Below are 72,089 nucleotides of genomic sequence, written 5' to 3' on the forward strand. Positions count from 1 at the left end.
CCTACATTATCAATTACATGTTGTTGTTTTTCTGAAAGATATAAACATGAAACACAACAATGGTTTTGTTGCATTATATACTAGCATAAAGAGATAAACCCAGGCTATATAAGGAACAACTTTGTAATCGTCTTGTTCGCAGACGTCACCTAAGGACGGTCATATATTGCGGAACTATTGTGAACTATATCTATTAGTGATAAGATGAAATGCTCCCAAAAGAAAATGGAATTCTGTTAAGCTGGAGATTGAATTATTATGCATTAAAATGACTAGCTATATGTCGCTGATACCTATTTTACCTTGGATATTAATCTTATGTAAGTACATATCTAGTTACATTTTACTTAAGATTAAACCTACCGTGAAAAGTAAATACAACATACTACATTCGAACTTTGTTATCTCGATGTCCTGGTTATGTCGAACTTGTTTTAGATTATTTTCGGTTTAGTTATTCATTTCTTTTTGTATTTTGGTTATATCGAATGTTCGTTATCTCGAAGAACTTCCAGAGGTCCCAACGACTTCGATATTGCGGATTTTTACTGCATTTACATATATCACGCCTCCAACATAAATGACGCAACGCCATTGGTCCAGGACTGGTCACGCGGTGACCCCATATTTTTCCATATTGGGTCAACAAATTTTCATACTACCAATATGGCGTCTTTTTTCGGTTTCGATGAATATTCCGATTAATAAATGAAACATTTAAACATGTTATCAGGTTGTCGAAGTCAAATATACGTTAAGGGGTTAGTAGGTGATCCGATATGGGTTATATGGGGCGCAGGGAACCATATTAATAAGTATGATAACAATTACAGTTTCCTTTGCCCCGTATATCCCATATCGGGTCACCTACTAACCCCATAACTTATAACGTTTTCCCAATTTTTATTAACATACACAACATATATATTGCCTATGCCTTATAACGCATAGAGTGATATGAATCTACAACTTAAAATGAAACTACAATACAATGGATAGATTGTTCAGAACATTGTTAAAGTTCACAACGTTGTTAACCTCATTGTTGTTAACCTCATTGTTGTTAACTTTCAAATCACTACTGGGACTTTAATGGATACACATATTACCTGCCGTATTTTAACACAAAATGAGAAAACTGTTTCAGCTGTTCTGGATTGAATTTAAATAGTTCATGTTTAGAAAATAATGACAATGGCCTTAATCACGTTGATAACTTTAAGAAAGTTTCTTAACAGTTGAACCTATATATAATTTGGAATACAACCTACATTCTCAGCCATTGACATTGCAGATAGGCATTCATTAAGAATTACACTTAATCATTTTAAAGGTCCGCCTACTGACAATCATTCGATACACACTCCCTGTGTCAGAGTTTGCGTTGACAATGTGTCAGCCTAAAAGTTTGAAGTCTAAGTCAGTTAGATGACCTGAAATAAGACTTTAATGATTAGCATTTTTAAAACATAAAACGTGTTCGCTATTTGTTACTATTTGTTATTGTATTACTATTGTTAAAGTATTTGCGTACGCCAATACTCTTGTAATGAACAAAATCAAAATGAGGTAAACTAAAGAATGTACAACATCACGTACCTTCCTTAAAGCTGCACTCTCACAGATTTACTTTTTATCTTTTGTCTTGTAATGAGCCGATTTTTGCGTTGATGTCTGGAAACCAGTCATATTAGATTGCTGACAAAAGGAGCAGATCGCAGTGTTCATATTTAGGTTTGAAAATTGACGTTTTGTGGCTAAAAGCGTTACTAAGAAAAATGAAAGTTTTGCAAAACAATTGAGATCTGTTCTATTGTGAGTTATCTTTTATGATTGAATTGAAGGCACTGATGCTAAAATGTGCTGATTCTGAGACAAAAAAAATAAAAGAAAGAAGAAAAAATCAAAACTGTCAATCTGTGATAATGCAGCTTTAATATAAAATAAATCAACAACTCTCGTCTGACTATTCGATGTACGAATCTCACAGTTACAAAATTCAAAGGATATATTTACACCAAATATGTAACAAAATATCAGCTATGGACATTATTAAAATGTCAGCAAATTTAATTGATCTTTGACATATATATTTTTTAATATATTGCGACCGAAATCTATTTCACCGAGTGAAAACAAAACAAAAAGCAATACAGTCCAACCCCGTTGGCTCGAACTCCAAGGAACCGGCGAACATATCACCAGCCTCGGAAATGCTTAGCTTTAGTATAAAGAAAGCGGTCCTTCACACCCAGTTCGAGCCAACGAGGAATTCGAGCTATGCGAGGTCGAGCCAACGGGGTTCGACTGTATTTTTACCAATTTCACTCGCCAAGAAACAAATTCCATGATCATGAGTGAAGTAAACTTAGAAATACAAATTATAACGCCGAAATTCAACACCTTTTCTGTTTCTTTTATGAAAAAATGGTGTTTACGTAAGAGTCTCGTGATAAGCATAATATGACGTCATTTCAGATAGTTTTAAACCGGAAGAGAAAAAGATACGCTACCTATATTAAGCAATACGGGAACCAAAACATGTAAGATGGTGGAAAATGTCAAATTAAAATGACAAGATATATTAACAAAAAGCATAGAATAAATACATGCTCTGGTGCTTATTCGCATCTCTGGAAAAAAAACAAGTGTATGTAAAGGTAACTTACTGGAGACAGATTCGTAACTAAGTTAAACTTAAACACTGTCCAATCTACAAAATAAAATTTACATAATGACGATTGGAGTTGTATGTACTAGGCATCAAATACTCAGTCATCTACGAACTTTGAAAGTGATTTTCAAACCACACCGCATAAGCAGGACACCGGTAAAACGGGGAGTGTAAAGAGTTTTACCTATCAATACAGTCAATGAACTCACTTAATAAATCTGCTTTTATCATGCTTTAAGTTTTTTCTGTGCTTCCGAATCATTTCTTTACAAGATGTATTCATACAATTAAAGTGTTTGATTTGAAACATGTGGATATTATAGGTTCTACAACAGTAGCTCAAGAGGTGTGTGAGGATCTGGACTCCGACTGTGCCACTTATGGTTCAGACTATATCTGTGTAGGGGAATATGTCGCCTGGTCAGCCATACATTGTAGGAAGTTTTGTGGAATATGCTCAGGTATATTTTATTTGATCTTGTTTTATGATTCTTATGTTATTTGTGTGTATCAAGTGTTCTGATTATATCTGCATGGTACGAGACAGCTGTTCTGACTATATCTGCATGGGACGAGACAGTTGTCATGACAATATATGCGTGGTACGAGACAGTTGTCCTGACAATATATGCGTGGTACGAGACAGCTGTACTGACTATATCTGCATGGTACGAGACAGCTGTTCTGACTATATCTGCATGGTACGAGACAGCTGTTCTGATTATATATGCATGGGACGAGACAGCTGTACTGACTATATCTGCATGGTACGAGACAGCTGTTCTGACTATATCTGCATGGTACGAGACAGCTGTTCTGACTATATATGCATGGGACGAGGCAGCTGTCCTGACAATATATGCGTGAGACGAGACAGTTGTCCTGAAAATATATGCGTGGGACGAGACAGCTGTCCCGACAATATATGCGTGAGACGAGACAGCTGTCCCGACAATATATGCGTGTGACGAGACAGCTGTCCTGACAATATATGCGTGGTACGAGACAGTTGTTCTGACTATATATGCGTGGTACGAGACAGTTGTCCTGACAATATATGCATGGTACGAGACAGTTGTCCTGACTATATATGCATGGTACGAGACAGCTGTCCTGACATTATATGCGTGAGACGAGACAGCTGTCCTGACTATATATGCGTGGTACGAGACAGCTGTCCTGACAATTTATGCGTGGTACGAGACAGCTGTTCTGACTATATATGCGTGGTACGAGACAGCTGTTCTGACTATATCTGCATGGTACGAGACAGCTGTTCTGACTATATTTGCATGGTACGAGACAGTTGTCCTGACAATATATGCGTGAGACGAGACAGCTGTCCTGACAATATATGCGTGGTACGAGACAGTTGTCCTGACAATATATGCGTGAGACGAGACAGCTGTTCTGACAATATATGCGTGGTACGAGACAGTTGTTCTGACTATATATGCGTGGTACGAGACAGCTGTTCTGACTATATCTGCATGGTACGAGACAGCTGTCCTGACAATATATGCGTGAGACGAGACAGTTGTCCTGACAATGTATGCGTGGTACGAGACAGTTGTCCTGACAATATATGCGTGAGACGAGACAGCCGTCCTGACAATATATGCGTGGTACGAGACAGTTGTCCTGACAATATATGCGTGAGACGAGACAGTTGTCCTGACAATATATGCGTGGTACGAGACAGCTGTTCTGACTATATCTGCATGGTACGAGACAGCTGTCCTGACAATATATGCGTGGTACGAGACAGCTGTCCTGACAATATATGCGTGGTACGAGACAGCTGTCCTGACAATATATGCGTGGTACGAGACAGCTGTCCCGACAATATAAGCGTGGTACGAGACAGCTGTCCCGACAATATAAGCGTGGTACGAGACAGCTGTCCCGACAATATATGCGTGGTACGAGACAGCTGTCCTGAAAATATATGCGTGGTACGAGACAGCTGTCCTGACAATATATGCGTGGGACGAGACAGCTGTCCTGACAATATATGCGTGGGACGAGACAGCTGTCCTGACAATATATGCGTGGGACGAGACAGTTGTCCTGACAATATATGCGTGGTACGAGACAGCTGTCCTGACAATATATGCGTGGTACGAGACAGCTGTTCTGACTATATCTGCATGGTACGAGACAGCTGTTCTGACTATATCTGCATGGTACGAGACAGGTGTTCTGACTTTATCTGCATGGTACGAGACAGGTGTTCTGACTATATCTGCATGGGACGAGATAGTTGTTCTGACTATATCTACTTGGAACTAGACTGTTGTTCTGACTATATATGTCTCGGACGAGACACACATCAGGGCACCAGTAGTGGTAGTCAATATACAACTTAAGTAAATCTCATGGCCATACATTATTGAATTCAATTCCTCTAGTGGTCAGTGATCCGATTAGCTACATCGTTCTTAGATCAAATTAAGACCAATATTGATTACCAGCCTAGTACTGATTTCTATTAAGGAAATGAAACTAAAAGTGATTCACATCAGCTGTAAGCTGCCTTCTCAATAGAGCTAAAACTGTAATATAAAATAACAATTATATTTCAACAGAGTCCGGATGTGTTGATAAGGTCCAGGACTGTGCGGACTACGGGGTCGATTACGTCTGTCAGGGGGAATATCTACCCTGGGCAGAGCTCAACTGTGCCAAGTATTGTAACTTATGTTCAAAGGGTAAGTCTCCGTGATGATACATTTATTTTCAGCATTTCTTTTTATAAACGTGGTATACAATATTCACTGGTTATGGATAAATCATGGGTTACATTTATTAGCATATTATGAAAGCTTTTAGCTCAACAAATATTTTTCTTACACGAATTCGTATCGTACTGAGGGTCATTTCAATAAAGATCTTGGTAGATTTTAATCGTTAATTGAAATGAATAAGTGCTATCGTTCATTATTTTGCTTTAAATTTGTGCGAGCTGAACTTCAGCAAACAATGATAATGAAAATGAAGTTTAGGAAATACATAAATTGAAAAATCGATGTATTGAAAAATCGATGTATTAAAAAATCGATTTATTGAAAAATCGATTTATTGAAAAATCGATGTTTTGCCATTTGTGATGTTAATAGAGATTAGGGATAATTGAATTTACGATTAAAATTCTTTATTGCCACGGCCCCGGACATTCATGTGTAATAAATATAAAAAGCTAAATCTACATTGTTAAACAACTTTACTCTCGACATATTTGGTTATACCATTATACCATGGTTTTGAGTTTTTTTTAAGTATCTAATCTTGTCACCCGTTAACACAGTGTATATGCAAACCATATTGTTTGTTTTGTCTGAACAGTTACGTCTACTACAACGCAATCGTCGACAACAGCAACAACACCTACAACAGTAACAACCCCAGTGAAAACAACAACGCCATCAGCGACTACTTGTAAGCTTAATGCGGTTTTTTACAATTCTAAAGAATATAAGCAAGCAAGTATATTGTTAATTCTGAGAAAATGCTAGGCATATTTGCATATCCAACTGTTGTTTCTTTAAATCACCAATTTAAGAATATACGTGATATAAGATGGAAAGTTATTACATTAGTTCTCACAACATACGAATCCACGAGCTTAAATCATAGCAACAGGTTATTTAACCCAAAAGGAATTTGTATTGTCAAATGGTGCCTAACATTTTGTCATTTTACATGTAACCGGAACACCAGGGCTAGGGGTTGATTGCTAGAAACCGTGGTGTATAGTTTTCGTTTGCAAATTACTTAGAAAAAAAAGATAATATATGTTTTTTGCAATAAATGTTAATGTTCCAATTAATCATATCTAGTGTTTTTTCGTGTTTAAAGGTGTCAAATGTAAAACCTAGCGTCAAGTTATAACATATGGAGTCTATAAGTACATTATGAAATAAATAGATATTTATTTTACTTAATATGATAAACCTATCAGCTTGTTAAATTAACATATAATTCTATAAATTGATATTAAAATATTGTTTCACTTTCAAATCAAGATATTGATATATTTATATATTATGTTATATTAAGATATTTCAATAATTAGATAGTGAAATATTGTAGATTTACATAGATTCAAAGCCAAATCGAAAAAAGATGAGGGATTATATTCAATATATAACTTAATTTAAACTTATGGTCAAACATCAATGACTTCATTCACTCTATTTGTCCGGTTCTAAATAACCAGTAATCCGATTAGCTACATCGTTCTTAGATCCAATTAAGACCAATATTGAATACCAGACGAGGTAATATTCCTTTGAAGAAATAGTTAATATATTATATATAAGTATTTTCGCCAACAAATGTCAGCCAATTCGGAAGTATGCGAGGACAAAGACAGTGACTGCGCGGATTATGGGTTTGATTATATCTGTCAAGGAGGATACGCACTTTGGTCGAAGATACACTGTAGGAAATATTGCGGATTCTGTACAGGTACGTTCAACTGGTTTGTATTTGTACGATGGCTGCATGTTCTTTTTCAGTACGTCTAAACATGGGCCGATGCTTGTTCTTGTTCAGTATATATTACCATTTCCATATATCTTTCCAGAGGATTTTACTTTGTTTTATTAAAAACCTATTAATTGTTAGCCCTTTAACACAGCATTTGCCTAGACCAATAACGCAAAGGCCTCCTCTATAACAGTGCCAATATCTATATTAGTTAGCGGCCCGTGTCGAAAATTGATATAGATGTAAAGCCCGCATTTTAAAGAATTTGATTGGCTTATAATTAAACAAGGCCAAAAATGATATAGATTCGCAGCTGGAAATTCGAAAACGGCAGCCATTTTATTTTAAAGTCAGTATTAAAACGTTAACATTTTTATAATAAATTTAGTGTTTAAACTTTGAATCCTTTAAGTGCATGAAGTTATTTAATGAAATTGTCAATAAATAAGTGATTTGACATTGGCCCTGTTATTTGTCCACAGGACAGTCGTATCGTCAAATAACAGGGTCAATATCAAATAATTTATTTATTATCATATAGCATGGAATTCGTTACCATTTTGTTTAGAGAAAAAATGCTTGCCTTACAAATGAGCTTAAGACACTGTTTTGCCTGCTGCGGAGTGACAACAAATAAATCGTTAATCTGATTTGAAGATATTTTTCCATCAAAGATTAAACAGACCCCAATTTCTCGAAACATCTCCATGGATTATCACGATAAACTATTTTTTATTTAGTAAAGTCAAGATTAAGTAGAAAATTGACATAATGAAGTAAGTTCGTTAGGCTTAATGACATTGGATAAATTAGGGCCAGAGAATGAAATAAATATAAGATCAATAAATTATGATTTGGACATCGCTTCACTCGATGTCTATACAGTGTATTATAAGCCCAAACCCCTTGAAATAACTTACACCCCTCAAACATTTATTAATGTTAATATGAAGCTAGAGTTTATTCTAAATAAGCGGAATAGTTTAATTCTAATAATATATGTGTTTTTTGTTCAACCCCTAAGGTGTACAACCGTGTGAAAACAAGGATACCGACTGTGCTGATTATCCATTTGAGTACATCTGTACTGAGGAATATAGACCCTGGTCGTCCATACATTGTGCGAAGTATTGTAACTTTTGCCCAACCGCAGGTAAAGCTCAATTTGCTTCATATTTTGACATTTACTTTTGACTTCATGAAGGATTCTTGACAATATGTCAAAGGGATTCTTCACAAAATGTCATAGGGATTCTTTACAAAATGACATAGGGATTCTTTAAAATATGACACAGGGGTTCTTGACAATATGACATAGGAATTACAATATGTATTAGAGATTCTTGACAATATGACAAAAGGATTCTTGACAATATGACATAGTGGTTCTTGACACTGTGACATAGGTATTCCTGACAAAATATCACAGGTATTCTTGACAATATGACAGAGTTATTACAGTATGTCATATAGATTAGTGACACTATGACACAGGGATTCTTGACAATATGACAGAGTACTTACAATATGTCATATAGATTAGTGACACTATGACACAGGGATTCTTGACAATATGACAGAGTAATTACAATATGTCATATAGATTAGTGACAATATGACACAGGTATTCTTGACAATATGACATAGGTATTCTTGACAATATGACAGAGTAATTACAATATGTCATATAGATTAGTGACATCATGACATAGGTATTTTTGACAATATGACAGAGTAATTACAATATGTCATATAGATTAGTGACACTATGACACAGGGATTCTTGACAATATGACAAAGTAATTACAGTATGTCATATAGATTAGTGACACTATGACACAGGGATTCTTGACAATATGACAGAGTAATTACAATATGTCATATATATTAGTGACACTATGACACAGGTATTCTTGACAATATGACAGAGTAATTACAGTATGTCATATAAGTTAGTGACACTATGACACAGGGATGCTTGACAATATGACAGAGTAATTACAGTATGTCATATAGATTAGTGACACTATGACACTGGGATTCTTGACAATATGACAGAGTAATTACAATATGTCATATAGATTAGTGACACCATGACATAGGTATTCTTGACAATATGACAGAGTAATTACAGTATGTCATATAGATTAGTGACACTATGACACAGGGATTCTTGACAATATGACAGAGTAATTACAATATGTCATATAGATTAGTGACACTATGACACAGGGATTCTTGACAATATGACAGAGTTATTACAATATGTCATATAGATTAGTGACACTATGACACAGGGATTCTTGACAATATGACAGAGTAATTACAATATGTCATATAGATTAGTGACACTATGACACAGGGATTCTTGACAATATGACAGAGTAATTACAATATGTCAAATAGATTAGTGACACCATGACATAGGTATTCTTGACAATATGACAGAGTAATAATTACAATATGTCATATAGATTAGTGACACTATGACACAGGGATTCTTGACAATATGACAGAGTAATTACAATATGTCATATAGATTAGTGACACTATGACACAGGGATTCTTGACAATATGACAGAGTAATTACAATATGTCATATAGATTAGTGACACCATGACATAGGTATTCTTGACAATATGACAGAGTTATTACAATATGTCATATAGATTAGTGACACTATGACACAGGGATTCTTGACAATATGACATAGGAATAACAAAATGTCTTAGAGATTCTTGACAATATGTCAAAAGGATTCTTGACAATATGACATATTGGTTCTTGACACTTTGACATAGGTATTCCTGACAATGTATCACAGGTATTCTTGACAATATGACAGAGTTATTACAATATGTCATATAGATTAGTGAAAATATGACATAGGAATAATTGACAATATGACATAGAAATTCTTGACAATATGTTATAGAGATTCCTAACAATATGACATAGAAATTCTTGACAATATGTCATAGGTATTCCTAGAAATATGTCATAGGTAGTGTTGACAATATGACATAGGAATTACAATATGTCGTAGGGATTCTTTACATTATGACATAGGGATGATTGACAATATGACATAGGGATTCTTGACAATATGTCATAAAGATTCATGAGAACGTGTCATAGCGATTCTAGACAATATGACGTTGGGATTTTTGCCAAAGTCATAGGAATTAAAATATGTCATAGAGATTCTTGACAGTATGACATAGGGATTCTTCACATGTGACATAGGGGTTATTGACTATGAGACATAGGGAGTCTTCACAATGTGACAAGGTATTCTTGACAATATATTATAGGGGTTCTTGACAATTCGACATAGGGATTCTTGACAATATGACATAGGGATTCTTGACAATATTAGATAGGGTATCTTAACAATAAGTCATAGAGATTTAAGACAATACTTCATAGGTATTCTTGACAATATTTCATAGGGATTCTTCTCAATGTGGCATAAGGATTCTTGACAATATGTCATAGAGATTCCTGAGAATATTTCATAGAGATTACTGACAATATGACATAGGTTTTCTTGTCAATATGACATAGGGATTCTTCACAATATGTCATAGGTATTCCTGACAATATGACAAAGGGATTCCTCACAATATGACATAGGGATTCTGGACAATATAACATAGGGATTTCTCACAATATGTCAAACGGATTCTTGACAATATGACAAAGGGATTCTTCACAATACGTCATAGGGATTATTAACAATATGTATTAGAGGTTCTTTACAATATTACATAGGGATTCTTTACAATATTACATAGGGATTCTTTACAATATGCCAAAGGGATTCTTTAAAATATGACATAGGTATTCCTGACAATATGACATAGGGATTTCTCACAATATGACATAGGGATTCTTGACAAAATGACAAAGGGATTCCTCACAATATGACATAGGGATTCTTGACCATATGACATAGGGGTTCTTCACAATATGTCATAGGGATTCTGGACAATTTGACATAGGGATTCTTCACAATATGACACAGGGATTCTTGTCAAAATGTCATAGGGATTATTAACAATATGTCATAAGGATTCTTGACAATATTACATAGGGATTCTTTACAAAATGACATGGTGATTCTTGACAATATGTTATAGGTATTCCCGACCATTATATACACATTCAGTCGGTTCAAGGATGCGATTGCAGTATTTCTTTTTTCATGATAATCCATAGTTCGTATGAAAATTGCCCTTAATTATTATTTAGTAAGAGTGTTTAGTGCAATGAATGCCAGGTTTTACACATTTGTTATCGAAATGAAGTAATAAATACGTCCAGTCTTTAAGTCTGTATCTGTTGATATGATGAATGTTGAATCACGTTAAAATTAACACAGAAATAAGCCAATGGAAAGACCACCAGTGAAATGTCCTCGAAATGCTTAACAAAAATGTGATAGTTTGGTGTTTGCTTTTCAGAAACACAAACAACAAGAATGACCACACCAGCTATTACTTCTACAGTGTCAGCTCCCCCAGGTATGGCCAGTTCTTATATTTACATTCATATTATAAGTATCCAGAAACTAACGTGGGATGGCACAGGGTCATTGTTTGATTGCTTTACACAATTTTGCTCATAGCTTCGTTCGACAGCAGTCTGGAACTGTGCATTTATCAAGGCTTCCAAATGTTGCCACTGTATTTATGTATATAGTGCTGGTTTATTAATAAACCACATTGATATAAATTGTACATACATTTTTGATTAAGTTTGTATAAGTTTACCGAATGTAAAATGTTTTTTAAAATTAGGGTTAATTTTGTACATGATTTTAATTTGTTTCCAAATGTTATATCTTTGTGGTTTGTTAATGATCTGAAGGTATGGATAATTAGTTAAAATTTAGTACTTATAAGTTGATTAAATGTGACATGCTCATAAATGAGGTATTTTCGCCGGTCCCTTTCATTTCGAGCGAACGGGGTTCTACTGTACATAACACTTTTGAAGTGGTTTTAAGGTCAACATACTATAATGTGTTTTGTCATTAAACTGGACATACATGCTCCTGAGTATATTCCATGCTTGCTCGTACTATTAAGATGGCTTTGAGATATGTGTATCAGTAAGTAACTCTATACTGCCATCAGCTGTATTAATCATTTCCATCATTTTGACGTAGTGTCGAACCCCGTTGGCTGGAACTCCAAGGGATCGGCGTAAAACACCTCGAGCCTCGGAAAATTCGAGCCAAGCGGGAGTGCTTAACTTCAGTATATAGAAATCGGTCCTTTACATCTATTTCGAGCCATTGAAGATTTCGAGCCAAGCGTGTTCGAGCCAACTAGTTTTGACTGTATATACATGTCCTAATAATGTTCGTATCCTTAGCTGAACTCTCTACTACACCAGCTGCTAAATGTGAAAACACTGACGGTGATTGTGAAACGTACAATTTCGCATTTCTCTGTACCGGAGACTACAAAGATTGGGCCAAAATTCACTGTCGCAAGTTTTGTGGCGTGTGCGAAGGTGAATACGTTCATTAATAGAAATTACTATTAAATTGGTGCAGGATGACATTTATTTTCATTTTTTTCTTATATGACTATCACACCGTTGAGTATGAGTTCATGTTCTTTCTTATTGCTTACGTAACTACGTTGGGTTCATTCTGTTCTAACAGCATCTGTTAGTGTTTTCAGAAAATTGAGTTTAAAGTTTAAAGTTGTTATAACTTTTTTGTTTGTAAACTCACCAAATCTTTACAGAGCCTTTAAAATGCAATATGTCGATGATGCATTTATTGATTTTTTTTAAATATTTTCTTTTAAAAATAAACGAAAATGACCAAAAATGTAACTTTATTGTTAAGATCAATGCTTTCATACTGTTATAATTGAGATAAAACGGTATATGTATGTGATATCGTACATACATTTATGTTTTTAGCTGTGTCTGTCAAGTGTTCCAACCTGGTTTAGGTTATAAGCATTTTGGATTTGCTAAAGAAATGACAAGTTATGAGAGCGAGAGATTTTGAGTTGGAATATAATGTAATATTGAATAATTCTTTTAATTTGACCACCTGACTGTTCTAAGTCAAACTAGACGATAGAGCTTGAAAAGACAATACCATGCAGAGAGATAAATTTCTCTCTTTGAACCCAAAACACCCTTAGAACAGTCTGGAAACCAAGCGAAGATATACATGTGTTTCTAGACGTACCACGAACATGCTCGTAATAAGTCTGCTGTTTCATAGGTGAATGTTATACAACGACACCATAGGTATGAATAAAAGCCGTGCTCGGACACTACCGGACTGATACGCAAATACAGACCCCACTTCAACATTTTTATTTGAAATACAGACCCCACTTCAACATTTTTATTTGAAATAGAGACCCCACTTCAACATTTTTATTTGAAATAGAGACCCCACTTCAACATTTTTATTTGAAATAGAGACCCCACTTCAACATTTTTATTCGAGTCCAATACAATTTAAGGGCAGCGGAAAAAGAATGGGTGGGCGGGAATGAAAATCTAGCAAATTATTTATAGTCGCCTAACATGATATTTTTGTCATTACCTAGAAACTTCACACTCTTCCACTGAAAGAGTCAACTCTTGGTTATGTTTTTTGTTAAAGTGTTTTAGATGGGATTGCCGTCTTCCGTAGTGCATCAATATTGTTATTCTTTAAACATTGGCTATCCGATAATATTCTAAATGATATTCATTACTTAGTTAAATGATACGTATCGCTTAGTAGGCCCTAGCAAGGCGGTGTTGAAAACGAGCCGTTTTTCTGTACTTTTTTAAAGTTAACAACCTGATTAACGACATCGCTGTTAACTTTTAAACGAAAACTTGGGGATAACTAAAATTTTATAAGTACAGCAGGACCAGTTTTATCAAATCCTTTTAGAAATACAGCAGACTAAAATGTATCCATTGATTCCAGAGCAGAACATATTTGAAAGTTAACAACGATAACGTTGACAACGTTATTAATTTTAACAAAGTTCTGAACAATCGGCCCAATGTAGAACCCTGAGAGACAGCTATGTCCGGTTGGCTGATTCTTCATTTCTCGTCATTTGACTGTTGATAGTGTGTTTGGAATAATCGATTCCTATAAAACACTTACACAATTCTTCATTTATCATTTCAATAAACCCGTGTATTATGCTTACCAGCCGTTTTCTTAACAAGTAAACATACAGGACAGCACACAGAACAGGACAAAGGACAGCAGACATTGATTGTTTTATTGTTTGTGAAAGCCATTTATCACGGTGCCGTGCCCAATATATGTTTACGTTAAAAACAAATTAGTAAACATACGGACAATTAAATGTTTGAGGGGTGAGTGGATAAGCAGATTCGCATCTTCGGTTACTGTAGAATGAAACATTTTGTTAAACATTATGAAAGTTCTGTATTAATTATATATGTAACCCTACACTGAAATTTACAGAAACAACAACAATAACAACAACAACAACAACAAAAGTAGCAACATCATCAACAACAGCAACAACAGAAGAAGTATGTGAAGACATAGACAATGACTGTTATACCTATGGCCACAATTACATTTGTGTTGAAGAGTTTAGTCCATGGTCAATGATACACTGTCGCAAATACTGTGGATTTTGCAAAGGTAATTTTGACATTCACTGTGAGTTATGTTTCATCATTTTCGGGATTATAAGTAAACCAAAACGAGGTATCTTTTTCGTTTAAAATGATTAACTTAATCAAGTTTAAATAGGACCAACTTAACATCGTTTGTCAAGATGATTATTTTCAATTTAATTCAACGACTGGGCAAGGGGGTCCCGTGCCCCCACTGAAGAACACCATTTTGTTTTCTGCATGAATTTAAATAATATTTGTTAATAAATGATATCTGAAGTTTCATATTTTTGGACCCAGAAAAATATCATTTCCAATGATGCTTGTAATTTTAAGTGAGGTGCATCTTTTAAAAAATCGGGTAATTTTCACTTTTTGGCGGCCATATTGGCTGCCATCTTGAATTTAAAAATAAAACTTAAGAAATCACTTCATCAATATTTTAAATAAAAAAAGGTGTTTTTTTTCGAGAACACCGGCCCGTTGTACCTACTTCACTAATGTTATGTTATTGATGTTGCATAATACTGACTACTGATACTTCAAATACACAGACCCTATTTGCGAAAACGTGGACCCAGACTGTGACACGTACGGCAGGGAGTACATTTGCAACGAGGAGTTCAAGGAATGGTCCTCCATACATTGTGCAGAGTTTTGTGACTTGTGCGATGTTAATGGTATGTGTTTCTAGTCCTTCGGGATTATAATTATCTTCCATGGGTGCGGGTGTAAGATAGGTTCAACCCGAGCGTAGTTTTTTTTTCTCGGAGGCGAGTTTTACCGAGTCTTTGCAAAACATCCTTATCGAGGGTTGAAATGAATCTATCTTACCCGAGCAGCCATGTTAGATGCCTTTTGTCCCACCTCACATAAACAAAATTCAAGTAAAAATGAATTTTTTCGCTGTAACTATTTTGTATGTATTGAAAAACAATAGTTCCATTCGGCTACTTTTTATCTTTGCCTGTTGTCAAGATAAGGATTTCAAGAACGGACAAATGCTGGGGTCTACTTATCTGGGGTAGGAGAAAATTAAATATAACTTAATGAATCATGATTAATAAACACATGCAGCTCATATTAGAAACCTTATATTAGTCGTTGTGTTTTTTAGAAAATTAATTAAAGAAATATTTGGCGTGAATGATACTTGTATGTAAATAACCTGGCTTTATATTATTTTAAACTTCTCAACATGTTTTGGAAGGCTAGCGGTTCTTCAAGGACATAAGTATTATTTATAGCAGAACAACTATAGTGCTAGTATAAGAAATATAATCAAATGTACGTAAACGGAAACTTTGCTTTTGGTACTTGCACGTGTATATTTAGTTTGTGTATGTACACGTTTTAGATTAGGCATTGACATGTATTCAATATTATATAATAGATATATGTTTAAAACCTAAATGCCATGTTTTATATAGCATTATGTTACACACGAATTAAAATTTTGGTATAAATGATCTATATGAACAAATGGTAAGCATGTTGTTTAATGTTGTTGTTGTTTTTAAATAAGGTTTACTCGATAAACAACAATTTTGCATAGAAAACTCGTTTTCATACAAGCAGCTTTATTCTTTAACTAGTGTTTGTTCATTTAGGAGTTAAATACCAGTTTGATATCTAAATCCACAAATCAACGCTACCATGTCATGTGCTGCAAGCATACATAATTCCACCTGTCCTAAAAATGCCGAATAATTGACCCTTACACTTTATCACACGAGGGGCGTTCAAAATACAATGCAACTGTCATAAGCATTTCAATATATATATGTCTACTTAAATTCTACGAATTCCTATTCAAAAATACCCAATTCCACCTGTTCTGGTGTTTTAGGATCTAACAGAATCTTTAATAGTGTTCCATAAATCACGTTCTGGTACAATACAAAAAATATAAGAGTATATTTAGAGGAGTGCGTTATGTATCTTTATCTGCTTGAATATACCCAAACGTTGATATATTTTTACTATTACCAAATTTGCATTCTTATAATGAACGACCTTCGTAGTTTAGGATAAAATAAAAATCGATCTATTTTCTGAACTATAACCAAAATTGCATTCTACTGTATAATGCATCTCGTATGTTAGGATCAAATAAAAATATTATTATATTTTCTGAACTATAACCAAAATTGCATTCTACTGTATAATGCATCTCGTATGTGAGGATCAAATAAAAATATTATTATATTTTCTGAACTATAACCAAAATTGCATTCTACTGTATACTGCATCTCGTATGTTAGGATCAAATAAAAATTGATCTATTTTCTGAACTATAACCAAAATTGCATTCTACTGTAAAATGCATCTCGTATGTTAGGATAAAATAAAATCGATCTATTTTCTGAACTATAACCAAAATTGCATTCTACTGTATACTGCATCTCATATGTTAGGATCAAATAAAAATTGATCTATTCTCTGAACTATAACCAAAATTGCATTCTACTGTATAATGCATCTCATATGTTAGGATCAAATAAAAATCGATCTATTTTCTGAACTATAACCAAAACTGCATTCTACTGTATAATGCATCTCGTATGTTAGGATCAAATAAAAATCGATCTATTTTCTGAACTATAACCAAAATTGCACTCTACTGTATAATGCATCTCGTATGTTAGGATCAAATAAAAATAATATTATATTTTCTGAACTTTAACTAAAATTGCACTATGTAATGAATGCACCTCATATGTTAGGATTAAATTGAATCCTTTGTTTTTAAACTTGGATATAATTTGTGTTTCCGAAGAGTCATCTTTCGAGGATATAGTTTACACGAAGAACTCCTCATTATTTCTCCTTTTCGACAGATTGAAAGGGAGACAAACTGTATTTACCTTTTTTTACCTTGTTCTTCTTTTATTTAGCCAGATTTTGTTAGGAGCAGAACTACTCGAAGGAATTGATTGAAAATTGGTACATTTAATATACTGATGTGAATGTGTGCGTCTTGCAAAACATCATAACACTGGGTTACTTGATTGCAAAGTCATCTTCCCTTGTTCTTGTGCTATAATTTAAACTATGTCACCGCTTCGTCAAAATAAAAACGACTTGAAGCAATTGGTTGAAACTTGGTACATATATAGATAGCAAAGTGAAGTTTTGCGCCCTGCAAAAATTATAACTCTGGTTAAAAACTGTGTATTGTCAATGAATCGATATGTGATGATACGTTAATTGTCTTTATCATAATCGTTTTTGTAGCTACTACAACAATCGCGGCAACAAGCACAACTACTCAGACAATAACAAGTTCACCAGCCCCAGCAACGACTTCTACCACAAACGCTACTACTACAACAACAGCACCGACAACAACGAAAACCACGACAGTTCCAACAACAACCACAACTAAAGCAACAACAACACCAACACCAACCAAAACCACGAGTGTTCCAACAACAACTACAACTCAACCAACAACGACAAAAAACATTCCTACAACCACAACCACAGCTTCCTCAACAACTAGGACTACACCGACAACAACTACAACAAGAACAACCATTCCTACTACTACAACCACCACTACCTCCACCACTACAACTACACCGACAACAACGACTACAACAATGCCTACTACGACAACGACAACCGAACCTACCACTACCACTACTGTTGATCCAAGTATGTATAATAACCATTTTATCATACTATAATCTCAAAGAAAACTGTGTTTCATAATATGTGGCCAAGGATGCCTTTATTAAGGTACAATGCCATAAACTATGCAGGTATGTTAAAGTCACACTCTAATTCGAAATCAATACATACGAATGCATAACAAACATAGATTTTGAGTGATAAACCTTTTACTACTTACTAAACAATGCATTTATTGAAACTTTAAATTAATGATAACAAGATTGTGACAGTGTATTTAATAGCTGAAAACGTCAAAATATTAAATGATTGGTGAATGCTAAAAGATTGACTTCGATCTTCTATTGTCTTATAAGATAGAAATAACGTGATTTCTGCAACTTTCTTTCAAATTAAACACGGTATCCTTCATGAGAACCATTGTTTTCAACATGTATTCATCCTCTTTGGTATATTAAAAATGTATTAATTGTGGTTAATTTTATTAGGGAGTGAGAGTGCATCTTAAGGGGAATGTTAGTGTGATCAATAGCCGTATCTTGATGACACATGTTCTTACATGCACCCGTCTTCAAACTGTTCTAACACCACACCAAACTAATGCCGTAGACATCGGATTTATCGCAGCGATTTTAAAATTATATCTCTGCGCGCGTACCTAGAACTAAATATGTTAATTCACTATTTATTGTTCTTGGCAATCATCTTTTTAGTGATTCAGTCTTTAAACACATGATTAAAACACTTACACATTTTAATCAAGCAAATTCTAAAAAACTATATCCACTGAAAGAATCGTCTTCCTCTCTGTATGATAAGTTAAATAAGGATAGGTAAAATGCCATGCTTAATAGCGCAGATTTACTTTCCTTGGAACAAATTTGCCTCGAAAACGGCGTGTAAACAGGATTGTAAATGTAAGTGTGAATAAAATACTCATGATGGCATTTAGTAGAAATGTAAAAGAAAAGTATCTCTTTAGTCTGCAATAAACATAAGATAACATATTGTTAATAGGCATTACATTTAAATATATGTGAACATATATTGTGTAATTCAGGTGCCTTGGTAGTTTGATTAAACTTCAACTACAGAACTCCTTACATATAACTTCTAGAGCTCGTGACATATAGTTGAATACTAAGAGGCAATGAGTGTAAAGGTGTGAGTCCGTGCCTTTTTACCAAAAATAGATTACCACACAGGCAATGTCAATGTGATGCAGTTTCACAATCTGCTTATCATAGCATAGATAACGCCAACATACTATGTTAATAAGGCTAGTTTGTTGGATCTATGGGACTTAAGTTGCACGGATAAATTTATGCATGTGCCGGGCACCATTACCATTCAGTTGCTATGGAACATGAGCATTCTCTCCAGCTCGACATTGCAGCTCGACATTGAATATTTGCTATATAATATCGAATGTCGAGCTAGAATTCTGTCCAGCTCGACATTGCAGCTCGACATTGAATATTTGCTATATAATATCGAATGTCGAGCTAGAATTCTGTCCTGCTCGACATTGCAGCTCGACATTGAATATTTGCTATATAATATCGGATGTCGAGCTAGAATTCCGTCCAGCTCGACATTGCAGCTCGACATTGAAGATTTGCTATATTATATTGAATGTCGAGCTAGAATTCCGTCCAGCTCGACGTTCCAGGTCGACATTAAATATCTGCTATATAATATCGAATGTCGAGCTAGAATTCCGTCCAGCTCGACGTTCCAGGTCGACATTGAAGATGTGCTATATAATATCGAATGTCGAGCTAGAATTCCGTCCAGCTCGACAATTCATCACGATATTGAATATTTCCTATATAATATCGAATGTCGAGCTAGAATTCTCTCCAGCTCGACATTGCAGCTCGACATTGAAGATTTGCTATATAATATCGAATGTCGAGCTAGAATTCTGTCCAGCTCGACATTGCAGCTCGACATTGAAGATTTGCTATATAATATCGAATATCGAGCTAGAATTCCGTCCAGCTCGACATTGCAACTTGACATTGGAGATTTGCTATATAATATCGAATGTCGAGCTAGAATTCTGTCCAGCTTGACATTGCAGCTCGACATTGAAGATTTGCTATATAATATCGAATGTCGATTGTCGATTGCCGATGGCTGAGCCAACTTCACACACACCTTTAATTGACTCTAAATATGTGAAATTGTCACGGTTCAAAACACATAAGTTTACGTTATGAAATTATTATTAAATGACAACAAAACGCATTTTTACTTTTATCGCTTCTTTGCTCGGTTCTAAGTATCAAACAAAAGTCCGATAACCAGGGGCCTTGTTCATAAGCATCTAAGTAAACATTTTTTAAACATAGTGAAAAAAATGTATTGAATTTTAAAGAGAACTTACACAGAATTTAAACTAAAGATTTGAAAATATCCAAGAAAAAATCCAAGAAATAAGATAATATAATTGTACGCCTTGGTGTACCGGAGTATGCCTTGGTTCGCCCCTTCAACCAAACGTGTGTCTTACAGTAATTGTTGGAATCATCAGGTTTTGGATCATCTCAGATATGCTTTTCATAAAACAGGAGCGTTAAGTATAAACCCTATACACACGTCGAAGGCGAGATAACTTGGCCTCAAAGCGTCCTTCTCAATTATGTCTGGATTATTTTGTTTTGAACATTGATCACTTTTCTAATGTTCACGTATTATTGCCACAGAAAATGCGTCTATTGTGCGTTATTAACATCCACATCGTATATCTGGAAATTGAAATTCTTGAAATACATACCCACGACATACGCATATTTGTGCAAGTCGCGGTTCATTTCGCGCTACATTGTCATCGCGAAATCTGACGCAGGGATTATGTCTCGGATAAGTGGGAGTTGGCAGACCTTTAAAATGCCACAAACGTTAGAATTCGTAATGCTTAAGCCTTGTACTTAAGTCTTGGCTGTAAACACTAGCGGTTTTAGAAGGGGGCTCACCCAGCGCGCGCCCCCTCTAATATCGTCCAAATTCACTTTTATATCAATGTAGGAGAGAAAAAGTTATTGAATGCACTCATAATATACCTTTTCCGACTACAAATCGTTAAACTTGTCTTAAGGGAGTACCCGCGAATCCCTTTGCAAACAATTTATGCCATATACGTTCGGTTCTGATGGAGGGGCGGCTGTCAAAAGGTTGCGCCCTTTAGTTACGTCCCCTCTAACGTCAATTCCTTGATTTGCCTCTGGTAACCGCAGGTTGTATTCTAAATACTTTTATATATTTAACATTGTTTTTCTTCTGTTACTAGGAGCAGCATGCATCAACGTGTTCACGAACTGTTCGCTCTACACTCAAGAGGATTGTCACCACTATCAAACTGAAATCTTAATGTGGGAGAACTGCCGAGGTCACTGCTTCCTGTGCCTAGGTAATCCGATGAGAACAAACGTGTTTTGCCTCTCCTAAATTAACATTTTATATGCTACAAATACTTTATTAGTCAAATGATATAGCTGAATTTCCTTAAATAAGTCATTATACTTAAAATACTATGCTATCCAATAAAGCATAAAGCAAAATATGATTTTCCATAGCATCTGTCGTACCTTGCGCGGATGAAAATAAATGCTCATTGTTTCTCTGATTGTAATACGAACAGTAAATTTATTTGTTTTCTGCTTATTTTTTTCAGAACCGCATCCTACGCTAACGACAACCACAACCACAACCACTACAACTACGACTACCGACCCTAGTATGTGAAAAACGCTTAAACAATACGTTCATCTTATGCTAATGCATCAGTCAATTGTAACCACGCCCCCAACCAGGTATTACCTCCCAAATGGCCCGCAGTGCCGAATGAATGCGGTGGTTTTGCTTTCGGGGTACGGGAGCATTTGACGGGGATTTTACCAGCAGTTTGTCCCCGTAGGACTGAGATTTTACCTTGGATGGGCTGGACCGACAGTCAAAGTCCCCGCTCCTCCCCGAGCCTGGAGGGGGGGGACGTGGTTACAGTTGACTGGTGCATAATAATGGTGAATTGGTTGTATCGGAATAATGATAGTCTAGATTTTGACAATATCATTCCATTAGTGAAACTATTTATGTCCGAATATATCAATGAAGCCATCTTGTTGAGATTTGATAAACAATTACGTTGCTTTGCAAAATGTATAAAATACAGAAACCGTACAAGCGCTTTCTTTCATAGGATCCTCTTGCGGAAACAGTTACTCGGATTGCTCGCTATATCCATTAGAAGACTGCCACAAACCGGATACTATGGGTGACATGTGGGACAATTGTAAAGGATATTGTAATCTGTGCTTAGGTGAGGTGAAACACTTGAACTGGGGTATGCCATACACGTATAAATGCACTAATAACCCTCATTGTGACGATTGATCAGATATAGATAACTTAAATGTAGTATTCATCAGATATGTCAACAAATTTTTAAAGTTAGTTCCAGATTGTTTGTAAAAACAGGTTTATAACAGGTTTTTAAAACCAGAATAAAGGTAATTAAACTACCCTGGTGTGAAGATTTCAAGCTTTTTGATATTTAATACAATAAGATTATTGTGTTTTATCCTCGCCAAATGATTTACGTACACCAAATACCAGGACAATATTTTTATTTTCGTTCTTGTTATGTTGGTATTTTTGTGTGATATTTGAGAATGTGTGCTCTATTTGTGCATTGTTTGTCCCTCGTTCGGTACACTTAAGGCTTTAAACAGGGTTTTCTTCTTTTGTTTCGTCTACTGGGATAGTTCCTGTAGTTTCCATTAACTATTGATAAATGTATTTTATATATTTCAGAACCAAGACCAACAACACCAACAACGCCAACAACGACTACTGTTGCTACGGTCACAGAGGATCCAAGTAAAGTTTTCTTTATTTTGTTTTTAACTATTGATAAGTAGTTTCGGTGGCGATGGCCGAGTGGTTAGGGTATCGCACATTCAATAAGAGGCTCCTGGGCTCGATCCCAACTCGGAGCTTGTTCGATGATGGTAATGGTGATAACCAAGGCATCGTAAATGTTCCTCAATTTATGTACATAACATTGTTTAGAACTGTACATACGTGTGTCGCCCGAAGGCTCTACGGCTCAACTTACTCGATCTGCATTGATTGCAGTGAATTTGCTAACGGAAATTTTTGTCAAAATATTAGTACCAGTCTATATCACGCGATATTACATTTATTGAGCTACAAAAAACTTTTCCGAAAACAATTATAAATATTTCACAAGAATTAAGCTCGTTTTAAGCATTACTCGATAATTTCTCAAGTGATGATTTAGGACGCAGATCAGTAAAACTTTTCACTGCCTCCACCGTCCGTTTTCAAAAAAAGGAGAATGTCAGACTGATGTAGATGGAAGTTTGTTTCAATTCGGAAACTAAAGTACTGTAACGTAGGAAACGGACTCAAGCATAATTTGCATTTAAACACATACCGTGTTTACTCCTAATTTATTAAAAATAAAATAATTTGTATGATAATTATTTTTCAGAGACATCGTGCGGAAATAGTTACGCCAGTTGCGAGTTTTTCCCACTTGATGACTGTAAAGACCCAGATAAAGCGGAGAACATGTGGACGGACTGTCGGGCATATTGCTCACTGTGTCAAGGTTATTGATTCGTGTGGTGTTTATTGTCGGGCATATTGCTCACTGTGTCAAGGTTATTGATTGTGTGGTGTTTATTGTCGGGCATATTGCTCACTGTGTCAAGGTTATTGATTTGTGTGGTGTTTATTGTCGGGCATATTGCTCACTGTGTCAAGGTTATTGGTTTGTGTGGTGTTTATTGTCGGGCATATTGCTCACTGTGTCAAGGTTATTGATTCGTGTGGTGTTTATTGTCGGGTATATTGCTCACTGTGTCAAGGTTATTGCTTTATGTGGTGTTATTTGTCGGGCATATTGCTCACTATGTCAAGGTTATTGATTTGTGTGGTGTTTATTGTCGGACATGTTGCTCACTGTGTCAAGGTTATTGGTTTGTGAGGTGTTTATTGTCGGGCATATTGCTTACTGTGTCAAGGTTATTGGTTTGTGTGGTGTTCATTATCGGGCATACTGTTCACTCGTTCAAGGTTATTGGTTTGTGTGGTGTTTATTGTCAGACACACTGCTCTCTGTGTCAAGGTAATTGGTTTGTGTGATGTTTATTGTCGGGCATATTGCTTACTGTGTCTAGGTTTTTGAGTTGTGTTTTTTTTTATTGTCGAGCATATTGCTCACTGTGCCAAGTTTATTGGTTTGTGTGGTGTTTATAGTGGGGCATATTGTTCACTATGTCAAGTTTATTGGTTTGTGTGGTGTTAATTGTCATACATACTGCTTACTGTGTCAAGGTTACTGGTTTGTTTTGTATTTTTTGTCGGGCAAATTGCTTTCTGTGTCAAGGTTATTGATTTCTGTGGTGTTTATTGTCAGACATACTGCTCCCTGTGTCAAGGTAATTGGTTTGTATGGTGTTTATTGTCGGATAGATTGCTCACTGTTTTTAGGTTATTGATTTGTGTTTTTTATTGCTCCCTGTGTCAAGTTTATTGGTTTGTGTGTTGTTTATTGTCGGGCATATTTCTCACTGTGTCAAGTTTATTGGTGTATGTGGTGTTTATTGTCGGGCATATTGCTCACTATGTCAAGGTAACTGGTTGGTGTGGTGTTTATTTTCGGACATATTGCACACCGTGTCAAGTTTTCGGGTTTTTGTGGTGTTTATTGTCGGGCATATTGCTCAATGTGTCAAGGTTCCTGATTTTTGTGATGTTTGTTGTCGTACATATTGCTCACACTGTGAAGGTTACGGGTTTGTGTGATGTTTGTTGTTGTACATATTGCTCACTCTTTCAAGGTTACTGGTTTGTGTGGTGTTTAATGTCGGGCATATTGCTCACTGTGTCAAGGTTTTTGGTTTGTGTGGTGTTTATTGTCGGGCATATTATTCAATGTGTCAAGGTTACTGCATTGTGTGGTGTTTATTGTCGGGCATATTGCTCCCTGTGTCAAGGTACTGGTTAGTGTGGTGTTTATTGTCGGGCATATTGCTTACTGTGTCTAGGTTATTGAGTTGTGTGTTTTTTTATTGTCGGGCATATTGCTCACTGTGCCAAGTTTATTGGTTTTTGTGGTGTTTATAGTGGGACATATTGTTCACTATGTCAAGTTTATTGGTTTGTGTGGTGTTAATTGTCATACATACTGCTTACTGTGTCAAGGTTACTGGTTTGTTTTGTATTTTTGTCGGACAAATTGTTTTCTGTGTCAAGGTTATTGATTTCTGTGGTGTTTATTGTCAGACATACTGCTCCCTGTGTCAAGGTAATTGGTTTGTATGTTGTTTATTGTCGGATATATTACTCACTGTTTTTAGGTTATTGATTTGTGTTGTTTATTGTCGGGTATATTGCTCACTGTGTCAAGTTTATTGGTGTGTGTGGTGTTTATTGTCGGGCATATTGCTCACTATATCAAGGTAACTGGTTTGTGTGGTGTTTATTTTCGGACATATTGCACACCGTGTCAAATTTTCGGGTTTTTGTGGTGTTTATTGTCGGGCATATTGCTCAATGTGCTAAGTTTCCTGATTTTTGTGATGTTTGTTGTCGTACATATTGCTCACACTGTGAAGGTTACGGGTTTGCGTGATATTTGTTGTTGTACATATTGCTTACTCTTTCAAGGATACTGGTTTGTGTGGTGTTTAATGTCGGGCATATTGCTCACTGTGTCAAGGTTTTTGGTTTGTGTGGTGTTTATTATCGGGCATATTATTCACTGTGTCAAGGTTACTGCATTGTGTGGTGTTTATTGTCGGGCATATTGCTCCCTGTGTCAAGGTACTGGTTAGTGTGGTGTTTATTGTCGGGCATATTGCTCACTGTGTCAAGATTTCTGGTTTGTGTGGTGTTTATTGTCGGGCATATTGCTAACCTCGTCTAGATAATTAGTCTGTGTCCTGTTTTTTGTCGGGCAAATTGCTGCTTGTGTCAAGGTACTGGTTTGTGTATTGTTTATTGTTGGGCAAATTGCTGCCTGTGTCAAGGTTCTGGTTTGTGTGGTGTTTCTTGTCGGACATATTGCTCACTTTGTCAAGGTTACTGGTTTTGTGATGTTTTTGTCGGACAGATTGATCACTGTGTCAAGGTTACTGTTTTGTGTAGTATTCATTGTTTGGATAATTGCACACTGTGTCCATGTTATTGGTTTGTGTGGTGTTTTTTTTGTCGGAGATATTGCTCACTGTGTCACGTTATTGATTAGTGTGGTGTTTATAGTGGGACATATTGCATACCGTGTCAACATTATTGATTTGTGAAGTGTTTATTGTCGGGCATATTGCTTACTGTACAACGTTATTGGTTTGTGAGGTGTTCATTGTCGGGCATATTGCTCACTGTGTCAAGGTTATTGGTTTGTGAGGTGTTCATTGTCGTGCATATTGCTCCCTGTGTCAAGGTTATTGGTTTGTGAGGTGTTCATTGTCGGGCATATTGCTCACTGTGTCAATGTTATTGGTTTGTGAAGTGTTCATTGTCGGGCATATTGCTCACTGTGTCAAGGTTATTGGTTTGTGAGGTGTTCATTGCCGTGCATATTATTCCCTGTGTCAAGGTTATTGGATTGTGAGTGGTTCATTGTCGGGCATATTGCTTACTGTGTCAAGGTTAATGATTTGTGAGGTGTTCATTTTCGGGCATATTGCTTACTGTGTCAATATTATTTTTTGTGAGGTGTTCATTGTCGGCATATTGATTCCTGTGTCAAGGTTATTGGTTTGTGAGGTGTTCATTGTGGGGCAAATTGCTTACTGTGTCAAGGTTATTGGTTTGTGAGGTGTTCATTGTCGTGCATATTCCTTACTGTGTCAAGGTTATTGGTTTGTGAGGTGTTCATTGTCGGGCATATTGCTTACTGTGTCAATGTTATTGATTTGTGTGGTGTTTATTGTCGGGTATATTGCTCACTGTGTCAAGGTTATTGATGTTTGTGGTGTTTATTGTCGGGCATATTGCTTACTGTGTCAAGGTTATTGCTTTGTGTGGTGTTATTTGTCGGGCATATTGCTCACTGTGTCAAGGTTTTTGATTTGTATGGTGTTTATTGTCGGGCATGTTGCTCACTGTGTCAAGGTTATTGGTTTGTGGGGTGTTCATTGTCTGGCATATTGCTCCCTGTGTCAAGGTTATTGGTTTGTGAGGTGTTCATTGTCGTGCATATTGCTCACTGTGTCAAGGTTATTGGTTTGTGAGGTGTTCATTTTCGGGCATATTGCTGACTGTGTCAAGGTTATTGGTTTGTGAGGTGTTCATTGTCGGGCATATTGCTCACTGTGTCACGGTTATTGGTTTGAGAGGTGTTCATTGTCGAGCTTATTGCTCCCTGTGTCAAGGTTATTGGTTTGTGAGGTGTTCATTGTCGGGCATATTGCTTACTGTGTCAAGGTTATTGGTTTTTGAGGTGTTCATTGTCCGGCATATTGCTTACTGTGTCAATGTTATTGGTTTGTGAGGTGTTCATTGTCCTGCATATTTCTCACTGTGTCAAGGTGTTTTGTTTGTGTGATGTTTATTGTCGGGCTTATTGCTCACTTTGTCAACGTTATTGGTTTGTGAGGTGTTTATTGTCGGACATATTGCTCACTCTGTTAAGGTTATTGGTTTGTGAGGTGTTTATTGCCGGGCATATTGCTTGCTGTGTTTACGTTATTGGTTTGTGAGGTGTTTATTGTCGGGCATATTGCTCACTGTGAACTATGTTCTTGTTTTCCTAAAAACAATACCACCGAATCTTATTATATCTTGCTTTATCTTTTTTTTTGTTAAATTATTTTGTAATAAGAGCATAAAATTAAGGCTGTAGGGTAGCTTTAGGTTGATTAAAAACACTGCATTAAGGCATGTTTGAACGCAGATTTTTGACGTATCAGTTACAGTTTATAACGACACCATCTATAGTTAAGGTTAATAGTGCAACACTTATATTCAGCCAATGAGATCCCTATTCAATACAAACCACGGTTCAACGCTAAGAATTGTTGATTACCAAGTTTACTGACTCGACGTCATTTTTAGATTATCCATCAATTGAATTTAAGTTAAAATCTAAGACATTAAGCAAAATCTAAATGACTTAGTATTACGTAATCATAAAGATGTTACCAACTATGATCTGCATTTGATTTTATTTTCATGTTTTTACAGAGCCAAAGCCGACGAAGTGTGAGGATACAATGGTAGGGTGCGCTGATTTTGCCTCATTCGTCTGTGCTTCTGAAGACATGAAGGACCAGTGTCAAAAAACTTGCGGATTGTGCCCCAAATAAATGTTCAAAATAAAAATATGTAATCAAAATCTAAAAATTCTATTTATTATAGTATTTGCTTAGAGTGCAGTTTTAGATGTTTATTAAATAAACCTTTGCAATCTACGTATGAGACCTCTTGTAAATAAGTCACAATAAAGGATTTATAACATTAAATACGTGGGCTGTGTCCCATAAAAATCTGCAATCAAAATCTAACACTTTTATTTCATAATTAAATTTGTATGCAGTGCAGTTTGAGATGTTTGTTTAATATACTTTTACAGTCAATATATGACACCTCTTGTTAATAAGTCACTTAAAAAGGAGCTATACCATTAAATGCGTTAGTTGTGCCCCACTTTGATTGTTTTTACTAGTCCGACGTAGCTAATATTTTAATAATTATTGTTATATGACTATACCCCCAGCAGGGCTATTGAAAATGTGTCTTCTTACGGTTGTAAGCGGACCGTGCACGAGTAATCCCACTAGCCGATACATTGTATTTATAAAGGCCATGACAATAATCTAATGTTTATCTTTCTGAAAAATATTTCTATTTATCTATAAAAATCTGTATTTATTTATGCCATCCATCCATCCATCCATCCATCCATCCACCCACCCACTTTCTTTCCTTACATACGTAAGAAGCCGTTTCGCTAGGACGAACAACAATTTTGTCCGAGGCGAAGCTGAATCTATTACATAAATGTTCGAACAAGTGTGAGGTTATGGCTATACAAACTAGCTTAAGCCCTCATGAAAACTTACCGGCGTTCATCAACTTTGCAGATAGTCGGTTTTCTACTTTATCACAACAAAAGTCACGTGATTGGCAGCCGTGCCTCAGTAGACGCGTGTTCCACAACTCGTGTGGGAGGGACGTTAAATGGGTGTCTTGTGTGACAGTGGTATACACTGGTGCACGTTAAAGAACCAGGGTAGCTCCAACCAGGATTACATTCTGCCTGTGCACTATGCTCCAGAAAACTAAAATGACTAACACTCTTAACGGAGCACTCGCCGAATGGGCAAGGCCCGAATGCGAGTATAAATAAGCTTACACACACACACTCTTCAAGTCTTTTGGTGTCTGGATTTGACTGTGCCTTATAGTGAAGGTGTGATGGCGTCAAGGCGGGGTCAAGCCATAATTAAACCATTAGGCTCGGGCAGACCTTGATCAACTCAAATAATCATAAAAAACATCGAATTATAACTGATCATCTTAAATTTCATTGTTGTTATTTTACATTAGGACATTGACACTTCTTATCATTCAGTCAAAGTTGTCAAAAATAAATGCCGCTAAATAAAGGAAAATTAGTTGGCGATTTAAAATTTAAACCAGGGGAGAGTTGAATAACAAATTGAAACAGAATCGATACTTTATTTTACAGAAAGAAACGTTGTTTGAGCAGGAACACTTCACAGACAAAACAAACCATTAAACTCAAACATTTATCCCATCAGCGTCAGATAGTTTTGTTGTATCTGCCAAAGACGTCAATATAAATGTTTGCTGTGCAATAATGGCTTTGCAATTTATGACATCGATTATAACGAAGGTAAAGAAACATCCGAAATGATGTTAAAGGATGAACTAAGATAACGATTCAAGAGAGGAAGTTGTATTCATAATTTCCATAAAAAATTATTTCCAAAGCAGTAAATTTAAAGGAAAGATTTTAAATGTAACGTTTAATCGCCGCTAAAGTATATTGCAGGCCCGATTGTTCAAAACATTCAAAATATCAACTTTAATCTATTTGTTAAGGAGTTAAAGTGAACTCTCAGCGTTAAATGATAAGTGTTTTTGCTCACTCACAAATTGGCTTGGCAACGAGCTTTTTTAAAACCTTGTTAAACTTGATTAAGTAATTTTACTTTTTTATTTTTATATGACCACACGCCTTGCTGATATTCGTTTGAACAGTGTTTTGTAAATACACGCCTAGAATAAATCAATTTTCAGTAGCGTAACTAACACTTTGACAAAATAGAACATTTGTCAAAACACTTTAAATTAATTACTACGAGTAAAATCTCAGTTTAGCTTTTGAAAAAGATACATATAAAAACAAGCCTTTTGTTCACATTTCACTCGAATATATTTCTTTCGGTGTCTGTCGCACGAGAACGAATTTTCCTGAAACCTTTGTTTACTGTTAGCCCTAACACAAATCAGTTGTTCAGTTTTAAGGCGTACGCTTACGGCCTTAAAGTGGTCATCAACGAATGCCCTGACCCAAATCAGTTGTTTATTCTTAAGGCGTACGCTTACGGCCTTAAAAGGTCATTAACGAATGCCTTGACACAAATCAGTTTTTCAATCTTAAGGCGTACGCGTACGGCTTTAAGGTGGTCATCAACTAATATTTTAACGTTTTTTCTGCTCGACGCAAGTTTCTGATCTTCACTTTGACATGCAGCTGCAACTTATCCAAGTTTAAGATCTAGCATGTATTGCATGAAGACCTCCAGCCCATACACACATATGCATACACTCAATTATAAACAACGAGAGTGATGACACATAAAGCAAATATGAGATGTTTCAGACAAAATGAAACTTCTTCAATGCAGATGTTACCCAGAAAAGGGTTGCCATGGAAGATGTAAATATATCAAGCTGAAAAACTATGCACTGTTCTTTGTCGGTGTTGTGGCACTTGCGAACGGGATTGACGGTTGGGCCAAAAATTGAGTCATTCCCTATTCGCATTTTGTAGGACATCAATGTCGATAATCTAAACATAAGTGCATAATGCATACATGTCTTTACAGAATTTAATGTATGTGTACAAGTTAAAATATTAAATTTTGAAATTCTTTAATTAATTCTTGGAAACTCTCATCAATTATATTGTTGACAGTGTAAACAATGTAATTATTAACCGGTTCCCAGAATCAATATATGATTATATTTATATCCTACTGCTGTAAGACATGATATACTTATGCCATGTTGTCAACAATTTCATCGGGTTTGACTATTTTATCGTTTCAATGGAAGCAATATCGTTAAATAACTTGTAATGTTCTCTTTTTTTATTTTTCTGATTCGATATGCTAAAAATCGTTAAGTGTATAAAACAAATTGTGTCATTATATATTTAAAACATTGTTAAAATTCAAATAATGACACTTATAGGAATGTTCGTAAATATTTGGCGGTCATAATGAAAGTTACAAAACGGATCTCGGTCTTAAAATGTTTCAATGTCCTTTTTCTCATGTGGGCCAAGTTCGGTGCTTTTCCCATTTTTCAAGTGTTTTGGTGACTTCATTGTCGATTTGACATGACTTCATTTGTATCGAAAACAGAGTCCGGATACATTAGTCTTAAGGGTGCCATTTTAAGAAGTATCAATCCATACACGATTGAAATATTTTCTACAAAAGTTTTTTCTCATAGGAACAAGAATAAAAACAAAGTTATGACACTTCAAACAAACGTTTAAAACAGTTTAAAGGTCCTTTATCCTTTTGTTCATCACATGAATGCGCTTTGTTTATTATCGATCATCTAACGACACTTATTGTAGGCCAACCAGAAGAGATTGTGTTTAATATTTTTTCCGTTAAAACAGCACTTTTTTATTTTAAACGCGTTTGATCTTAATTCCTGTACTGGGTAAAGTGGGGAAGGCCAAACCGTACTTAAAATCTCGATTAACCTGTCATGTTTTATTTGCGAACATGTGCTTCTACAGCTATGTTGTCAGCGTTTACATTGCTGTTTTAGGAACTTGCTTTGGAGAAAATTACCTTTTAATTGAATCAGTTAATACGACTTCGTTTGAAAAACTCACCTCTCCCAGATGTCAAATGTTATTATATTGTTGCAGAAATACTTTACTGCATCACCGATGTCGGACGTAATACTATTCCTGCAGAAATCGTTTGCTGCATTATCGATATCAAAAGTTATGATATTGTTGTAGAAGTCCTATTCTGCACCACCGATGTCAAACTTTATACTACAGTTGTAAGAATTCTTTGCTGCACCAACGATAACAAACCTTTGCTGCATCACCGATGTCAAACGATATACTATTGTTTCAGGAATCATTTGTTGCACCACCAATAGCGCACATAAGCTGCACCACCGATGACAAACACTATACTATTGTAACATAATTGCTTTGTTTTGGTATCTAATTTATTTAGCCGCTAATATGATTTTTTTTTTATTTATGCAGGTATCGTTAATCGTTGTTAATCAACTTATGAACTGGTACGATGCAGAGGCATATTGTAATACCAACTTTAATGGACTCGCGGTGATTCTAAATGCGACTGTAAACGAGGTACTGAAACAGGCAATTGAAGCGTCTGGTTTCTCAGGACCGTTCTGGAGCGCTGGGAAGGTGTGGGAGCGCGGAGTATGGTATTGGAAATTTAAAGGTTGAGTGATTCACATATTTTGATTACCACAGAATATTGGTTTCAGAAATCTGGATTCGAATGGATCGTTCTGTTGACTTTGATTTTATGATAATTTAGAATTGAATGATTATTTATTTCCCTAAAACATCCAGTTCTCGGTAATTGTGTTGTAGGTCAATGTTAAAAAAAGCGCGACTGGACAACTATAAACTGTCATTTTGTACAAAAAAAGATATTGCATATATATGGGATCTGTATCGGGTAGTCATTTAATACACAGTTTTATCCAACGAATTAATAAAATGTGTAAGTATGCGAGCCTCGGTTGAGCTTCTAAAATATAGCCTTTGAGAGATGTCTGATGATTATTGCGATGTTTGGCCGAATATTCCAAACTGACAAAGCATGGCTATTTAGCCTATTTAAATACAAATTTAGGGACCAAGGTATTTTGCAATATCAATGAAGGTTTTCATTTAAAAAGGTCATCATTGGCTAAAATGTGTTAAACCTGATCTCGCTTTATATTATAGCACAAGTTTGAGTAAAACGTGAATGTTAAAAAATGTTGCAAAGTTTATTTTGGTAGAGAATTTCATTTGGCATTTTAAATGGTCGGATAAATCATTCAGATTTTTGTAACATTTTGCATGGAGATTTGATTGACAATACAGTATTTACGCTTAGAAATAATTTTGTTATGTTGGCAATTGCGAGATCCTAAAAAAACTAAATAATATGTCCTGCAATTTGCATTAAACGTTTTTGAATAGAAGGAAAATCGAACATCCCTAGTGTTTATGTTTTTGTTATTGATCATTACATATTTGTATTTAAAATATAATTTTCCTTTTTTAAGATGGGTCGTATGAAGAAATCCAGTGGAGCAACTGGAACACGGGTGAACCGCCTTATGGTAGTATGTGGTGTATGCAAATATTAGACGGCACAAGTGACTACGCTTGGGGAAATATATCGTGTAGCACCGCACTCTTCTTTCTTTGTTCGATTTAAAATGAACTTTACATTGTTTGTTCATTTTTTCTTCAACCAATGTTTGTTTTCTTTCAAATATTATTAAATATGCTATTATTTGTTAAACCTTATTCACATGTTGCTTTTTTAAAATAAAGACATCGATTTGGAATAACTAGTGAAACACCAAAATAAAATATCTCTTTTCTTAGAGATATAATCAACTTCTAGATGGCAGTTACCGTGGTTTCATAGAGAAGAGTATTGATTTTGTAAAAAGTGTTGAAGATATGACTTCCGTTAAGAAAGAAACAAGAAGTGTTTTCACTTCACCTGTAAATTAACCGCAACTGTGTGTATAAGACGTATCTACGTGAATTATTGATATAACCAACATTTTCTTGAACTTACCATGTCCTAAACAAAACATATGCCTATACTAGAAATACTAAGGTTGCTTTGTTTTTGTCTTATGTTAGAATAAAAATTATCCACTCTGCATAGAACTTTGTCGTTCTTTAATATTGTATTGTATACAGGATAGAAATACATAAATGCACACACAAAATCCGTGTTTATATCCCGTTCATATGATACCACATGCATGATCTTTAAAAAACAACGAACATTAAAGTGTTTTTATCAATTTTGTTAACGAGTTAAACAAAGGTCAAGAAGCAGTGAGACAAGGACGTGTTTTGTTTAAAAGTTTTTGGTTTTTTTCTGCTGAGAAATTTTAATAATCCAGCGAAATGGCAAGGGTCATTCAAGTCCAGATCCCTTTATACTGCTACTATTGTGCTCATATATTGAAATAAACATCAAAATCAGCCGATGAAAAAACTAGAAATATTTGAAGAATTGAAATATTGCCGTCAAATTCCGAAAAGGGTTGTTTTTTTAATAACCAAGTCACGGATCACAGCTTTCACCTGATATGATAAAACAAATTATGATTTTATTTGCTGACGCTGTAGCATTTCTGTCTGGTACTGTTAAATGTCTACAATTGCAATATAACATGTTATATGAATATTGTTTTTATTAGAAACTAACTGTTATTATTATACCTCACGTGACCTGCCCATGTTAAACTCTCATATACATGCTAAGAAACTAAAAATAGAAATTTCAATAAATCGGAAAAATCATAATATGACTTAATAATAACGCCGGAAATTTTTTATCACTTCATTATCATAGCTGAAAATTATGTTCTTTGATATAATTGGCTTACACCTCGGATTACATCAAAGTTCTCGGGTAACGATTATCTGCTATCACCCTCCATGTAACCTGATATATATATATATATATATATGTATACTATCGCTTAAAATACGAATATCGTCCATTATTAAATAGCTCCAGATTGATATTACATTTGGCTAAAATGTTTCAAACTTGATCTTTCTTCAAATTCTAGAACAAGTTTAGTAGAATTGTGGCAAATGTTTCAAAATTATATTGAAATAAAGAAGTTTTTTATTTATTTTTTTAAAACATACTTCTGTTTAAATTCTTTATTAACCTTTCCAAGACGGGACAAATGAGACCTTCTCATGGACCAACTGGAACATAGGAATGCCTCCCAGTTTAAGGGCGGGGTGTAAACAAATTTTGGACAGTAAGTCAAACTACGCCTGGGGACGTACGTCGTCTAGCACCGAGTTGTCCTTCCTTTGTTTGATTTAAAAAAAACTACAACAACACTCATTGTGTGTTTCATATATTTTCGATAAAGGATTTGAAATGTTATCAAGTTTTCTGGACTGTGTTTAACATATGGTAGTTTTAAAAACAAAAAACATCGATTTAGATTTTTTTAATTTGCCATTGACCAACAAAAAAGCTCCTTTCTTAGAGATATGAGCAAAATCGCAATGCCAGTAACTATGTTTATATAGACAATTATATTGATTTTGTAGACTATTGTTTAAAATCCTTGAAGCACACTTTATTGACATTAAATTTGGCGGGTTATACGATATAGATCTAACGACGTTTTATGTATTAGCGAATGGAATGGAGAATAATCAGTTTAATTTGAAGCTTATCTGCATTCCTTTGAATAGAATATTTCATGTTCTTTCGAAATCATTAAAGTCTGGCAGCCGAAGTCGACACCCTGTATGACGTTGAATAGAAACTTTTGGACGTCTAGGCACTCTTATGACATAATTGATGTGACCGTGTTTTCTTTATCCAAGACGGTGTCCAAGATGGCCACCGCTTGGTTCAAGTGTACAAGAATCATACAAACAGGTGCATGAATCATGGCTTTTTGTGTCGAAAGTCATTACAGTTTCAGAATGAATATGAATACAATGTGTAATAATGTATCAAAGATAGGAAATAATATATTTGATAAAAAGCGAAAAGACTAATATAATATCCACCCAAAACACATATAGCCTCAACCCGTCCCCACAACGAAAATAACACTTAAGTAATAGTTAAAAGACATTAAGTCAAATTATACTGATTAGGAAAAATCCGAAATGGCCACCAAGCACGTGAATGACAAAACTTGATAAGAATCCCCTTGTCTGTTATTTTTATGACCAAATCAATTGTTTTCCTTACAAATATTCCCCTACATAAATTGATACTATTATGGAGAATTTGTAATATGCAATTGCATAACACATTCAGTCGACTTGGACTTATATGTAAAGAGAACACTGCTTTGTTGTAATGTTTGGTGGGTTGCATATTGAAATTGCAGGCCTAATAACCCTTGTTAATTGGTTGCAACACAATGGTTTGACATACGTTTTAGAACAGGCTGGTAATACAAATTCCTTTCTTAAGCCATCATATGTTGGCAACTCGTTCAACCATATCAGGTAACATCATGTGCCGTGTACTGTCTGATGTATAGGACACTCCTTGCCAGAGATGAACCACATATTTGTAATAGAACATTTGAAAACAGGCAATCTCAAAATAAATTTTGTTTCTTTTCTGTTTCGATCGATCACGATGAGACTTGAAAATACTGCCATGTTGCTTGTAAAAATGTTTTTGCTTTGTATAAGGGAGCTTTTGTGCCTGGTGTTCATTGGTTATTTTCGTTCTTGGCAATCCACAGTATGCTCATTGAATTCCAGTGGATCTTGGTGTATATAGAACCCAAGACGGTGTTCGTCCGTACTTATAAGATCAGTTTGTTGTACGCAAAAGTCAACAACGCCACACGACCTGGAGTAGCCAGATCTTTGCATGTATTTCATGCTTACTCGAATTTGTTGAAACATGAGCAAAGAAAGGGTCCTGATATTCGCCACTGTGAACAACAAAGCTTTGCACACAAGAATTAAGATTCATGTTCTTGCATTGAACGATTGAGGTCATTGAGGTCATTGGGAACCCATTTAGTAACCCCTTGGGAGATCTTCTAGTCTTAGATAGTAGAACTGTCGTAGATTCAAGTATTATTGAAAATGTGAAGATCATAGAGCAGGCGGGCAAGGATCAATACACAATGTTTGCGTTAGCTGAGTGTTTAGAAAGGAAACTGAAACCTCTTAGAGGTACCATTTAGCAAAAAAAGTCCCGTCTTAAAGTAGACAAACTCCAAAATACATATCGAATGGAAGTCAGCAGAATAATTCTTAAATACTGTTTTTCTCCTCTTTTGAAAGCTGTATGTTACATGCTAAGGTCGTTGCAACCTTATACAGTTTTTTGTCTCATATTTGGTTAAAAGGTTATCCTTGTGCATTGTCTAGAAATCCATTCAAAAGTCACCCTTGAACAACCTCCAGTTAACACCATAGTTATGGACGAATCATTAATAGTAAACATGTTCAAACCGACAAAGTTGGTCAAACATTCCAAAATTACTCCAGAAATGTCAACCTATATATAACTCGTAAGCTTTTAACTCTAAGGTGTGGATGTGGTTTGGAATGTTAATGATCCATATAATCTGAAATCTGCAGTACGGATGCATAGAGGGTCAGGCGTCAGACGAAGGGTCCTTCCAGACCCGAACATCCAAGGTAAATGGGATTAATGTTTGAGAGTTGAGATAAAACAGTACAATTCAATAGCTTGACTGATCAAAATGTCAATGTTCATTTTTGGAGTTGATGAACTGTGGGCAGCCTTTCGTGATGGTGAATACCTAAGATATATAGATATTCATTGTATTGTCCAATCCTAAAGGGGCTGCACTCCGTTTGATGAAATCGCGAATTTTTTTGCCGAAATCTGACATTAACTTGGTATCGATGCATTGAAACTTACTAACTGAAGTACCACATAGGTTACAATTAATTTATTTTTCGCAGTTGTTTCGTATATTTCCATTAAACAAGATTACTAGGTATGTCTACCCAGTAGAATTCATTCCTTATGCGTAATAATACGTCGATATTATCATGTGATATTACCAAGTTAGGTATATAGCTTAAATAGTCTTATTTTTTTCATTTTGGTATTTTTTTTATAATTTTGATATCAAAGAGTAAATCATTTTACTAAATAATTGTCCTGAGATTCGTTACAGAAAAAAACTTTTGGGTGCCAATCTGGTGTATAGTCCCTTTAAGGTGAGTAAGATATCTGCATATTGCAGAGGTAAGAAAAATGCTTTGGAAATTTAGAATATTCGATGATGCCACACCGCAACTTCAATCCTGCATCCCAATCTTTAGATTCAGTTCTACAAAAAATGCAAACAACTTAGCAGCAGCAGGGGTATATGATGCTCGATTTTAACTTTGCACACAAAAGGGTTAATCAATTAATTCTATTCCAACCTCTTCTGAAGCATTGCTGGAGCATACCAACAAGCAATTGTTCAATTTTGAAGTTGTGCCCAGATTTACTTTCCATTAGAATGGGACTGAAAGAATTCTAAATGAGAAACGTTCTGACCATGACTTTTACAGGCTGAAATTCTATGCACTATTCTTTGTCGGTATGGTGGCACCTACGACATAGATTGTGGGTTCGGCCATACTTTTAGTCATTCCATATTCACATTTTGAACACCATCACTATAGATAGTATCTAAACATAAATGCATACTTATTACATAATCTTTTTACAGAATTTAATGTAAATGTATAAGTTAATGTTAATTCTTAGAAACTTATATCAATTATTTAGTTTATATCATACTGCTGTAACACATGATGAAATTTTGCCATGTTATCACCAATTAGATCCGGTTTGACCTTCTTATCGTTTCTATGGAAACAATATTTTTACATTACGTATATTGTTCTCTTTTTCTGCATCAATTTGTTAAATGCCGTTAACTAAATAAAACAAATTGGGTCAATATATGCTTCAATAAAAGTTTAAATTTGAATAATTGATAATTCAATAACTATAAGTCAACCATAATGAAAGTTACAAAACGGTTCTTGGTCTTAGAATGTTTCCTAGTCTTTTCTCACATGTATGCCAATTGTGATGCTTTTTCTATTTTTTGAAGTGTTTGGTGATTTTATTGACGATTTGACTGGAGTGCATTTGTATCAAAAACAAAATCCGGATACATTAGTTTTAATGGCGACTATTATTTAAAGTATCAATCCATACACGATTAAAGTATCTTTTACAAATGTGGTCTCTCATATTCACAATAATAGTTATATTTATGAAACTTCAAACAAACGTTAACGAATAGTTAAAGGTCATTAAGCCTTTTGTTCATCACATGAATGTGCTTTGTTAATAACCGATCATATTTTCGACACCTATTGGACGCAAACCGGAAGATATTGGGTTTAATATTTGTTCCATTCAAACACACTTTGTTTTTGAATTTCGAAAGCGTCTGATCTTGAAATGAGGGGGGGGGGAGTAAACCGCACATAAAAGCTCGATGAACCTGTCTGAGGTCTTAGTTTCATATTGTTGTTTAATTTGCAGACATGGGCTTCTACAGATACGTTGTCAGCGTTTTCATTGCACTTTTAGGAACATGTTTCGGCGGAAGTTACATTTTAATTGAATCAGTTAATACGACTCTGTTTGAAAAACTCACCTCTCCCAGTTTACTGTCATGCTCGAGTCGATGCGAAATTAATACCGACTGCCATGCCTTTGCATACCATACTCACACAGGGGCTTGTGATCTCGGGACGCAATTTTACGGGCATGAAACGCTGTGGTCTGGTAATGGCACTGTGGTTTTTAGTCTAGCTAGCTTACCAACTACCACAGCAACAGTTAGCGAGTCGACAGTCTTGTATGAGGAAGGTGTTACCACAGCAACAACCACTTCACTTGTAACAGAATCCGCATATTTGAATACAACGACGTCGACGGCGACTTCAACAGCAGCAACTTTAACAACAACAACAACAACAACAACAACAGCAACAACAACAAATGCAGAAATTACAACAGAGAGTTTGACCAGTCAGGTATGTTTGAATAGTGTAAACGAGATAAATGGGTTTTATTAACCCTTAAACTCTTAACCTTGCCATTTAAGTCATGGCATGGCTAACTTAGATTGTTCTGGATTTAACAGTTTTTTGAGGTAAAATCACCTTTGTTATATATTTTATGATTTCATCCATGTATCTGAGACGTTTAACTGTGCATTTGAATTAAAATCAATGGAAAAAAGCAATTATTAAGTTCTTAAGTCATTTTGTCAATTTTGCTTCAATTACGAACATTAATTATTATTATTAAATCCACTAAAGACATTTTATGAATAGCGGACTGTAATTTTATATAAACGAATATTTACCAGAAAACAACATAAATTTGATAACAAATTAATTTTTTAAACATTTCTTTTCATAAAAATATATTAAGACGATACACATATGTTGTCTTTAATATTGGAACAACATTTTTCCATGCTGAAAGTCACATCTGCCTTGATTGACTGCGGCGACTTGGATGATGTTTGATTGAAATTTGGTTTATTTCGCAGCTCGCACTAATATATTCATAAGAAATGTTTATTTTACTCGGGGTAGAAACGTTGCCTGAAAAATGGAAACAAATTTCACAGAGTGAGTGGGAGAGGGTGTGGTGAATATTTGTAGCGTACTTAAACAACTAAGTGTTTTAACATTTGTCGATATCTTAATATACCTCAATATTTTCAAACATAACAAAAAAAAAACCCTCTATGAAATAACTTACATTTTCGGAGAGGCAGTAATTTCACGGGTTTAATCAAATTATAGCGAAGACAGTGCGGGATTAAAGAAACATCCGGGGACAAATTTGATTTTGCAATGCTTACATACTTATTTATGAACTAAGATGCTTCCTCTGTCTATAATAGGAGGTTGCTGATAAGTTTGCTCCTACGTAATTAATAATATCCCTTAACAGGAAGAGATGATGACTGTACTCTAAAGATAACATTATCCAAAGATAAGCGAACGCTGTGTGGACTTAGAAGTATATAATATGACAGTTGTCTCCCGTGATCAAAGTGGTATAAGAAACGCTGCAGATTTTAATCCAAGCATTTATGCCATACTGTAGTATTGACTTTCGTAAAGAGCCAACCTTTGCTTGTGAAATCCAGCTTTTAATTCGAAAACAAATCAACACAAAGACATTCTGAAAAAAAAAACCCACAACAACAACATAAACTCACTCAAGCAATAGACAAGACATTCTTTCATATGTTTTAATGTATGGAACAAAACCAAATGTATTATTCCTAAATAACACATTGTACATCTCACGTAACACTAGAATAAAAAAATATTCTAAAGATTCTTTCACACAAAGCACCCATCACATTATCTAGAATATATCTCACATCTTTAGTATGTGGCATCTTTCGAAACAACAAAATGCTGATTTGAACAACTGTTTCAAAGAGTGATGAGTGTGGTTCGAGTCAACCTGCGAAACTTACAAAATACATTTTTATCAGATTATTTCAGCCCAACTGCAATATGTTTGCTTGCCTGAAATGTTATACTTTATTAGTGTTTTCAAGGAAAAACAAAAGGTCCACATGAGACTAACGGCACATAGTTGAATATCCGTTTTGGTTAACAATATCATATTTGATCTAAACAAGTTTCTCCATTCATGCAAATTTCATTGCTGCAATACGGATAAAATCATTATACTATTGTTGGCTGAAACTTTTCATGCACCATCCATAACATAAGTGAACACTGTTGTTGCAAGAATCCTTTGATGCACCACCGATTGCAAACGTTATACTGTTGTTGCAGGAATACTTTTATGCATCACCGATGTCAAATTTATACTATTGTTACATGTTGCAGGTATCCGTTGCTGCACCACCGATGACAAACCTTTGCTGCACCACCGATGACAAACCTTTGCTGCCTTTGCTGCATCACCGTCATCAATTGTTTTACTATTTTTGCAGACATCCTTTTCCTCACTACCGTTATCAAAAGTTATACAATTGTTGCAGGAATCCTTTGATCAGTACCGATGTCAAAAGTTAAACTATTGTTGCATGTTGCAGGAATCCTTTGCTGCACCACCGATGAGAATCCTTTGCTGCACTACCGATGGCAAATGTTTTACCATTATTGCAGGAATCCTTTGTTGCATCACCGATGTCAAACGTTATAGTATTGTTGCGTGAATCCTTTGTTGCACAACCGATGTCAAATGTTTTACTTTTTTTGCAGGAATCCTTTGCTGCACCACCGATAACAAACCTTTGCTGTGCACCACCGATGTCAAATATTGTACTATTGTTGCAGGAATCCTTTGTTACAGCGCTGATGACAAACGTTATTTAGTTGCTTAGGTATCGTATCCTTAGCCGCTAGTTAAATAAAACAATCTATTTATGCAGGTATCATTTATCGTTGTTAATCAACTTCTGAACTGGGCCAATGCAGAGGCATATTGTAATATCAACTTCAAGGGACTCGCAGTGATCCTTAACGCGAATGACCAAGAGGTACTGAAACAGACAATTGAAGCCTCAGGTCACTCAGGACCGTTCTGGAGCGCTGGGAAGGTGGGAATGTACGGATGGTGGTATTGGAAATTTAAAGGTAAAGTGATTCACAAACTTTGATTGTTTGATTGCCACAATAGTTTTGGTTCAAGAAATCAGGATTATAATCGATCGTTTTGTTGACTTCGATTGTATGATATTTTAGAATAATACGATTATTTATTTCTCAGAAACATGCATTTCTTGATAATTGTGTTTTACGAACATTTATTTTAATAGTGCGCGTCTGAACAATAATTAACTGTCATATTGCATGAAATGATAAGGTAGGAAAAATATTGCATTAATATAGGATCCCTTACGGGTCGTCATATAACATACAATATTTTTCAAAGAGTTCAGGAAGTAAGAGAGCGAGCCTTGGTCGAGATTACTAAGATAATTTCTTGGCGTATTAAATAAAACTGTAGACTGTTTGATGACGAGCATCAGTTGCTCTTGATCACATGTCATTTCCCGTTAATTTTGTTCACACATACCTACCTGTTTCACCTGCTGTTATGATTGATTGCATATCACAACCTGACAAAGTATTGCTCCCACGCTACATGCATTGCCGATATGTAGTTCCCGGAAGAATTTAAACAACATTCAGTAAGAATCGCCACATAATCATTTAACTTTTAACGCAATTATCTAACTTTAAAATGATGAAATAACACCAGGTAAGATGACGTCAGTTATGATTATTACGTCATTTTCTGTTTACAGAAAAAGGCGAATGTTTTAAGATTTTTTTTCACTTATGATTAAAATGAACAGTTAACGATTTAATGCCAGCAAAAAACATAACAAAGTAATAAACATATGCTTGATAATACCCATTAACAAATTGTTCTTTCCATTTAAATTTTTAACGTATGTGCGGATAGATTTTGTCATATTACACATGTATAATGCAAAACAATACGCTAGGACTTTCATGTTGTAATAATAATAATGTTTGTGTTACGTTCTCAGTTTTGATTTGACACGATTTATTTGTGTAATTGTTCAGAGTTAATTTGATATCGCTCTACATACAAAATATCGTGCACTATCAAATAGTTATTATTCTGTGTAGCTTCTATTTCAAGACTGTTGGGTTTTACGGACTTCAGAACCGAGGTTGTGTTGATAACAAAATACTATCACAATTGCCTAAAATATTTCAAACTTGATCTCTCTTCATAAGGTAGAACAAGTTCAGTAGGATATATCAGCGAATAAATAAAAAAAATGCTTGAACGTTTATTTAGATAGAGAAATTCGTAGAAATTTATGAATGGAAAATATCAAAAATGGAAATTTGATTTAAAACAGGCGCCAAATGCATTGGATTTTCAAAATATCTTAGTTAGAACAATTCAAATTATACTAGTGTTGTTGTGTTTTAAAATTAAATTAAAAAAAAACAACAAACAACAACACTAAAACAACAACGACAACAATTAAGTTTAACTTTGCTAAGAATAAGCTCTAAAAATCATATATAGGCTTAAAGATAAACATAGAGAAGTTGACAATTGTGAATGATAAACTGGAACATTAGTCATTAATTATTCTACAAAATACTAAACACACAACAACTTAACTTTTTTTCAATTTTCATCTTAAGATATTTCACTCTAACAATCTATTTTACCTTTTCAAGACGGGACTGATGATACATTCTCATGGACCAACTGGAACAGTGGGGAGCCGCCCGCTCTTGGATTTGGATGTTGTATGCAAATTTTGGACAGTACAATTAACTACGCATGGGAATGTTCGCAGTGTAGCACTGCAAGATTTTTTCTTTGTTTGATTTAAAAAAAAAGTTTTCATTTTGTGTTTCATATATTTCTTAGTCAACGGCTTTTCGTTCAAATGTTATCAAATTTGCTTGACTTTGTTAAAATTGATCTCCATTCATATGTAAGTTTTAAGAATTTAGATATCGATTTAGAATTATTTTTTAATTTGCCATGGAACACCAAAATGAAATATCTCCTTCTAAGAGAAATTAGCAACTGCGCAATGCCAGTTACTGGGGTAACATGTAAAATACATAATTTTGTAGAATAATGTTAAGTTGTGGCATCCTTGAAGTAAAGCAGTCCCAACAAGAAATCATTTATTTTTTATCTAAATAAGCTGTAACTATGTGTATATGACGTCTTTTCTTGAATTTCTTTTAATTTTCTTAAACCATCCATGTTCTATATAAACACATGCTTATATTAGAAATAGAGTATGTTTTTGTTTCAGTAAAAATAAAAACTTGTCCTCCCCGTTCCTAAGGCTTATTCGTTTTGTAATTCAAGCTTTATTGCACCAAGGATAGTTAAACACACAGAATAAGTGTTTCTATACCGTTCATAAGATATAACATGATTGGTCATTTATAAAGCAAATGCGAGTTAACGAGTTTTCTAAAACAGATTTAAACGGACAGTTGCGTGTTTGACAATAATACCGCTTAGAAATATACAGAACAATATATTTTGAGACCAATGAAAACAGAGCAATATAATACTAAATATGTATGATGCAAAACATGCAAGGTTATAGAAAACCGGAAATCATGAATGCCGTCAACATCATGCAGCAATAACGTCTTTATATACGTTTTATTTTTAACTTTTATCAGGATTTTCATGAGATGTCATTATAAAATAGTAGCAATTTGTAGTGTAATGTGGCGACATTTTATGTTGTTGCCAATTAAATTGGAGGAAAAATATGTTTAACTTGTAACTTTCCTGCATTCCTTTGAATACAATAGTTCACCATTAACTCTGGCAGCCGTAGTCGAAATCCTGCATGGCGGTGTTTAGATATTTCAGTAATCTAGGTTGACAATTTTGGTTGCCTGATTTATCAAAATATTGACTATGATTTAGTGAAGTCTTGAACATGCAATCACTAGATTTAAAATGGCAGCAACACGAAAACACGGTGACATAAATTAAGACCGCCAATAGGTTCATTGAACTATATTGGCCATTCAGACATGGCTCTCACTGTTCCGATTTACCTCGATTGGCCCCGATTAACAGAGTCTTGCTGAAATTATATAAGTTAAAAACGTTCATGGTATTTTATTTCAATAAGGTGTACGCCGCAATATTGATGCTGATACCATCACAAATGTGTCAACAATTTGCTTCTTTACACTATTTTTTGTTAATTGAAAATCAGTGGTGAATCGATAATTGCCCAAACGAGCGACACTATTTCTTGACACGTTTATGGGGAAAAATAGGACGGCATGAACAACTAGCGATTCAACCCCTTGGGAAATGCAAATTACAGCGATATATGTGAGAGTAAATTTTTCACATTCGTGCTCTTTTTGCAGAAACATACATATTACTGCAGTTACGTCGTGACGGCGTCAACTTGGGATCATGCCATAATGCAGCCAATACGGTCGGGCAGACCTTTATACTCTCAAAAAAAATAATTCCAACTGACAATCTTAAATCTCATGCGTTTTTTTTCTATTTCATAAGGAAACCGTCACATCTTTGTATCAAAGCCAAATTCGTCAAGTACTGTTTCTAAATAAAGGAAATTTAATAAAAGTTGACGATTTAAAATTCGAACCATGGCAGAGTTGAACAACAAATTCAAATAGAATCGTTACTTCATTTTGCAGAACAAAACGTTGTTTGAGCAGGAAAACATCATGGACAAAACAAACCATTGAAAAGCAAACATGTAACCAATCAGCGTCAGCTAGTATTGTTGTATATGCCAAAGACGTCAATATAAATGTTTGCTGTGCAATTTGTGCCATCGATTAAACCGAAGGTAAAGGTACATTCTGAAAAGATGTTAAAGGATGAACTTAAATAACGATTCAAGAGAAAAATTTGTATTCAGAATTTCTTTAAAAATATTTTTCCAAAGCAGTTTAATCAAAGGAAAGATTTTAAATGTAATGTTTAAGCGCCGCACAAGTACTGTAGGCCCGATTGTACAAAACATTTAAAATATCAACATTGATATATTTGTTAATGAAATAAAGTTAACTGTCAGCGTTAATTGGTACGTGTTTTTATTAAAGAACTATACTCACAAATTAACTTGGCAACGACCATTTTTAAAACCTTGTTAAACTTGATTGAGTAATTTTTAATTTTTATTTTGTTATGACCCCACACCTAGCTAATATTCGTTTGAACAGTATTTTGTAAATACACGCCTCAAATAATTTAATTTTCAGTAGCATAACTAACACTTTGGCAAAGTAGAGCATTTCTCAAGAACATTTTAAATTAATTACAAAGAGTAAAGATTTAGTTGAGCTTTTAAGAAAAATACATATCAAAACGAGTCTTTTGTTCACATTTCACACGAACTTATTTCTGAACGAGTGCTAATCTTCCCTAAATTTTTGTTAACTGTTAGCCCTGACACAAATCAATTGCTCAATCTTAACGCGTACGATTACGGCCTTAAAGTGGTCATCAACGAATATTTTAGCGTTTTTTACTGTTAGACGTAAGTTTCTGATCTTCACTTTGACATGCAGCTGCAGCTACCCAGAAAAGTGGTGCCATGGTGTAAATAGAAGCTGAAATACTATGCACTGTTCTTTGTCGATGTGGTGGCACTTGCGAAAGGGATTGACAGTTCGGCCATATTTGGAGTCATTCTCTATTCACATTTAGTAGGACATCAGTGTATACAATCTAAACATAAATGCATAATGCATACATTTTTACAGAAGATAATGGTAGTATACAAGGTTAAATATTACCTTCTGAAATTCTTTATTTAATTCTTGGAAACTCGTATCAATTCTAGTGTCGACAGTGTAAACAATGTAATTAATAACAGGGTCCAAGAATCAATATATGGTAATATTTATATCATTTTGCTGTTAGACATGTTATAATTATGCCATGTAATCACCAATTAGATCCGGTTATACAACTTTATCGTTTCAATTGCAAAAATATCTGTAAATTACGGAATGCCGTAAGAGCCATCGCCTATGAATGTGTTGATCTGAAACGCGATACTGGATAGTACGATAATGAAAACTCGATAGTACGATGATCAAAACGCGATAGTACGATGATTACAGAAATGGAAATTATTCAGCGGTACAGATTTGACATGAATGACTTCTTATATCTGGAACAGTTAATCTGGAATGAAATCACCCCAAAAGTGAATAGAAATAATGCCATAAGTGCCCGGCAGAAAATGTTAATCACATCTTAGCATCTTAGCAACTGGGCCTATACAATTAAATGACAGTGACTTACACAAAGTAAGCCAACCTACTGTTTCTAGTGTTTTGACTTTGAGTCATTGATGTCTTATCAACGCCAGATATTGTGAGACAGTTTATTATATTCCCAACAATCCAGGATCAGTTCAGGCGAAACTCATTACAGTTATCAGGGAATCGCCCGATTCCCGAATGTTATTGGAGTGATCGATGGGACCCATATTGGAATTAAGGCTCCTCATGAACATGAAGAAGTGTTTGTGAACAGAATGGGTGATCATAGCATAAATGTTCAAGTAGTGTTCGATCCTTTTCATAGAATTATAGATGTAGTTGCGAGATGGCCAGGATCGGTCCATGATAGCAGGGTGTTCCGTGAAAGCGGTTTATTTGACTTGTTTGAAGGGGGGCATGCAAATGGATACTACTTGTTGGGAGATAGTGGATATCCAGCTAAGAGATTGTTGCTCACCCCCTACCTGGCACCACAGAATGCAACAGAAGAAGGCTACAACCGGTATGATTTCTGGGTATTATTCCCAAATTAAACTTTCATCCCTCTTGTGTTAAATGTAACATGTGGGTTATAAATATGATTTGTAATGCTAATTTGCAATATATGCTTAGTAGCTAATCAATGGTGAATTCAGCCACATGTATGCATTTAATGTTATTTTAATTGTAGATACCATGTTCGAGTGATTTCTTTGTTTTAGTTGATACATTAAGACAAGCATATAGAAACTTCCTTGGAATAAATGTATGCTTATAAATATACATCATATCTTCAGTGTACTTCTTACTTTCAGTATACAGTATTTCCAATATATTGCATGCATGCGGTAACAGGATTGTATATGAAGATTTTGTGAGCTGAAATATTTCCGCAATTGATAAGTGTATGTAAAGAACAATGATACATAGATGCAACTTATGTCATAGATTTGATGTGTACATTTTTTATATTGCAGAAGTCACAAAATCACACGAGCTCTTTTGGAGAGATCTTTTGGACAACTCAAGAAAAGGTTTGGTGTTCTCCATGGAGAAATAAATTTGGAGCCACAAAAAGTTTGCAAGTAAGTTTCTAGGGGAAACCAGGGCATGGAGAAAACCTACTTGTCCTATTTGGTGACTACAAACCAAACTTGCATATACCCAGGCTGGGAATCAAACCAGGGCCGCCTTGGCAGACATATAAAGAGATAGTTGTCAAAAAGTTCATGCCCTATTAAATGATAAGATGATAGCATAATAACTCTTTACCTTAATATATTCATTATCATTTTATTGACATTCTTGTCATTGTCTTTTGTCAACTGTCCTTATGTCAGTGGGAACACATTATAATGCATTCATTTTCATTGTAAAAATGTTAAACATATAAAACTATACTGCAGTAAGAAACCATATACAAGACTAGCTAATTGCAATATATTCTTTCGGGGTAATTGTAGCATGTTGTGTTCTGCACAACATCTGCAAAGAGAGAGCAATCCCTATTAAAGGCGATGATGATTCTGATGACGAGGATGATAATGCAGATGATCAGCTAGCACAGGGAGTGCAGCTACCTCCAAATGTGGCGGGGAATAGATTCAGGGATCATGTTGCAGCAACATATTTCAGTAATGATTCTTATTTTTGCTGTTGTTGAAAGAACCTAGTTATTTTAAAAGCCTTGCCTTGATTATGTCATAGGCTGTGTCATTGAAATGCAAACACCTTTGTAATTTCTGACACCCTGTAACATAGACTTCAGTACAATTCGGTACACACTTTACACAGCAGATATTAATATCTACTTAAAGGTTTATAACTCTTGCTCTTTTATTTCAATATCTAACTCGTGTCTTATTACACAAAACCAGGTATGTGTGATTTTTGTTTCCTCTGTGGCACTCATGCATACCTTCTTTCGAAAGTTAAAATATACATATATATGAATTTAATCTTTTAAATATTTAAATGTATACTACATTATCTAATGACTTATATTTTAGCAAACAATCATGGTCAGGTTCTCATCTGTTTATATCCAATCTATGTTTAAACTACAAGAAGTATTGGTCAAAGTATAATGCATATATTTCATTTAAATCCAAAAAGCTTAGTTTAGGAAAGTTAAACATTATAAAGTCATTGTGTCAATCAGAAATGGTCAGAACTTGCTCAAAAAATTTAAGGCCAAGTTAAAAGTTTACTTAGACAATTTGTAGTACTAAGGGAGGACTATTTAATACACATATTGACATCAAAATATTTTATTATGAAAACTTTAACAAAATTATACAAATATCACCAACAAATGCCAATTTATTATGAAAATTTGAACAAAATTAAACACAATTTCACCAATAAATGCCACTATGTAGCTTCAGGAAAATAACATATTTTGATTAACATCAATGATCAGTTTTAAGTCTTTTTTTCCAAAAGCTGGACTTCAAGCTGGAGTTTCCTCTTTTTCAGGGCCATGATTTCCATGCAGGTGCTGCAGTGACTGCAGCCGTTGTTGTTAGTGTTATTGCTGCTACTACTTCCAGAACAGTTGACAATGTAACTTGTGGAAATATCCTGTACCGGCTGTAGTGGCTCCTCGTACAGTCTGACATTAAGAAATAAGAAAATATTTACACTCAGAGAAAGCCTTTGGTGTAATAATGTTTGACTTATGTTTGTTATTAAATAATGTATTTAATGAAATTCATATGTCATAATTATGAATACAATTTTGTTTCTTACTCAATGGTATGCGAAGGCTGTGAAGGTGTCTCCACTGCACTGCAATTCGAACTGAAAGCAATTAAAAGCAATTTAAAAGTGATACAAGTGTTTTAAATACAATTCATTCAATTTAATTTTAAACAGTCTGTAGATAAAAGAATGGTTTACATTTAGTAAATGAAATACCTTTGCATTTGAAGTATGGTGCTGTCCAGCCCACTGCATAATCCTACAATGTTGGGTGAATTTTCCCCAACAACTGCCATAACTCGTTCTGTCACCTCAGACAGTTTCACTGGATTTGTTCCAGAACCTGAATAATAATGGTCTAACAACTCCATTAAATTGATTATATGCAATTATTTAGCTTGTAACTATATTTACCTAATAATCGCTTGTACCAAAAGATTAATCTAATTTTGAATATTCACAGAAGTGTTTGAGTTGTTAAAAACAATTGTTTGTTAAAACTGCACCTACATATGTGTGTGATTATTGCGGTTATAAACTTTAAAAAATAATTGTTGCTTCACGTTTTTTAAAGCAAAAGCATTTGGCTAAAGATATATTTTATACCAGAATCAGTAAACGGTTATATTTTAATTTAAAGAATATATACCAGTTCTACCCAATTCTCTCTTATATTGGGAATACTTTGCCCGGTGGGTTTGAACAAGGTTGTCCCACTTCTTTGTTAGTTCAGCCGCTGTTCTGGGGTGGTGTGAATCCTCATTGTAGGCATCATTGATCTTGATCCACAAATCCTTTGTTTCTGAGGCAATTCCTGAAAAAGTTCAAAACTACATGAACTTGCATGTATATGACGTTTATGTCAGCAGCGCTACATGTCCACACATGTTTCATAAGTGTTTGTCTGAAATTTAAAACACCATGTTATCTAATTTTAAGCCAATGCTGCATGTACAAGTGTACACACAAAGCACGTGTACGTTTTATATATGAACACGTGCATTCTTAATATAGCTAAATATAAAGGTTTTCTTACTTGAAGTTTACTTGTGTTTCTGCAAATCGTGGTTTGTTTTGCATGGGTCAAAAGCTGACACTTCCTTCATAACTCTTGCTAATAAAATGCAATCTTGCTGCGTAAAATTAGGACTGCGTGTTTTATTTTCCGCCATGATGTATGCTGTCTATAACGTTCGTGCACTCGACTTCCGTTACTATATTACGAACTTGGAAACAACCGAACGTTCCATAAATAGAAATATTCAGCCAGCCGTGCTTGATAACCGATTTAAGGTTAACCTTATAATAAGTTTTAAGGATAAGTTATTCTTACGAAAGGTAAGGATAAGGAACATCTTAAGTTTACTTCAACCTTATGATTTGATCTTAAATTCGCCATTTAAGGATAAGGCCAATTTTAAGTTAAATCTTAAGATTTTTATTGAATACCACCCCTGGACTGGACTACTTTTGTATCAAAAACAGAATCCGGATACATTAGTTTTAAGGGTGTCATTTTTAAATTATCAATCCATACACGATTGATCTAATTTCTGCAAATGTTGTTTCTCATAGGCGCAATAATAAAACATAGTTATTACACTTCAAACAAACGCTAAAAACAGTTAAAAGATCCTTTATCCTTTTGTTCATCACATGAATGCGCTTTGTTTATAATCGATCATATAACGACACTAATTGTAGGCCAAGCGGAAAAGAGTTTAATATTTGTTAGATTTAAACACACTGTTTTTTGAAAGCGTCAGAGCTTAATTCCTGTACTGGTAAAAGTGGAGAAGGCTAAGCCGTACTTAAAAGCTCGATCAGCCCGTCATTTTTTTATTTGCAAACATGTGCTTCTACAGTAACGTTTTCAGCGTTTTCATTGCTCTTTTAGGAACTTGCTTCGGGGACAGTTACTTTTTAATAGAATCCGTAAATACGAATCTGTTTGAAATAACCACCTCTCCCAGTTTATTGTCATGCTCGAGTCGATGCGAAATTAATACCGACTGTCATGTCTTTGCATACCATACTCATACAGGGGTTTGTGATCTCGGGTCACAATTTAACGGACATGATACGCTGTTTTCTGGTAACGGGACTGTCGTATTTAGTCTTGAGAGCTTACCAATTACCACTGCAACTGTGAGCGAGGCGACAGCTTCGTATGAGGAAGGCGTTACAGCAGCAACAACCACTTTACTTGTACCAGAATCCTCATATTTGAATGCGATTACGGCGATATCAACAACAACAAAAACAGCAACAACAGCAGCAGCAATAACAACAACAGCAACAACAGTAGCAGCAACAACAACAACAGAAACAACAGTAGCAGCAACAACAGCAGCCACAACAACAGCAACATCAACAAATGCAGCAACCACAACATTTGTGTCTCCCAGTCAGGTATGCTTTGACAACGATTTTAAAAGAAAAACCTGTTTTCATTTTCAATTGAAGGTAAAGGAGCAATTAGTTCTTTTTTCTTTTTGTAAGACAAATAAGTCGCTTCTTATTCATGAACAACTGGACTGGTATTCGTAAAACATAGTAATTTCCTAATTAAGGTATCTCCAACCTCAGATAGTTTGTAGAAGAAATTAAAGGTGTTCGTATTTTCATGATATCAGTATTAAAAAAAATCGTCGACTTGGAAACCCTTTCCAAAAGTACTTAACTTATACACTATACTACAGGACATAGTTTTGTACCAGTTCTCGCTATCAATATCCAAGACCCGTCTCTATATTTATCTGTTTTACTACTTTTAATAAAAGTGCCAAAAAAGATGGATAAAAACACAACCTGAAACATATTCAACATTTCAGCGCATAAAACCTGAATAAAAGAGAGGCGCATATTATACGTTGATTATTTATGTTTTCATATTTGAACAATCTGTCATACATATCTGAAAGAATATCAACAGTCATAGGCTCTTTTTAACTGTTTGTGTAGCTAGTATTTTTTGCAGCTTCCATGATAGTGATAACTAGAGGAGAGCTGGTTGGTGAACGCATACCGTATATATCATGAAACCACTTTATAGAATAATAAGCACTTTGAATTAAATATATCAAGTAAAGTGCAGCCGGAAAATTACTGGCCGGCAAAATATCCCCACTCCCCAAACTATTTCCCAACGCCCACTTTCTCCAGCGATTGAACCCATATTCGTACTTCCGACTCGTACCATGTGCACGTGACTTCAATAGAATGTCCGGGAGTAGGTCCATCTTGCCCGCCAGAACTTCCGGAAGCTTTTCTATCTCATCTCTGTGACACTGCATAAAGACATGTATAAAGAAAACATAAATTATACATAATGTTAACTGAATTGTAGCACTTTTACAAAACATGTTTTTGATATTTACACAAAATCACTTGACAGGCGATACCGCTGTCAATCAGCTGCCTGATACCAGTGCGACTAGCAATACTGCATTTTTGGCTATTTCGCCCACAAAATCAAATTATGTAAAATTAACATATAAAGCTTACATTCTAAATTTCAGCTTCTCGTTTCCAAATATGCCTTTGTCATTTTTACATCTTGTGTAATGCTCTTTATCGATGGGCAAATCAAACCAATCAACAACTGAATGAATAACTTGTCCATGCGGACAAAGTAGTGGCCAAAAAGCCGCCGATGTCCATAAAGTTACGACCAAAACACCCCTTGCCATATCAACTGACATTTTTCTCAAAACTCTGTCAATTATTGATACTAGTGGCACAAATAATCAAAAATGTGCACCCAAAATGTCGTTAAATCATTCAATATAATACGATGAAGGATTCCAAAAACGTGAATAAAACTTTTTTTAACTTTGGCATTGTGCTCAGAAGCAAACCAGTCGACTTTTTTGTAGACTGTGAAAAAGTGCAAATGATATTCCCCAATCATCGCAATCTACAATTTTTGACATTGACAAATAATCAGCGTTTTCATTTTCATACCGAGGGATCCATTCAATATCTAGAGTAATATATTTTATCATACAAAATCTATAAATCAATAATGCTACAGACTGAAGGTCTGATTTCATAGAGCCTTTACAGACAATGGAAGAAACACCTTGGTGATCCGTAAACTACTTGACGCGCTGCTTTGCTAACAAATGCACCAATAATTGAAGAACCCTATAAACTGCAGTAAGTTCACGCCATGTAGAAGACTGCACAGACTCCTCCTCATCCCACATTCCACGGGAAACCTCGTTTTCTGCAGTTACTACATAACCAGCATAACCAGTACCGCTTGCATCAGAATAGACTTGATTAGTTTCGCTGCCAGAATTTAATTTGGCATACACTTTCATCAGACAAATTTATATACGAATCCCAACCCTTTGTCTGTACTATATCAATACTCAAAGACCGTGTCATAATCTGAGTCACATGACCAATAACAATCGACATTGAAATTATCTGACCTACTAAGCTGGCTAGTTTCCTCACGCCTACACGCCTACGTACTTTGAGCGCTGTCAAAACATCGATTATAGTATTTTTGACCTTCATCAATCTACACTCAGGTATAAAGATACTGCCTTCTTTTGAATTAAGCAATGTCCCTAAATATATTAAACTTTGAACCGGGAGCCATACAGACTTTTCTGCATTAGGAATAAACCCAGAGGCCAGCAAATCCTTTTTCATTTCAAACCCAATTTGTAAAGTACCCTCGTACGGATCACACTGCATCCAAAATCATCATAATAAACATAGATACTAACTTTCTCAGCTCTCCATTTAGAAATAAGCGGTCTGGTTAATTTAGTGAAAACATAACAAGCTGAAGAAAGGTCAAACGGCAATACAAAAAAATTATAGTACGATACAGAACTTCTTTCATATTGCCATGCAGATCCTAAAAACTCCGTATGTGGCAAGAACATTTCAACAAAATGATAAGCACTGGTTAGATCAAACTTTATTATGAAATACCCTTTTTGTAAAAAAGCGAGTGGAACTTTAATGTCGTCAAATTTAACGGTCTGTTTCCATAAGTGCTTATTTACAACCCTGAGATCAAGAATCAATCTTTTCTTCCAAGAACTTTGAATAGAAACGGTCAGTGGTTTCACAAAAAGATGAGCTGTATTACATTTCTGTATCAACGATCGATCTAACTAATCTTGAATTGCTCCAGATACATATTCAGATTCCTGCAATGCAGACTTATTATTTTTAACAAAACATTTTGGAGGCATACTGAAAAATGGAATTTTGTAATCAAACTCTATCAAGTCCTTTATAAAACTGCTAGCATGGATATCTTTCCAAAATTGTAAATTTTGTTTAAGTCCACCTTTAACAAGAATATTATTTTGGCCCTGTTCATATTCATAATAATCGTGAGCGAAACGTTCATAGTCAAAATTATAATCATCTGTCATGTCCAAATCATTTCTTTGCAATAGACTGGTCTCCATTTTCGGACTTAATGACATGGGGACATTCTCTCCGGAAATGACGGAAGTCTCCACAGGCGAAACACGACCTTCTGTTAATGGGACTTGCTCCGAAGAACGGAACGACTGGGCCTCCCTGGTAACCTCGAAAAGATTTGGCAGGAAATGGCTGCTGCAGCATTGGTCTGTTAGAAACCGGAAATGGAGGCACACTATTAGCGTCACTGACACGACTTACAGTTGCAGGTGCGGGCTCACACTTCGTCGAAGGACGCTTACGCTTGAGAGCCCGGTTTTCTGCTATGTAGATCTTGGCCTGATCCTCACTGTCGCTCGCTATCGGATTAGCTTCGTACAGTCTCACCGTCTCCCAACCCCCTGGAGAAGAGTCTAACCGTATGAGCTTATTGCGCTTACGGAGTTTCTCTGTAAAGTTTTTCAACAGTTCCATACAGTAGTCAACTTTACTGTGCTCCAAAGTCAAGCTGGCTTGTTTAGTGATATCTTCCAACTCTGCGTTGAAGTCAAATTGAACTCTATTTTCATGAAATTTCCCAACTAAGTCTTTAGCAATTTTTAGCCTTTTTAACTCGGAATTTACAGTATAATTGTTTCCCTGAACTTCTTCTCGTAAAGATGAAACTTCCTTTCTCTGGTGTCGCAGTTCAATTAAAACCTGCTGTAATTGATTCTCTATTTCTTTACCGCCACGTGGTTGTTCCTCGGTCATTTTTAAAACAAGCAGACGAAAAATTTACGTTCGTGCTCTTCGGCTGCCCAAAGCTGAATGAGCCTCAACTGAGATTTGCACAAAAACCTCGTGCATCTATTTAACTTGCGACACCTGACGGAGATATTCATCGATACAAAGGGAAATCAATTTTCTACTAATTCATTGCATTCAAACTTACATTGTTACCCAGGTTTCAAATGTCCATATTTTTGTAAGTTAATCCCTTAAGGAAGAGAGAATGTTAATTTAACAACATGTGAACTCAAGTGTGACTGAGTGGTCAGTTGTGTTGTGTATGTATTGTGCTGTCCACTGTCCTAGTTGGTGATTAGTATGTGTGTACAAAAACTGGGTTTTCAACTAATTCATTTTTATCCATAGATACTAACAGTTTAGCATATTCCCCGCTCTAATTTTCACAAATCACTTTCGAGTCAGGTTTTGAGGTGACAACATCTCAAAGATATTTTGTTCATATTTTATTCCACTGCCCGGTAAGTTTTTGTTTTACATTACTTTGTATTATTGGAAATGTATTGTACTTGCATTATGAAATTATCTTGTGTTTGATGTATAAGATAATTATTTATATTTACTTATTTGAACTGTGCTATTTATTACCTTTACTTGTATTAAGGACTTGTACATTTTAGGATTTATTCAAACCTTTGGAGTCTAAATAAAGTACGAATCTGAACCCATAACCTTCCTTACAAATACTAAGAGACGGGGCACGGGTAACATAAACTCCATCAGTCTTTATGTCTCATGACCAGAAAGATACTTCAAATACAAAAATGCTATGTTTGATAAATCACTAAATGTGTTTATGAACACCGGCCTGAACTGTAACATGAACTGATACTTCCTTAAAAACAAAAATCAATTTGCATAATTAAATGATTTCCTGAATATTGTATTTACATACAAACATATTTAAGCCTTATTCACCTTTGTCTTTTATTATGAAACAACACTCTCGGCGAAATGCTTCCTTCTCATAGCCGAAAACCTATAACAGCTTTAATTGGATGGTGTTTGCCTGACATGAAGGGAAAAAACAAATGTATAATTTCTAAAAAGCGCATTATAAATCAAACACACCACTGGACTACAAATATGCTTAAGTTTCTTTAACACACATTACCCATCACATATATATAGAATATATCTTACATTATGTTTGAAGCATCTTTCGAAACAAAGGGATTCTGATTTGAGCAACCTTTTCAAAAAGTGATGAGTCTACTCTAGTCAACCTGCAAATCGTACCACATACATTGTGGTCAAATTCTCTGACTCTAACTGATATGTTTACTTGCCTGAAATGATATTCTTTATCAGTGTTTATAAAGGAAATACGAAAAAATCATGTGACAAACGACATAGTTGAATATCCATTATTGATAAACAACATCATTGTTGATCTAAACAATTCTCAAAACTTTCTCCACTCCTCCAAAAATTAATAACTTTGCTACACCACCGACGTCAAGCGTTATACTTTTGTTGCCGGATTTATTTACTGCACCACCGCTATCATGCGTTATACTATTACTGCAGGAATTATTTGCTACACCATCGATGTCAAACATTATACTTTTGTCGCCGGATGTATTTACTGCACCACCGCTATCAAGCGTTATACTATTATTGCAGGAATTCTTTGCTGCACCACCGCTGTCAAGCGTTATACAATATTTGCAGGAATTCTTTGCTGCACCCCCGATGTCAAGCGTTATTCTATTATTGCAGGAATTCTTTGCTGCACCACCGCTGTCAAGCGTTTTACTATTGTTGCAGTAATTCTTTGTTGCATCACCGATACCAAACGCTATACTATATTTGAAGAAATTCTTTGCTGCACCACCGCTGTCAAGCGTTAAACTATTACTGCAGGAATTATTTGCTGCAACACTGCCGCCAAGCGTTATACTAGTATTGCAGGAATTCATTGCTGCACAATCGCTGTCAAACGTAATACTATTATTGCAGGATTTCTTGCTGCATCAACGCTGTCAAGCGTTATACTATTATTGCAGGAATCCTTTGTTGCATCACCGATGTCAAACATTATACTATTGTTGCAGGAATCCTTTGCTGCATCATCGCCGTCAAGCGTTATACTATTGTTGCAGGCATCCTTTGCTGCATCACCGATGTCAAACGTTATACTATTGTTGCAGGAATCCTTTGCTGCACCACCGTTGTCAAATGTTATACTATTGTTGCAGAAATCATATGCTGCATCACTGATGTCAAACTTTATACTATTGTTGCAGGAAGTATTGCTGCACCAGCGGTGTTAAACATTATACTATTGTTGCAGGTATCCTTTGCTACATCTACGCCGTCCAGCGTTATACTATTGTTGCGGGAATCCTTTGTTGCACAACCGATGTCAAATAGTATACTATTGTTGCAGGAATCCTTTGCTGCATCACCGCCGTCAAGTGTTTTACTTTTGTTGCAGGAATCCTTTCGTTGAAGCACTAATGACAAACTTTATTAATTTTTTTTTGGTATCCCTAGCCGCTAAGTTGATAAGAACATATCTTTTTATGCAGGTATCTTTCATCGCTGTGAATCAACTTTTGGACTGGGTCGGAGCAGAGGCATATTGTAATACCAATTTCAACGGACTCGCAGTGATTCTTAACACGAATGACCAAGACGTACTGAAACAGACAATTGAAGAGTCCGGTCACTCAGGACCGTTTTGGAGCGCTGGGAAGGTTGGGATGTACGGATGGTGGTATTGGAAATTTAAAGGTAAAGTGATTCACAAACTTTGATTGTTTGATTGCCACAATAGTTTTGGTTCAAGAAATCAGGATTATAATCGATCGTTTTGTTGACTTCGATTGTATGACATTTTAGAATAATACGATTATTTATTTCTCAGAAACATGCATTTCTTGATAATTGTGTTTTACGAACATTTATTTTAATAGTGCGCGTCTGAACAATAATTAACTGTCTTATTGCATGAAATGATAAGGCAGGAAAAATATTGCGTTATTATAGGATCGCTTACGGGTCGTCATATAACACACAATATTTTTCAACGAGTTCAGGAAATAAGAGAGCGAGCCTTGGTCGAGATTACTAAGATAATTTCTTGGCGTATTAAATAAAACTGTTGACTATTTGATGATGAGCATCAGATGCTTTTGCTCACATGTCATTTCCCGTTAATTTTGTTCACACATACCTACCTGTTTCACCTGCTGTTATGATTGATTGCATATCACAACCTGACAAAGTATTGCTCCCACGCTACATGCATTGCCGATATGTAGTTCCCGGAAGAATTTAAACAACATTCAGTAAGAATCGCCACATAATCATTTAACTTTTAACGCAATTATCTAACTTTAAAATGATGAAATAACACCAGGTAAGATGACGTCAGTTATGATTATTACGTCATTTTCTGTTTACAGAAAAAGGCGAATGTTTTAAGATTTTTTTTCACTTATGATTAAAATGAACAGTTAACGATTTAATGCCAGCAAAAAACATAACAAAGTAATAAACATATGCTTGATAATACCCATTAACAAATTGTTCTTTCCATTTAATTTTTTTACGTATGTGCGGATAGATTTTGTCATATTACACATGTATAATGCAAAACAATACGCTAGGACTTTCATGTTGTAATAATAATAATGTTTGTGTTACGTTCTCAGTTTTGATTTGACACGATTTATTTGTGTAATTGTTCACAGTTAATTTGATATCGCTCTACATACAAAATATCGTGCACTATCAAATAGTTATTATTTTGTGTAGCTTCTATTTCAAGACTGTTGCGTTTTACGGACTTCAGAACCAAGGTTGTGTTGATAACAAAATACTATCACAATTGCCTAAAATATTTCAAACTTGATCTCTCTTCATAAGGTAGAACAAGTTCAGTAGGATATATCAGCGAATAATTAAAAAAATGCTTGAACGTTTATTTAGATAGAGAAATTCGTAGAAATTTATGAATGGAAAATATCAAAAATGGAAATTTGATTTAAAACAGGCGCCAAATGCATTGGATTTTCAAAATATCTTAGTTAGAACAATTCAAATTATACTAGTGTTGTTGTGTTTTAAAATAAAATTAAAAAACAACAACAAACAACAACACTAAAACAACAACGACAACAATTAAGTTTAACTTTGCTAAGAAAAAGCTCTAAAAATCATATATAGGCTTAGAAATAAACATAGAGAAGTTGACAATTGTGAATGATAAACTGGAACATTAGTCATTAATTATTCTACAAAATACTAAACACACAACAACTTAACTTTTTTCTCAATTTTCATCTTAAGATATTTCACTCTAACAATCTATTTTACCTTTTCAAGACGGGACTGATGATACATTCTCATGGACCAACTGGAACAGTGGGGAGCCGCCCGCTCTTGGATTTGGATGTTGTATGCAAATTTTGGACAGTACAATTAACTACGCATGGGAATGTTCGCAGTGTAGCACTGCAAGATTTTTTCTTTGTTTGATTTAAAAAAAAAAGTTTTCATTTTGTGTTTCATATATTTCTTAGTCAACGGCTTTTCGTTCAAATGTTATCAAATTTGCTTGACTTTGTTAAAATTGATCTCCATTCATATGTAAGTTTTAAGAATTTAGATATCGATTTAGAATTATTTTTTAATTTGCCATGGAACACCAAAATGAAATATCTCCTTCTAAGAGAAATTAGCAACTGCGCAATGCCAGTTACTGGGGTAACATGTAAAATACATAATTTTGTAGAATAATGTTAAGTTGTGGCATCCTTGAAGTAAAGCAGTCCCAACAAGAAATCATTTATTTTTTATCTAAATAAGCTGTAACTATGTGTATATGACGTCTTTTCTTGAATTTCTTTTAATTTTCTTAAACCATTCATGTCCTATATAAACACATGCTTATATTAGAAATAGAGTATGTTTTTGTTTCAGTAAAAATAAAAACTTGTCCTCCCCGTTCCTAAGGCTTATTCGTTTTGTAATTCAAGCTTTATTGCACCAAAGATAGTTAAACACACAGAATAAGTGTTTTTATACCGTTCATAAGATATAACATGATTGGTCATTTATAAAGCAAATGCGAGTTAACGAGTTTTCTAAAACAGATATAAACGGACAGTTGCGTGTTTGACAATTATACCGCTTAGAAATATACAGAACAATATATTTTGAGACCAATGAAAACAGAGCAATATAATACAAAATATGTATGATGCAAAACATGCAAGGTCATAGAAAACCGGAAATCATGAATGCCGTCAACATCACGCAGCAATAACGTCTTTATATACGTTTTATTTTTAACTTTTATCAGGATTTTCATGAGATGTCATTATAAAATAGTAGCAATTTGTAGTGTAATGTGGCGACATTTTATGTTGTTGCCAATTAAATTGGAGGAAAAATATGTTTAACTTGTAACTTTCCTGCATTCCTTTGAATACAATCGTTCACCATTAACTCTGGCAGCCGTAGTCGAAATCCTGCATGGCGGTGTTTATATATTTCATATATAAACACACTTTGTTTTTGAATTTCGAAAGCGTCTGATCTTGAAATGAGGGGGGGGGGGAGTAAACCGCACATAAAAGCTCGATGAACCTGTCTGAGGTCTTAGTTTCATATTGTTGTTTAATTTGCAGACATGGGCTTCTACAGATACGTTGTCAGCGTTTTCATTGCACTTTTAGGAACATGTTTCGGCGGAAGTTACATTTTAATTGAATCAGTTAATACGACTCTGTTTGAAAAACTCACCTCTCCCAGTTTACTGTCATGCTCGAGTCGATGCGAAATTAATACCGACTGCCATGCCTTTGCATACCATACTCACACAGGGGCTTGTGATCTCGGGACGCAATTTTACGGGCATGAAACGCTGTGGTCTGGTAATGGCACTGTGGTTTTTAGTCTAGCTAGCTTACCAACTACCACAGCAACAGTTAGCGAGTCGACAGTCTCGTATGAGGAAGGTGTTACCACAGCAACAACCACTTCACTTGTAACAGAATCCGCATATTTGAATACAACGACGTCGACGGCGACTTCAACAGCAGCAACTTTAACAACAACAACAACAACAACAACAACAGCAACAACAACAAATGCAGAAATTACAACAGAGAGTTTGACCAGTCAGGTATGTTTGAATAGTGTAAACGAGATAAATGGGTTTTATTAACCCTTAAACTCTTAACCTTGCCATTTAAGTCATGCATGGCTAACTTAGATTGTTCTGGATTTAACAGTTTTTTGAGGTAAAATCACCTTTGTTATATATTTTATGATTTCATCCATGTATCTGAGACGTTTAACTGTGCATTTGAATTAAAATCAATGGAAAAAAGCAATTATTAAGTTCTTAAGTCATTTTGTCATATGTCCATTAAGATGCTTCAATTACGAACATTAATTATTATTATTAAATCCACTAAAGACGTTTTATGAATAGCGGACTGTAATTTTATATAAACGAATATTTACCAGAAAACAACATAAATTTGATAACAAATTAATTTTTTAAACATTTGTTTTCATAAAAATATATTAAGACGATACACATATGTTGTCTTTAATATTGGAACAACATTTTTCCAAGCTGAAAGTCACATCTGCCTTGATTGACTGCGGCGACTTGGATGATGTTTGATTGAAATTTGGTTTATTTCGCAGCTCGCACTAATATATTCATAAGAAATGTTTATTTTACTCGGGGTAGAAACGTTGCCTGAAAAATGGAAACAAATTTCACAGAGTGAGTGGGAGAGGGTGTGGTGAATATTTGTAGCGTACTTAAACAACTAAGTGTTTTAACATTTGTCGATATCTTAATATACCTCAATATTTTCAAACATAACAAAAAAAAAACCCTCTATGAAATAACTTACATTTTCGGAGAGGCAGTAATTTCACGGGTTTAATCAAATTATAGCGAAGACAGTGCGGGATTAAAGAAACATCCGGGGACAAATTTGATTTTGCAATGCTTACATACTTATTTATGAACTAAGATGCTTCCTCTGTCTATAATAGGAGGTTGCTGATAAGTTTGCTCCTACGTAATTAATAATATCCCTTAACAGGAAGAGATGATGACTGTACTCTAAAGATAACATTATCCAAAGATAAGCGAACGCTGTGTGGACTTAGAAGTATATAATATGACAGTTGTCTCCCGTGATCAAAGTGGTATAAGAAACGCTGCAGATTTTAATCCAAGCATTTATGCCATACTGTAGTATTGACTTTCGTAAAGAGCCAACCTTTGCTTGTGAAATCCAGCTTTTAATTCGAAAACAAATCAACACAAAGACATTCTGAAAAAAAACCCACAACAACAACATAAACTCACTCAAGCAATAGACAAGACATTCTTTCATATGTTTTAATGTATGGAACAAAACCAAATGTATTATTCCTAAATAACACATTGTACATCTCACGTAACACTAGAATAAAAAAATATTCTAAAGATTCTTTCACACAAAGCACCCATCACATTATCTAGAATATATCTCACATCTTTAGTATGTGGCATCTTTCGAAACAACAAAATGCTGATTTGAACAACTGTTTCAAAGAGTGATGAGTGTGGTTCGAGTCAACCTGCGAAACTTACAAAATACATTTTTATCAGATTATTTCAGCCCAACTGCAATATGTTTGCTTGCCTGAAATGTTATACTTTATTAGTGTTTTCAAGGAAAAACAAAAGGTCCACATGAGACTAACGGCACATAGTTGAATATCCGTTTTGGTTAACAATATCATATTTGATCTAAACAAGTTTCTCCATTCATGCAAATTTCATTGCTGCAATACGGATAAAATCATTATACTATTGTTGGCTGAAACTTTTCATGCACCATCCATAACATAAGTGAACACTGTTGTTGCAAGAATCCTTATATGCACCACCGATTGCAAACGTTATACTGTTGTTGCAGGAATACTTTTATGCATCACCGATGTCAAATTTATACTATTGTTACATGTTGCAGGTATCCGTTGCTGCACCACCGATGACAAACCTTTGCTGCACCACCGATGACAAACTTTTGCTGCCTTTGCTGCATCACCGTCATCAATTGTTTTACTATTTTTGCAGACATCCTTTTCCTCACTACCGTTATCAAAAGTTATACAATTGTTGCAGGAATCCTTTGATCAGTACCGATGTCAAAAGTTAAACTATTGTTGCATGTTGCAGGAATCCTTTGCTGCACCACCGATGAGAATCCTTTGCTGCACTACCGATGGCAAATGTTTTACCATTATTGCAGGAATCCTTTGTTGCATCACCGATGTCAAACGTTATAGTATTGTTGCGTGAATCCTTTGTTGCACAACCGATGTCAAATGTTTTACTTTTTTTGCAGGAATCCTTTGCTGCACCACCGATAACAAACCTTTGCTGTGCACCACCGATGTCAAATATTGTACTATTGTTGCAGGAATCCTTTGTTACAGCGCTGATGACAAACGTTATTTAGTTGCTTAGGTATCGTATCCTTAGCCGCTAGTTAAATAAAACAATCTATTTATGCAGGTATCATTTATCGTTGTTAATCAACTTCTGAACTGGGCCAATGCAGAGGCATATTGTAATATCAACTTCAAGGGACTCGCAGTGATCCTTAACGCGAATGACCAAGAGGTACTGAAACAGACAATTGAAGCCTCAGGTCACTCAGGACCGTTCTGGAGCGCTGGGAAGGTGGGAATGTACGGATGGTGGTATTGGAAATTTAAAGGTAAAGTGATTCACAAACTTTGATTGTTTGATTGCCACAATAGTTTTGGTTCAAGAAATCAGGATTATAATCGATCGTTTTGTTGACTTCGATTGTATGATATTTTAGAATAATACGATTATTTATTTCTCAGAAACATGCATTTCTTGATAATTGTGTTTTACGAACATTTATTTTAATAGTGCGCGTCTGAACAATAATTAACTGTCATATTGCATGAAATGATAAGGTAGGAAAAATATTGCATTAATATAGGATCCCTTACGGGTCGTCATATAACATACAATATTTTTCAACGAGTTCAGGAAGTAAGAGAGCGAGCCTTGGTCGAGATTACTAAGATAATTTCTTGGCGTATTAAATAAAACTGTAGACTGTTTGATGACGAGCATCAGTTGCTCTTGATCACATGTCATTTCCCGTTAATTTTGTTCACACATACCTACCTGTTTCACCTGCTGTTATGATTGATTGCATATCACAACCTGACAAAGTATTGCTCCCACGCTACATGCATTGCCGATATGTAGTTCCCGGAAGAATTTAAACAACATTCAGTAAGAATCGCCACATAATCATTTAACTTTTAACGCAATTATCTAACTTTAAAATGATGAAATAACACCAGGTAAGATGACGTCAGTTATGATTATTACGTCATTTTCTGTTTACAGAAAAAGGCGAATGTTTTAAGATTTTTTTTCACTTATGATTAAAATGAACAGTTAACGATTTAATGCCAGCAAAAAACATAACAAAGTAATAAACATATGCTTGATAATACCCATTAACAAATTGTTCTTTCCATTTAATTTTTTTACGTATGTGCGGATAGATTTTGTCATATTACACATGTATAATGCAAAACAATACGCTAGGACTTTCATGTTGTAATAATAATAATGTTTGTGTTACGTTCTCAGTTTTGATTTGACACGATTTATTTGTGTAATTGTTCACAGTTAATTTGATATCGCTCTTCATACAAAATATCGTGCACTATCAAATAGTTATTATTTTGTGTAGCTTCTATTTCAAGACTGTTGCGTTTTACGGACTTCAGAACCAAGGTTGTGTTGATAACAAAATACTATCACAATTGCCTAAAATATTTCAAACTTGATCTCTCTTCATAAGGTAGAACAAGTTCAGTAGGATATATCAGCGAATAATTAAAAAAATGCTTGAACGTTTATTTAGATAGAGAAATTCGTAGAAATTTATGAATGGAAAATATCAAAAATGGAAATTTGATTTAAAACAGGCGCCAAATGCATTGGATTTTCAAAATATCTTAGTTAGAACAATTCAAATTATACTAGTGTTGTTGTGTTTTAAAATAAAATTAAAAAACAACAACAAACAACAACACTAAAACAACAACGACAACAATTAAGTTTAACTTTGCTAAGAAAAAGCTCTAAAAATCATATATAGGCTTAGAAATAAACATAGAGAAGTTGACAATTGTGAATGATAAACTGGAACATTAGTCATTAATTATTCTACAAAATACTAAACACACAACAACTTAACTTTTTTCTCAATTTTCATCTTAAGATATTTCACTCTAACAATCTATTTTACCTTTTCAAGACGGGACTGATGATACATTCTCATGGACCAACTGGAACAGTGGGGAGCCGCCCGCTCTTGGATTTGGATGTTGTATGCAAATTTTGGACAGTACAATTAACTACGCATGGGAATGTTCGCAGTGTAGCACTGCAAGATTTTTTCTTTGTTTGATTTAAAAAAAAAAGTTTTCATTTTGTGTTTCATATATTTCTTAGTCAACGGCTTTTCGTTCAAATGTTATCAAATTTGCTTGACTTTGTTAAAATTGATCTCCATTCATATGTAAGTTTTAAGAATTTAGATATCGATTTAGAATTATTTTTTAATTTGCCATGGAACACCAAAATGAAATATCTCCTTCTAAGAGAAATTAGCAACTGCGCAATGCCAGTTACTGGGGTAACATGTAAAATACATAATTTTGTAGAATAATGTTAAGTTGTGGCATCCTTGAAGTAAAGCAGTCCCAACAAGAAATCATTTATTTTTTATCTAAATAAGCTGTAACTATGTGTATATGACGTCTTTTCTTGAATTTCTTTTAATTTTCTTAAACCATTCATGTCCTATATAAACACATGCTTATATTAGAAATAGAGTATGTTTTTGTTTCAGTAAAAATAAAAACTTGTCCTCCCCGTTCCTAAGGCTTATTCGTTTTGTAATTCAAGCTTTATTGCACCAAAGATAGTTAAACACACAGAATAAGTGTTTTTATACCGTTCATAAGATATAACATGATTGGTCATTTATAAAGCAAATGCGAGTTAACGAGTTTTCTAAAACAGATATAAACGGTGTTTGACAATTATACCGCTTAGAAATATACAGAACAATATATTTTGAGACCAATGAAAACAGAGCAATATAATACAAAATATGTATGATGCAAAACATGCAAGGTCATAGAAAACCGGAAATCATGAATGCCGTCAACATCACGCAGCAATAACGTCTTTATATACGTTTTATTTTTAACTTTTATCAGGATTTTCATGAGATGTCATTATAAAATAGTAGCAATTTGTAGTGTAATGTGGCGACATTTTATGTTGTTGCCAATTAAATTGGAGGAAAAATATGTTTAACTTGTAACTTTCCTGCATTCCTTTGAATACAATCGTTCACCATTAACTCTGGCAGCCGTAGTCGAAATCCTGCATGGCGGTGTTTATATATTTCAGTAATCTAGGTTGACAATTTTGGTTGCCTGATTTATCAAAATATCGGAAATAGTATTGAACCTTATTTAGCTATGATTTAGTGAAGTCTTGAACATGCAATCACTAGATTTAAAATGGCAGCAACACGAAAACACGGTGACATAAATTAAGACCGCCAATAGGTTCATTGAACTATATTGGCCATTCAGACATGGCTCTCACTGTTCCGATTTACCTCGATTGGCCCCGATTAACAGAGTCTTGCTGAAATTATTTAAGTTAAAAACATTCATGGTATTTTATTTCAATAAGGTGTACGCCGCAATATTGATGCTGATACCATCACAAATGTGTCAACAATTTGCTTCTTTACACTATTTTTGTTAATTGAAAATCAGTGGTGAATCGATAATTGCCCAAACGAGCGACACTATTTCTTGACACGTTTATGGGGAAAAATAGAACGGCATGAACAACTAGCGATTCAACCCCTTGGGAAATGCAAATTACAGCGATATATGTGAGAGTAAATTTTTCACATTCGTGCTCACTTTGCAGAAACATACATATTACTGCAGTTACGTCGTGACGGCGTCAACGTGGGATCATGCCATAATGCAGCCAATACGCTCGGGCAGACCTTTATACTCTCAAAAAAAATCATTCCAACTGACCATCTTAAATCTCATGCGTTTTTTTTCTATTTCATAAGGAAACCGTCACATCTTAGTATCAAAGCCAAATTCGTCAAGTAATGTTTCTAAATAAAGGAAATTTAATAAAAGTTGACGATTTAAAATTCGAACCATGGCAGAGTTGAACAACAACTTCAAATAGAATCGTTACTTCATTTTGCAGAACAAAACGTTGTTTGAGCAGGAAAACATCATGGACAAAACAAACCATTGAAAAGCAAACATGTAACCAATCAGCGTCAGCTAGTATTGTTGTATCTGCCAAAGACGTCAATATAAATGTTTGCTGTGCAATTTGTGACATCGATTAAACCGAAGGTAAAGGTAAATTCTGAAAAGATGTTAAATGATGAACTTAAATAACGATTCAAGAGAAAAATTTGTATTCAGAATTTCTTTAAAAATATTTTTCCAAAGCAGTTTAATCAAAGGAAAGATTTTAAATGTAATGTTTAAGCGCCGCACAAGTACTGTAGGCCCGATTGTACAAAACATTTAAAATATCAACATTGATATATTTGTTAATGAAATAAAGTTAACTGTCAGCGTTAATTGGTACGTGTTTTTATTAAAGAACTATACTCACAAATTGGCTTGGCAACGACCATTTTTAAAACCTTGTTAAACTTGATTGAGTAATTTTTAATTTTTATTTTGTTTTGACCCCACACCTAGCTGATATTCGTTTGAACAGTATTTTGTAAATACACGCCTCAAATAATTTAATTTTCAGTAGCATAACTAACACTTTGGCAAAGTAGAGCATTTCTCAAGAACATTTAAATTAATTACAAAGAGTAAAGATTTAGTTGAGCTTTTAAGAAAAATACATATCAAAACGAGTCTTTTGTTCACATTTCACACGAACTTATTTCTGAACGAGTGCTAATCTTCCCTAAATTTTTGTTAACTGTTAGCCCTGACACAAATCAATTGCTCAATCTTAACGCGTACGATTACGGCCTTAAAGTGGTCATCAACGAATATTTTAGCGTTTTTTCTGTTAGACGTAACTTTCTGATCTTCACTTTGACATGCAGCTGCAGCTACCCAGAAAAGTGGTGCCATGGTGTAAATAGAAGCTGAAATACTATGCACTGTTCTTTGTCGATGTGGTGGCACTTGCGAAAGGGATTGACAGTTCGGCCATATTTGGAGTCATTCTCTATTCACATTTAGTAGGACATCAGTGTATACAATCTAAACATAAATGCATAATGCATACATTTTTACAGAAGATAATGGTAGTATACAAGGTTAAATATTACCTTCTGAAATTCTTTATTTAATTCTTGGAAACTCGTATCAATTCTAGTGTTGACAGTGTAAACAATGTAATTAATAACAGGGTCCAAGAATCAATATATGGTAATATTTATATCATTTTGCTGTTAGACATGTTATAATTATGCCATGTAATCACCAATTAGATCCGGTTATACAACTTTATCGTTTCAATTGCAAAAATATCTGTAAATTACGGAATGCCGTAAGAGCCATCGCCTATGAATGTGTTGATCTGAAACGCGATACTGGATAGTACGATAATGAAAACTCGATAGTACGATGATCAAAACGCGATAGTACGATGATTACAGAAATGGAAATTATTCAGCGGTACAGATTTGACATGAATGACTTCTTATATCTGGAACAATTAATCGGGAATGAAATCACCCCAAAAGTGAATAGAAATAATGCCATAAGTGCCCGGCAGAAAATGTTAATCACATCTTAGCATCTTAGCAACTGGGCCTATACAATTAAATGACAGTGACTTACACAAAGTAAGCCAACCTACTGTTTCTAGAGTTTTGACTTTGAGTCATTGATGTCTTATCAACGCCAGATATTGTGAGACAGTTTATTATATTCCCAACAATCCAGGATCAGTTCAGGCGAAACTCATTACAGTTATCAGGGAATCGCCCGATTCCCGAATGTTATTGGAGTGATCGATGGGACCCATATTGGAATTAAGGCTCCTCATGAACATGAAGAAGTGTTTGTGAAAAGAATGGGTGTTCATAGCATAAATGTTCAAGTAGTGTTCGATCCTTTTCATAGAATTATAGATGTAGTTGCGAGATGGCCAGGATCGGTCCATGATAGCAGGGTGCTCCGTGAAAGCGGTTTATTTGACTTGTTTGAAGGGGGGCATGCAAATGGATACTACTTGTTGGGAGATAGTGGATATCCAGCTAAGAGATTGTTGCTCACCCCCTACCTGGCACCACATAATGGAACAGAAGAAGGCTACAACCGGTATGATTTCTGGGTATTATTCCCAAATTAAACTTTCATCCCTCTTGTGTTAAATGTAACATGTGGGTTATAAATATGATTTGTAATGCTAATTTGCAATATATGCTTAGTAGCTAATCATTGGTGAATTCAGCCACATGTATGCATTTAATGTTATTTTAATTGTAGATACCATGTTCGAGTGATTTCTTTGTTTTAGTTGATACATTAAGACAAGCATATAGAAACTTCCTTGGAATAAATGTATGCTTATAAATATACATCATATCTTCAGTGTACTTCTTACTTTCAGTATACAGTATTTCCAATATATTGCATGCATGCGGTAACAGGATTGTATATGAAGATTTTGTGAGCTGAAATATTTCCGCAATTGATAAGTGTATGTAAAGAACAATGATACATAGATGCAACTTATGTCATAGATTTGATGTGTACATTTTT

At 34.9% G+C, this 72,089-nt stretch overlaps 1 protein-coding gene and 1 long non-coding RNA gene across 2 annotated transcripts; both read left to right on the plus strand.

Annotated features, from left to right (window-relative positions):
- The first annotated feature begins 221 nt into the window (after nucleotides 1-221).
- On the plus strand, nucleotides 222-22,189 carry LOC128223262 (integumentary mucin C.1-like). Its single transcript, XM_052932553.1, has 13 exons — nucleotides 222-320; nucleotides 2,998-3,135; nucleotides 5,263-5,385; nucleotides 6,020-6,112; nucleotides 7,019-7,144; nucleotides 8,190-8,318; nucleotides 11,632-11,691; nucleotides 12,548-12,688; nucleotides 14,643-14,828; nucleotides 15,358-15,483; nucleotides 18,041-18,463; nucleotides 21,735-21,854; nucleotides 22,119-22,189. The coding sequence occupies exons 1-13, from the start codon at nucleotides 269-271 to the stop codon at nucleotides 22,187-22,189; spliced, it is 1,788 nt and encodes a 595-aa protein (XP_052788513.1). The 5' UTR covers nucleotides 222-268.
- Nucleotides 22,190-23,255: 1,066 nt separating this feature from the next.
- LOC128223644 (uncharacterized) lies at nucleotides 23,256-28,890 on the plus strand. Its single transcript, XR_008259314.1, has 3 exons — nucleotides 23,256-23,323; nucleotides 23,961-24,080; nucleotides 28,664-28,890. It is a non-coding gene; the product is annotated as an uncharacterized LOC128223644 (long non-coding RNA).
- The last annotated feature ends 43,199 nt before the right edge of the window (nucleotides 28,891-72,089 follow it).

Source organism: Mya arenaria, chromosome 17 (assembly GCF_026914265.1).
Source record: "Mya arenaria isolate MELC-2E11 chromosome 17, ASM2691426v1".
NCBI classification, from domain to species: Eukaryota; Metazoa; Mollusca; class Bivalvia; order Myida; family Myidae; genus Mya; species Mya arenaria.

What these genes read in the sequence shown, in the direction of transcription:
- LOC128223262 (XM_052932553.1), top strand. Translation starts at nt 269, where the DNA reads ATGACTAGCTATATGTCGCTGATACCTATTTTACCTTGGATATTAATC. An exon ending in GTTTTGTGGAATATGCTCAG is followed by an intron (nt 3,136 to 5,262) that starts GTATATTTTATT and finishes ATATTTCAACAG; the next exon opens with AGTCCGGATGTGTTGATAAG. An exon ending in TTGTAACTTATGTTCAAAGG is followed by an intron (nt 5,386 to 6,019) that starts GTAAGTCTCCGT and finishes TTGTCTGAACAG; the next exon opens with TTACGTCTACTACAACGCAA.